The sequence below is a fragment of the Triticum urartu genome, chromosome 6A (genome assembly GCF_056163025.1).
Source record: "Triticum urartu cultivar PI428250 chromosome 6A, HENAU_Tu73, whole genome shotgun sequence".
Taxonomy (NCBI): Eukaryota; Viridiplantae; Streptophyta; class Magnoliopsida; order Poales; family Poaceae; genus Triticum; species Triticum urartu.
This window is the reverse complement of record NC_141878.1, coordinates 572,655,738-572,727,826: the sequence shown is the minus strand read 5'-3', so window position 1 is coordinate 572,727,826 and position 72,089 is coordinate 572,655,738. Positions and strand designations below refer to the sequence as shown.

Sequence of the window (72,089 nt, the reverse complement as noted above, 5' to 3'; positions counted from 1 at the left end):
TATCTGTGGTGACAATGGGATATCACGTGATTCACGTGATGTATGTTTTGGTGACCAACTTGCGGGCTCCGCCCATGAACCTATGCATAGGGGTTGGCACACGGTTTCGTCGTGATTCTCCGGTAAAACTTTGGGGCACTCTTTGAGGTCCTTTGTGTTGGTTGAATAGATGAATCTGAGATTGTGTGATGCATATCATTTAATCATACCCACGGATACTTGAGGTGACATTGGAGTATCTAGGTGACATTAGGGTTTTGGTTGATTTGTGTCTTAAGGTGTTATTCTAGTACGAACTCTAGGGTTGTTTGTGACACTTATAGGAATAGCCCAACAGATTGATTGGAAAGAATAACTTTGAGGTGGTTTCGTACCCTACCATAATCTCTTCGTTTGTTCTCCGCTATTAGTGACTTTGGAGTGACTCTTTGTTGCATGTTGAGGGATAGTTATGTGATCCAATTATGTTATTATTGTTGAGGGAACTTGCACTAGCGAAAGTATGAACCCTAGGCCTTGTTTCAACACATTGCAATACCGTTTACGCTCACTTTTATCATTAGTTACCTTGCTGTTTTTATAATTTCAGATTGCAAATACCTTTATCTACTATCCATATTGCACTTGTATCACCATCTCATCGCCGAACTAGTGCACCTATACAATTTACCATTGTATTGGGTGTGTTGGGGACACAAGAGACTCTTTGTTATTTGGTTGCAGGGTTGCTTGAGAGAGACCATCTTCACCCTACGCCTCCTACGGATTGATAAACCTTAGGTCATTCACTTGAGGGAAATTTGCTACTGTCCTACAAACCTCTACACTTGGAGGCCCAACAACGTCTACAAGAAGAAGGTTGTGTAGTAGACATCAATATGCATATACAAGCAACTTTTTGTTGCCACACATGGATATGGGTCAATCTCTTAATGGCTTATGTAAACCAATGGGTCGCGTACCGCAGTCGACCACTCAGAGCCCAGTTGGATGTTGTGTTGATTGATGCAGGAGAGAAGCAAGTCAAGATGGATGAGATACAAGTGAAGATGGATAAGAAACAAGGACAAAATAATTCACCGGGGTTCTACGCTGTGTCCATGTCCCTAAATAATTCACCGGGGTTCTGTACTGTATCAAAACTGTACATTGCAATGAAAGTCCCTAAATAATTCACCGGGGTTTTGCGTCCGCTGTACAAAATCCTTGGGAATTAGGAACAGAAGTCCCTAAATAATTCTCTAGTAGATAAACATGGAGTGAGCCTTTTACCGCTCCCCTGTGTATAATTTTCTGAGTATGGTTCTGGAAATGGACATACGTACATGAGTGAAAAAAATTAGAGGCACATGGTACATGCATCTGTTGTGCCCCGTGACGATAGCCTTATCCCTCCTTGGATGGTTTGTTTGACGAATTTCTGCTTGTGTTTCTGTTTCTGGAGTGTGGATGCGCCTCGCCCCTGTTTTGTTTTTTTTTGAAATAAAGGCAAAAGATTTGCCTCTTCAATTAAATAAGGGAGATAATAGTTTAGAGTTTTTACAACGCACTCACAAATGCGGCATGGAAATTACTCGGACACTATGATGTTCCCTAGTTTCTTTGCGCCGGCGGTCACCCATAGTTTTGCCTCTTCTAAAATGTTGGAAAGAAGAATCGTCGGCGGTGCGCTTTTGAGGCGGAAAACACAGGCGTTTCTCTTGTTCCAAATTACCCAAGAAACGAGCATGGTGAGGGAGGCCATTGCGTCTTGGTTAGGAATATTATTGTTGGTTCTTTTTTGCCACCACGCATTGACGGTTTCATCCAAGTGCCACTCGGAGGTGTCCATGTGTGCAAGACCAAGCTGCTCTATGATCAATCTCCAATGCCTAAGCGTGTAGCGACACTTGAAGAAGAGTGCTACCTCTCGAGCACTGCGTTGGATTGCCACGAAGAGGAAGGGATGATGCAGCAAAGTAGCGTAAGTATTTCCCTTAGTTTTTGAGAACCAAGGTATCAATCCAGCAGGAGGCTACGCTCGAGTCCCTCGTACCTACACAAAAACAATAGCTCAACGCAACCAACGCGCTTAGGGGTTGTCAATCCCTTCACGGTCACTTACGAAAGTGAGATCTGATAGAGATGATCAATAATATTTTTGGTATTTTTGGTATAGAGATGCAAAGTAAATAAAGTAAAAGCAAAGTAAAAGCAAATCAATAATAAAGTGATGGAGATTGATATGATGAGAAAGAGACCCGGGGGCCATAGGTTTCACTAGTGGCTTCTCTCAAGAGCATAAGTATTCTACGGTGGGTGAACAAATTACTGTTGAGCAATTGACAGAATTGAGCATAGTTATGAGAATATCTAGGTATGATCATGTATATAGGCATCACGTCCGAGACAAGTAGACCGAAACGATTCTGCATCTACTACTATTACTCCACTCATCGACCGCTATCCAGCATGCATCTAGAGTATTAAGTTAAAAACAGAGTAACGCCTTAAGCAAGATGACATGATGTAGAGGGATTGTTTCATGCAATATGATAAAAAAGCCATCTTGTTATCCTCGATGGCAACAATACAATACGTGCCTTGCTGCCCCTTCTGTCACTGGGAAAGGACACCGCAAGATTGAACCCAAAGCTAAGCACTTCTCCCATGGCAAGAACAACCAATCTAGTAGGCAAAACCAAACTGATAATTCAAAGAGACTTGCAAAGATAACCAATCATACATAAAAGAATTCAGAGCAGATTCAAATATTATTCATAGATAGACTGGATCATAAACCCACAATTCATCGGTCTCAACAAACACACCGCAAAAAGAAGATTACATCAAATAGATCTCCACGAGAGAGGGGGAGAACATTGTATTGAGATCCAAAAAGAGAGAAGAAGCCTGATACGTCTCCAACGTATCTATAATTTTTGATTGCTCCATGCTATATTATCTACTGTTTTGGACTATATTGGGCTTTATTTTCCACTTCTATATTATTTTTGGGACTAACCTATTAACCGAAGGCCCAGCCCAGAATTGCTGTTTTTTTTGCCTATTTCAGTGTTTCAAAGATACAGAATATCAAACGGGGTCCAAACGGAATAAAATCTTCGGGAACGTGATTTTCTCACCGAACGTGATCCAGGAGACTTGGACCCTGCTCCAAGAAACAAAAGAGGCGGTCACGAGGGTGGGGGGCGCGCCCCCTACCTCGTGGGCCCCTCGTTGCTCCTCCGGCGTACTTCTTCCTCCTATATATACACACGTACCCCCAAACGATCAGAACATGAGCCAAAAACCTAATTCCACCGCCGCAACTTTCTGTATCCACGAGATCCCATCTTGGGGCCTCTTCCAGAGCTCCGCCGGAAGAGGGCCGTCATCACGGAGGGCTTCTACATCATCATAGCCTCTCCGATGAAGTGTGAGTAGTTTACCTCAGACCTTCGGGTCCATAGTTAGTAGCTAGATGGCTTCTTCTCTCTCTTTGAATCTCAATACAAAGTTCTCCCCCTCTCTTGTGGAGATCTATTCAATGTAATCTTCTTTTTGCGGTGTGTTTGTTGAGACCGATGAATTGTGGGTTTATGATCAAGTCTATCTATGAATAATATTTGAATCTTCTCTGAATTATTTTATGTATGATTGGTTGTCTTTGCAAGCCTCTTCGAATTATCCGTTTGGTTTGGCCAACTAGATTGGTAGTTCTTGCCATGGAAGAAGTGCTTAGCTTTGGGTTCGATCTTGCGGTGTCCTTACCCAGTGACAGAAGGGGCAGCAAGGCACATATTGTATCGTTGCCATCGAGGATAACAAGATGGGGTTTATTTCATATTGCATGAATTTATCTCTCTACATCATGTCATCTTGCTTAAGGCGTTACTCTGTTTTTAACTTAATACTCTAGATGCATGCTGGATAGCGGTCGATGAGTGGAGTAATAGTAGTAGATGCAGAATCGTTTCGATCTACTTGTCACGGACGTGATGCCTATATACATGATCATGCCTAGATATTCTCATAACTATGCTCAATTCTATCAATTGCTCAACAGTAATTTGTTCACCCACCGTAGAATACTTATGCTCTTGAGAGAAGCCACTAGTGAAACCTATGGCCCCCGGGTCTATTTGTTGGAAATATGCCCTAGAGGCAATAATAAATTGGTTATTATTATATTTCCTTGTTCATGATAATCGTTTATTATCCATGCTAGAATTGTATTGATAGGAAACTCAGATACATGTGTGGATAGATAGACAACACCATGTCCCTAGTAAGCCTCTAGTTGACTAGCTCGTTGATCAATAAGATGGTTACGGTTTCCTGACCATGGACATTGGATGTCGTTGATAACGGGATCACATCATTAGGAGAATGATGTGATGGACAAGACCCAATCCTAAGCCTAGCACAAGATCGTGTAGTTCGTTTGCTAAAGCTTTTCTAATGTCAAGTATCATTTCCTTAGACCATGAGATTGTGCAACTCCCGGATACCGTAGGAGTGCTTTGGGTGTGCCAAACGTCACAACGTAACTGGGTGGCTATAAAGGTACACTATAGGTATCTCTGAAAGTGTCTATTGGGTTGGCACGAATCGAGACTGGGATTTGTCACTCCGTGTAAACGGAGAGGTATCTCTGGGCTCACTCGGTAGGACATCATCATAATGTGCACAATGTGACCAAGGAGTTGATCACGGGATGATGTGTTACGGAACGAGTAAAGAGACTTGCCAGTAACGAGATTGAACAAGGTATCGGATACCGACGATCGAATCTCGGGCAAGTACAATACCGCTGGACAAAGGGAATTGTATACGGGATTGATTGAATCCTCGACATCGTGGTTCATCCGATGAGATCATCGTGGAACATGTGGGAGCCAACATGGGTATCCAGATCCCGCTGTTGGTTATTGGCCGGAGAGTTGTCTCGGTCATGTCTGCATGGTTCCCGAACCCGTAGGGTCTACACACTTAAGGTTCGGTGACGCTAGAGTTGTTATGGGAAATAGTATGTGGTTACCGAAGGTTGTTTGGAGTCCCGGATGAGATCCCGGACATGACGAGGAGCTCCGGAATGGTCCGGAGGTGAAGATCGGTATATTGGACGAAGGGTATTGGAGTCCGGAATTGTTCCGGGGGTACCAGGTGATGACCAGCGTGTCCGAAAGGGGTTTCGGAGGTCCCGGCAAGCGTTAGGGGGCCTTATGGGCCAAGGGGAGAGGGCACATCAGCCCTCTAAGGGGGTGAGCGCCCCTCCCACCCCATCTCACGTAACCAGGAGAGGTGGGGGCGCCACCCCTAGGGCAGCCGCCCCTCCCGGCTTGGGGGGCAAGTTTCCTAGGGGGTGGGGGCGCCCAAACCCATCTAGGGTTTCCCCTGTGGCCGCCGCCCCTCCCCTAGGGAACCCTAGGACACCTTACCCTCCTCCCTTCCACCTATATATAGTGAGGGAGAGAGAGGGCAGCCGCACCCTTCCCTTGGCGCAGCCCTCTTCCTCCTCCAACACCTCATCCTCCTCCGTAGTGCTTGGCGAAGCCCTGCTGGAGAACCACGAGCTCCATCACCACCACGCCGTCGTGCTGTCGGAGTTTTCCCTCAACTTCTCCTCTCACCTTGCTGGATCAAGAAGGAGGAGATGTCTCCCAACCGTACGTGTGTTGAACGCGGAGGTGCCGTCCGTTCGGCGCTAGGATCATCGGTGATTTGGATCATGGCGAGTACGACTCCATCAACCCCGTTCACTTGAACGCTTCCGCTTAGCGATCTCCAAGGGTATGTAGATGCACTATCCTTCCCCTCGTTGCTAGATTACTCCATAGATTGATCTTGGTGATGCGTAGAAAATTTTAAATTTCTGCTACGATCCCCAACAGTGGCATCATGAGCTAGGTCTATGCGTAGTTTCTATGCACGAGTAGAACACAAAGCAGCTGTGGGCGTCGATTTTGTCAATTTACTTGCCGTTACTAGTCTTATCTTGATTCGGCGGCATCGTGGGATGAAGCGGCCCGGACCGACCTTACACGTACTCTTACGTGAGACTGGTTCCACCGACTGACATGCACTAGTTGCATAAGGTGGCTAGCGGGTGTCTGTCTCTCCACTTTAGTCGGATCGGATTTGATGAAAAGGGTCCTTATGCAGGGTAAATAGAAATTTGCATATCACGTTGTGGTTTTCGCGTAGGTAAGAAACGTTCTTGCTAGAAACCTATAGCAGCCACGTATAAACTTGCAACAACAATTAGAGGATGTCTAACTTGTTTTTGCAGGATATGCCTTGTGATGTGATATGGCCAAAAGGATGTGATGAATGATATATGTGATGTATGAGATTGATCATGTTCTTGTAATAGGAATCACAACTTGCATGTCGATGAGTATGACAACCGGCAGGAGCCATAGGAGTTGTCTTAATTTATTTATGACCTGCGTGTCAACATAAAATTCATATAATTACTTTACTTTATTGCTAAAGCGTTAGCCATAGTAGTAGAAGTAATAGATGACGAGACAACTTCAAGAAGACACGATGATGGAGATCATGGTGTTATGCCGGTGACAACGATGATCATGGAGCCCCGAAGATGGAGATCAAAAGGAGCAAAATGATATTGGCCATATCATGTCACTATTTGATTGCATGTGATGTTTATCATGTTTTACATCTTATTTGCTTAGAACGATGGTAGCTTAAATAAGATGATCCCTCACTAAAATTTTAAGAGAAGTGTTCCCCCTAACTGTGCACCGTTGCGAAGGTTCGTTGTTTCAAAGCACCACGTCATGATCGGGTGTGATAGATTCTAACGTTCGAATACAACGGGTTTTGACGAGCCTAGCATGTACAGACATGGCCTCGGAACACATGCGAAACACTTAGGTTGACTTGACGAGCCTAGCATGTACAGACATGGCCTCGGAACATGGAAGACCGAAAGGTCGAACATGAGTCGTATAGAAGATACGATCAACATGAGATGTTCACCGTTGATGACTAGTCCGTCTCACGTGATGATCGGACACGGCCTAGTCGATTCGGATCATGTTTCACTTAGATGACTAGAGGGATGTCTATCTGAGTGGGAGTTCATTAAATAATTTGATTAGATGAACTCAATTATCATGAACATAGTCTAAATTGTCTTTGCAAATATGTTGTAGATAAATAGCTCACGTTGTAGCTCCTTGTTTCAATACGTTCCTAGAGAAAGATTAAGTTGAAAGATATTGTAAGCAATGATGCGGACTAGGTCCGTAGTCCGAGGAGTGTCCTCACTGCTACACAAAAGGCTTACGTCTTTGATGCACCACTCGATGTGCAAACCCCTACAACGTTGTCTGTGGATGTTGTGAACACCTGACAGACACATCCTGATGACTACTTGATAGTTTAGTGCACCATACTTTACGGCTTAGAATCGGGATTCCAATGACGTTTTGAACGCCATAGAACATATGAGATATTCCAAGAGCTGAAATTGGGATTTCAGGCTCATGCCCGTGTTGAGAGGTGTGAGACCTCTGACAAGTTCTTTTGCCAGCAAGATGGAGGAGAATAGCTCAGCTAGTGAGCATGTGCTCAGAATGTCTGGGTGCTACAATCACTTAAATCAAGTGGGAGTTAAACTTCCAGATAAGATAGTGATTGATAGAGTTCTCTAGCCACTATCACTAAGCTACTAGATCTTCGTGATGAACTATGACATGCAAGGGATGGAGTTGATCCCGGAGCTGTTCGCGGTGCTTAAGACCACAAAAGGTAGAAATCAAGAAGGAGCATCAAGCGTTGATGGTTTAACAAGACCACTGGTTTCAAGAAGGGCAAGGGCTAGAAGGGAAACTTCATATGGATGGCAAACCAGTTGCCGCTCAAGTGAAGGAACCCAAGGTTGAACCCAAACCCGAGACTAAGTGCTTCCATTGTAAGGGGAACGGTCACTGGTAGCGGAATTACCCCAAATGCATGGTAGATAAGAAGACTGGCAACTTCAACAAAGTATATACGTGTTATTAATGTGTACCTCACTAGTACTCCTGGTAGCACCTGGGTATTGGATACCGGTTCAATTGCTATTATTGGTGACTTGAAGCAAAAGCTACGGACTAAACGGAGACTGGCTAAGGGCGAGGTGACGATGTGTGTTGGAAGTGTTTCCAAAGATTGATGAGATCACCATCGCACGCTCCATCTGCCTTCGGGATTAGTAATGAACCTAGATAAATGTTATCAGGTGTCTACGTTGAGCATGAATATGATTAGATCATGTTCATTGCAATATGGTTATTCATTTAAATTAGAGAATAATGGTTATTCTGTTTACATGAATAATACCTTTCATGGTCATGCACCCTATGTAAATGGTTCATTGAATCTCGGTCATGGTAATACACATGTTCACGCCAAAAGATGTAGAGTTAATAATGATAGTACCACTTTCTTGTGGCACTGCCGCTTAGGTCATATTGGCGTAAGATGCATGAAGAAACTCCATATCGATGGATGTTTGGAGTCACTTGATTTTGAATCGCTTGACACATGCGAGCCATGCCTCATGGGCAGGATGACTAAGACCCCGTTTTCAGGTACAATGAAACGGGCAAGTGACTTGTTGGAAATCATACATGCTGATGCCTGTGATCCAATGAGAATTGAAGCATGCGGTGGATATCACTATTTTCTCATCTTCACTGACGATTTGAGTAGATATAGGTATATTTACTTAATGAAGCACAAGTCTGAAACGTTTGAAAAGTTCAAGCGATTTCAGAGTGAAGTTAAGAATCATCATAACAAGAAGATCAAATTCCTACGATCTGATCAATGAGAATTTCTGAGTTATGAGTTTGGTAAACACTTAAGACATTGTGGAATTGTTTCACAGTTGAAGCCACATGGAACACCATAGGGTAATGGTGTGTCCGGACGTCGTAATCGAACCTTATGAGATATGGTGCGATCTATGATGTCTCTTACCGATCTACCGGTATTATTTTGAGGTTATGCATAAGAGACAACTGCATTAACTTTAGATAGGACACCATATAAGTCCGTTGAGGCGACGCCGTGTGAACATTGGTTTGGCAAGAAACCAAAGTTGTCGTTTCCTAATGTTTGGGGCTGCGATGCTTAAGGCTTCAGCCGGAGAAGCTCGAACCCAAAGCGGACAAACACATCTTCATAGGATACCCAAAGGTGACAGTTGGGTATACCTTCTATCTTAGATCCGAGGGCAAATTGTTTGTCGCTAAGAACAGGTCCTTTCTCGAGAAGGAGTTTCTCTCGAAAGAATTGAGTGGGAGGAAGATATAACTTGATGAGGTTGTCGAACCTTTACTTCAACCAGAGAGTGATGCAACACAGAAAGATGTTTTCTGTGGCGCCTACGTCTGTTGAAGAGGAAGTTAATGATAGTGATCATGAAGCTTCGGATCAAGTTGCTATCGAACCTCGTAGGTCGACGAGGATATGTACTACTCCTGAGTGGTACGGTAATCCTGTCTTAGATATCATGTTGTTAGACAACAATGAACCTACGAGCTATGGAGAAGCGATGGTGGGCCTGTATTCTGAAAAATGGTTAGAAGCCATGAAATCCGAGATAGGATCCATATATCAGAACAAAGTATGGACTTTGGTGGACTTACCCGCTGATCGGCGAGCCATTGAGATAAATGGATCTTTAAGAAGAAGACGGACGTGGGCGGTAATGTTACCGTCTATGAAGCTCGACTTGTGGGAAAGAGTCTTTTCACAAGTTCAAGGAGTTGACTACGATGAGGATTTCTCACCCGTAGCGATGCTTAAGTCCGTCGGAATCATGTTAGCATTAGCTGTATTTTTCGATTATGAAATCTTACAGATGGATGTCAAAACAAGTTTTCTTACCAGTTTTCGTAAGAAAAGTTGTATGTGATACTATAAAAGGTTTTGTCGATCCTAAAGATGCTAAAAGGTATGCTGGCTCCAGCAATCCTTCTATGGACTAGAGCAAGCATCTCGGAGTCGGAATATATGCTTTGATGGAGTGATCAAAGCTTTTAGGTTTATACAATGTTTGCTGGAAACTTGTATTTACAAGAAAGTGAGTGGGAGCACTACAACATTTCTGATAAGTATATGTGGATGACATATTGTTGATCCAAAATAATGTAGAATTTCTGGAAAGCATAAATGGTTGTTTGAAGAGTGTTTTTCAAAGGAAGACCTGGATAAAGCTGCTTACATATTGGGCATCAAGATCTATAGAAATAGATCAAGACGTCTGATGATACTTTCAAAGAACGCACACCTTGACATGTTTTTGAAGGAGTTCAAAATAGATCAGTCAAAGAAGGGGTTCTTACCTGAGTTGTAAGGTGTGAAGTTGAGTAAGACTCAAAGCTTGACCACGGCAGAAGAAAGAAGAAGGACGAAGGTCGTCCCCTATGCTCTTGTCATAGGCTCTATACGGTATGCCATGCTGAAGTACCGCACCTAATGTGTGCCTTGCCACATGTCTGGCAAGAGGATACAAAGGTGATCTAGGAGTGGATCACCAGATAGAAGTCAAAATTATCCTTAGAGGAATAAGGAAATGTTTCTCGGTTATGGAGGTGATAAAGAGTTCGACATAAAGAGTTATGTCGATGCAAGCTTAACACCTATCCGGATAGCTCTGAGTAGAGATACCGTATACGTATAATGGAGCAACAATTTGGAATAGCTCCAAGTGGAACATGGTAGCAGCATCTATGATATGACATAAAGTTTTGCGAAATACATAGGGATCTAAATATGGCAAGACCCGTTGACTACAACCTCTCTCACAAGCATAACATGATCAAACCCAGAACTCTTTGAGTGTTTATCACATAGTGATGTGAACTAGATCATTGAGTCTAGTAGACTCTTGGATGTTGGTCACATGGCGATGTGACCTGTGAGTGTTAATCACATGGCGATGTGAACTAGATTATTGACTCTAGTGCAAGTGGGAGACTGTTGGAAATATGCCCTAGAGGCAATAATAAATTGGTTATTATTATATTTCCTTGTTCATGATAATCGTTTATTATCCATGCTAGAATTGTATTGATAGGAAACTCAGATACATGTGTGGATACATAGACAACACCATGTCCCTAGTAAGCCTCTAGTTGACTAGCTCGTTGATCAATAAGATGGTTATGGTTTCCTGACCATGGACATTGGATGTTGTTGGGGATATTACTGCTGGGCGTAAACCGGCCTATCTGGGCCGGGTTAACTTCATCAGTAGTTCAAGAGTGCTAAAGCCCAAGAAGACAGACAAGGGCCTAAGGCCCGTGGTCGGTTTTAGACTTGTAGCTATAAACTGGCATTTGTATATAAACTTGTATTGTAAGTTAGGAATAGGGAGAGACCAACCCGGATACGAATATGGACCGGTGTTGGGACTCTGTGAACCGACGGGCGTCACCCGTGTATATAAGGGGACGACCAGGCGGCGGTTCAAGGACAATAGACAACAACTCGAGACTTAGGCGAAGTTTGTTTGCTACCTAGTCATCGAAACCCCATCAATACCATCACAACTAGACGTAGGCTTTTACCTTCATCGAAGGGGCCGAACTAGTATAAACTCTCTTGCGTCCCTGTGTCCGCTTTAACCCCTTCAAGCTAACCCCTCGCGATGGCTCCACGACTAAGTCCTTTCTCTAGGACATCTGCCATGACAAAACCACGACAGTTGGCGCCCACCGTGGGGCTATCACACGATGGTTTCAAGTTCTTGGAGGGCCGCTTTAAAGGACTCGAGGGCTACGCCGTAGGCCGGATGACTAAGAGTCGTCGCGGCAAGCTCTACATCGACGATGCAGGCTGGGGCCCCGAGGCCGGCTCAGTTGAGTACGGGTACCGGGTCCCCTTTGGTGGCATTCACGTTTTCATTGGCAAGATCGGTGAACCGGGCCCTGAGCCGGACATCTGCACCGACCTCGTCGAGACGGCTCAGCGTGCGCGATCCGCCCGGGTTAAACCGGCCATGAAGCGTGCCTTCGTGGGAGTCATCCATGGAGGAAGTTATGAGGATGGATCGGAATCTCGCGGCGAGATCGTCGTTTGTTCCGATGATGAGTCATCGACTAGAGAAACCGAATCTCTTTATCAGCTGCAAGATGGCCGGATGGGGGGCTGTTCCGATGGTGACAGTATTCCGGACTCCTCTGATCTGCCCAACCGAGTTGGAATATTCATGGCCGGCACACAAGCAGCGCTTCATTCTTCGACCGCTGCAGCAACAACCTCCGGTTCAGCAGCGGCGACGGCTGCCGGGGCAGGAGGCCCTGTGCGCCCGCCGGCTCAAGTTCTATCAGAGCTATTTGATGCGTTGGCTGTGCTTATGGCGGAAGCTAATCCAGCGGATCAGGACGTCCACAACGCGGAGATTACAAAAGTAAAGGAACAAATCACCCAGGCCAAGGCGGATCTGGCAGCTGAGGACACCAGGATGGCCACAGAGCGGGCCGCTCTGGACGCACAAGCCTACAGGCTCATGTTGGACCAGAGCACGTCGCATGAAGTCATGAGGAGGAAGTACCGATCCCGTTTGCCTCTGGTTTTCGAGGCCAGAGACCTTTTCAACACCCCGGGAGCAGGAACCGGTAATCCGCTGGAGGGAAACCGGGCGGAAGCTCCTGGGACCGGTGAGCCGGTTCAGCCTCGTCGGATGGATCCGCCTCGTCAAAACACCGTTGTACCTCAGGCTGTTTTAACACCTCCGGGTCACTACTCCAACCCAATGGACAATCTCGTCTCTGCTGCTGCACGGCTGGAGGCCATTCCAATTGAAGGTGACTCGCCGCAGGCAGTAGAGACACGACGGGTCAAGGAGCTTCTGAGGACAGCATTGATCCAACAGGAAGCATATTCGTACAGCCGCGACCGCATCCATTCGACCCCCCGTCCAAGCCGGAGCTATAGCAGACATATGGATGAACCGGCAGTGTCGAGCAATGAACGACGTGGAGCACCCCGTGACAACAACCCGGCGAGTGGTGCTGATAATGCTCAGGAAGTGGTGGACCGGGCCCGAGCGCGCAGGGAGGCCGAGTTAGCCACACAGCATCAGGCTCGGCAGCTCACGCCGGTTCGTCCAACTACCTCGATCGAACCTGGTGTTACTTCTAGTTCTTTGGGGGTGCCTTGCCTTGTCCCCGCTTTACGCAATGTGCGCCTGCCCAAGGATTTCAAAGGCCCGCGCAAGGTACCAAATTACACGGCGGATCAACCTCCAGATTCCTGGCTGGAGAGCTATGAGATGGCCATGGAGATTCTTGATGTGGATGACGCAGCGTGTGCGAAATACTTCACCATGATGCTTGAAGGAACGGCCCGTACTTGGTTAAAAAGCTTGCCGGCTAATTCTATCAGTTCATGGGCCCAATTACGAGCCCGGTTTATCAGCAATTTCAAGGATACATGTAAACAACCTATGTCGATAGTGGACTTAGCTGCCTGTGTCCAGGAGGAAGGAGAATCAACGACTCATTGGGTGCGCCGGGTTTCACAAGTGTTGCATTCATCAGACCGCATCAACGCTGACACCGCTGTATTAACCCTAGAAGGCAACTGCCGGTTCGGGCCCCTAAAGCTGAAGTTGGGACGGATGAAGCATCATTGCACTGACATGGGAACCCTCATGGCTGCTTTGGTGAAGTATGCTGATTCTGATAGTACCAAGGATCCCGAATCTGATGATGACAAGGCAGGGAAGGGAAAGAGGAACAGGAATTCCAAAGGTCAGCAGCATCACTGGGCAGGCAATGGTGGTGGAGGCAAGCGTAAAGCGGATGGTAACATGGACTTTGTGGCTAATACCAACACGCATGACAATGGCCAGCGACGCAAGGGTAAACCGAAAAATCGCAATGGGGCGCCCAACCCTAACCCGGACCGCCTAAACTATCTACTGAGCCAGCCCTCTCCAAGACATGGGACGAAGGAGGCGCCAGCAAACCACCTTTGGAAGGATTGCTTCATTATGCAGGAGTTCAAGAATTCTAATGCTTTCCGGTATGATCACGGCTCCGGCGGTGGCTCAGGGTCCGGGCCGGGTTACGGTGGAGGAAATTCCGGTTCAGGATTTAATGGTAATCCGGGCGGACACAATAATCAAAATAGTCAGAACAACCAGGGTGGTTACAACCAACAGCAGCAACAGTCAGGTTACCAGAGCAACCCAAAGCAGTTGAGCAGTGGGCAATACCATGTCTTCACCAATAGCTTGGACAAGCGAGACCGGAAGGTTCAGAGGCGGGCGGTCAACTCTGTTGAACCGGCCATACCCCGTTATCTACGCTGGTCTGAACAGCCAATCATATGGAGCAGAGAGGATCACCCTCCCCAGGTTGATAATCCGGGTCAGTTGGCTCTGGTGGTGGCGCCTCAGGTGGGAGGTTACAAGTTCACCAAGGTGCTCATGGATGGAGGGAGCAGCATTAATATCTTATACTATGAGACCTTCCGTCGTATGGGACTAACAGATAAAAGTCTCAAACCGTCCAATACGGTATTCCATGGTGTAGTACCTGGCAAATCAGCATATCCTGTTGGTAAGATAGCTTTGGAGGTGGCCTTTGGGGATGATCATGGTTCTAGGTCGGAGACATTGATGTTCGAAGTGGTGAAAAATCCAAAGTCCATATCACGCCCTGTTTGGGCGACCGGCCTACGCCAAGTTTATGGCACGGCCTTGTTATGTGTGTTTGCAGCTCAAGATGCCGGGTCACAAGGGGACAATAACGGTTCACGGAAGCCGCAAAATCGCTTTGGAGTGCGAGGAAGGAGATGCGGCCTATGCAGAGTCGGTTTGTGCCATCGAGGAGCTGAAGTATTATAAGGACAATGTTGATCTGGCGGACATGACTCCATTAAAGAAGCCAACTACGGAGCATGATCCGGCCTTGAAGTTCAAATCGGCAGCAGAAACTAAGCTCGTTGACTTTGTACCCGGCGATTCGTCCAAGCAGTTCAGCATCAGCGCCAACTTGGATTTGAAATAGGAAAGCGCGCTCATCGAGTTCATCCGTGAGAATCGGGACATTTTTGCATGGAAGCCCTCTGACATGCCAGGTGTACCGAGGCAACTCGCTGAGCACACCCTTAATGTGGATCCTAAATACAAACCGGTGAAATAGTTCCTCCGCCGGTTTAACAAAGAAAGATGCAAGGTGATTGGAGAAGAGGTAGCCAGGCTCTTAGCAGCTGGCTTTATTGTTGAAGTTTTTCACCCTGAGTGGCTTGCCAATCTGGTGCTGGTCCTTAAGAAAAACGGCACCTGGCGCATGTGCGTGGATTACACAGATCTTAATAAGGCTTGTCCAGCAGATCCTTTTTCCCTCCCCCGTATTGATCAAATTATTGATGCTACGGCGGGTTGTGAGCGTTTAGGTTTTTTGGATGCATATTCTGGCTATCATCAGATCAAAATGGCAGTTAAGGACCAGGAGAAGACGGCGTTCATAACTCCCTTTGGAGCCTTCTGCTATGTGTCTATGCCCTTTGGGCTCAAGAGTGCCCAAGCAACTTATCAACGGTGTGTGCAAAATTTTCTTCACAAACAGATTGGCCGTAATGTACATGCTTACGTGGATGATATGGTGATTAAATCCAGGGAGAAGGAGACTCTGATTGATGATTTGAAGGAAACCTTTGATAACCTGAGGACATACAAGATGATGCTTAATCCGGACAAGTGCGTCTTTGGTGTACCGGCGGGCAAGTTATTGGGTTTTCTGGTGTCCAATAGGGGAATTGAGGCTAATCCGGAGAAGATCACAGCCATCACCTCCCTGGCTAAACCGAAGTGTATCAATGATGTTTAACGCCTGGCAGGTCGGATTGCCGCGTTAAGCCGGTTTATCAGTCGTCTTGGTGAGAAGGCAATCCCTTTGTATCAGATGTTGAAGAAGACGGATCAGTTTGTCCGGAGTTCTGCTGCTGATGAAGCATTTGAGGACTTAAAGCGGCAATTGGCCAATCCGCCTGTGCTCGCCGCTCCCATTGACAAGGAGCCGTTACTGCTATATGTTGCTGCTAATGCTCGGGCGGTCAGCGTGGCTATTGTGGTGGAGCGAAAGGAGGCAGGTAAGGAGCATCCGGTTCAACGTCCAGTCTATTATATCAGCGAGGTACTCATTGAGTCCAAGCAAAGGTATCCGCATTGGCAGAAGCTGGTGTATGGAGTTTTTATGGCAAGCCGGAAGCTTAAACAATACTTCCAAGGGCACGCAATTACGGTGGCCAGCTCTGCTCCTTTGGGGGATATCATCCAGAACCGGGAAGCAACTGGCCGGATTGCCAAGTGGGCTATAGAGCTTGGGCCGCACGGTTTGAAGTATGTGCCTCGGACGGCGGTTAAGTCTCAAGCACTTGTTGATTTCATCAATGATTGGACAGAAATGCAAGCACCCGAAGAAAAGCCGGATCACACATATTGGACCATCCATTTTGACGGATCCAGGCAATTGGAAGGCTCGGGGGCTGGAGTCGTATTAACTTCCGCACGAGGTGATAAGTTTTTTTACGTTCTTCGCTTAATGTTCCCTTGTACTAACAATGCAGCTGAGTATGAAGCCTTGCTTCACGGTCTCCGGATGGCTAAGGAGATGAATCTAAGTCGAGTTAAGTGCTTCGGTGACTCAGACCTTGTGGCTCAGCAAGTATCTGGCACTTGGGATTCCAAGGACCCACTCATGGCAGCATATCGTCGTGAGGTGGATATTGTTGCAGGTCACTTTAAAGGCTATCAGGTGGACCACGTGGACCGGCGGAATAATGAAGCGGCGGACGCTTTAAGCCGGCTAGGCTCTCAGCGCAAACCGGTCCCGCCCAATGTTTTTCTGGATGTGCTGCTCAACCCGTCGGTCAAGATCCCTGGTGAAGCGGATTTGGCTATTCCTGATCCGGAGGCTCAATTGGTGGCAGCTCTTCACGTTATTCCGGATTGGACGCTTCCTTACCTGGCGTACAAGAACCGGGGCGAGTTACCAGAGGATGAAACTCTGGCCCGACAGATAATCCGGCGATCTAAGTCCATGACTATTATCAACGGTGAGTTGCATCATTGGAGTGTGTCAGGGGCGTTTCAACGCTGTGTGTCTCCTGAAGAAGGCCGTGAAATTTTGCGTGAGATCCACGAAGGAGATTGTGGTCACGACGCCGGTTCAAAATCTCGGGTGGCTAAAGCATTTCGCCATGGCTTCTATTGGTTAGCTGCTCATGCTGATGCGGAGGATCTGGTCAGACGATGTGATGGTTGCCAAAAGTTTTCAAGGCGTGCTCATGTACCGGCTCAAGAATTGAGAATGATTCCAATTACTTGGTCGTTTGCGACTCGGGGGCTGGATATGGTTGGGCCTTTCAAAAGGTCCAAAGATAAGAAGACCCACATCCTGGTGGCGGTTGACAAGTTTACAAAGTGGGTGGAGGCAGAACCTGTTAGCAAGTGTGATGCGGCCACGGCGGTTCAGTTCATCAAAAAAGTGATTTTCTGGTTTGTCTTTCCACACAATATCATCACAGATAACGGTACCAATTTGTCCAAAGGTGCCATGAAGGAGTTCTGCGAACGGGAGCATATCCGGCTTGAAGTTTCATCAGTGGCACACCCACAGTCCAATGGTCAAGCAGAAAGGGCTAATCAAGAGATCTTGAGAGGCATCAAGCCCCGGCTCATGGTTCCTTTACAGAGAATACCGGGTTGTTGGGTAGAAGAATTACCATCTGTGTTATGGAGCATCAATACAACACCCAACAGATCAACAGGATACACACCGTTCTTCATGGTTTATGGAGCGGAGGCGGTTCTCCCCAGTGATATCCGTCATGATTCACCTCGTGTGACGGCTTATGTTGAAGCGGACAATGAGACAGCACGGCAAGACGCTTTGGACCTGTTGGATGAAGAACGTGACATAGCAGCTGCCCGCTCGGCGATTTACCAACAGGATCTTCGTCGTTATCACAGTCGCCGAGTCAGAACCGGAACCTTTCAGGAAGGAGATTTGGTGCTTCGACTCATCCAAGATCAGACTGATATGCATAAGCTATCTCCACCTTGGGTGGGGCCTTTCGTGGTTAGCAAGAATCTGCACAACGGGTCATACTATCTGATCGATATTCGAGAGCATAAGGACTCACGTACATCAGAGGAGGAGACCAACAGGCCGTGGAACATAGATCATCTTCGGCCTTACTATACCTGAGCCATTGGCTCTACTTATGTACATATTACGACGATGTATATATTATGATTAAATATAATAAACCGGAACCTCAGCTAAAGCGGGGTATCTGTTCTTTTACATCATGTGCGGTTACACGGAGCTGTTCTAAAGCGGCCTCCGGTTTACCCCTTGAGTTGGCTTTTTACAAAAAAACATCATGTTATATCACTTGGGGGTTTGGTCGTGTCCGAACCAATACAATACCTCGTGATAAGCGAGAGCCACCAGATCACTTGGGGACTTGGTCACGTCTGAACCAGTCATGCCTCTTGATCGGCCTAAGGCCACAGAATCACTTGGGGGCTTGGTCGAACCCGAACCATTGTCATGCCACTTGATCGGCATAAATGCCACGGTTTCATTTGGGGACCTGGCTGACTAGAACCATAGTTACACCTATCGGGAGCTTGGTCGTGTTCGGCCATGGTAACGCCATCTGATCAGCTCAAATAAAGCCTTTTTTTGCAAACGGTTTTGTCATTGCCTTTGCTTCACACTTTTCTTTGAAAGATATTTCTTTCTTTTATTGCATTTTTTTAAACTGACAAAGTTTTCAACCGGTTCACACTGTCAATTGACAGAACACGGTTCATTTCAATCCGGAGACTATTTGCCTGGTTTGATCTTTTTTGTTAACATCCTCTTATGGAGTAACACGGTGTTTATTATAACCCGGCACGGTTTACATGGTACACCAGCGTCATATATATATGGGAGCTGCTATCTCCTCCAACAGTGTGGGTTTATAAAACTCCGCTTCAAGATTGGCCAAGCCAACTTCACACTCAACAATGGCAGGTATTATGTATCTCAAAAATTTGGTCATATACTTAAAAATTTCGGATGTTTTGATTTCATGAATGCAAACATCATATTCCGCCTGACGGTACAACCGCGGTGGCACTTGAAGATTTTTTATTGTAGAAAGTACTTTGGAAAATTCATCACCCAAAGGAAGAGCAAGTGGCAGCGATTATGCACGAAGGCATATCAACATCAAAAGTATCAGCTAGCCTATTACAAGGCAACACGGTGCCCATAATAAGATCATTGTTTTTCGCAAAGGAGAAGCAGTTTTAAACCGGCCTCCGGTTCAAGCTTGGTCACCAGCCTGGCCTGATGGTTGTGGGTCATCCTGCGCCGCTTCAGCTTCAGTTTCTCTACCCAGCGGCTGGAAATCAACAGTTGTCCAGTCGATTCCCATTAATGCTTGAAAAACAGCTTCATCATGGATCATTAACGACGGGTCAATATCGGGAGCGTAAGTATGCTTACGGATTGGAGGGATAAGATTCTCCGCTTCATGAATTGGTGCAGCTATTCGCTTGTTTTGATTGTCATATTGGGCTTGATAATGAGACAAGTCTGCTTCTTCAGCCAATTGACAAGCTAGCGGATGCAACTCCCGGTTTATTGCTCGCAGATCCGCTTCACCAAACTCTGACCCGTCCTCCTTTAAGCTGGGATAGCCCTGAGCCGGTTCAATAGGATCAAAATCCGGCACCCAAGCTTTTGCCCGAATTAAGGCATTGATCACACCGGTTCGAGCAGCAGATTTCTTCAGCTCTTCAACCCGGGCAGGAAGCACCGACAGTTTCATCAGAGTGTCCTGAATCAAGGTGGGCGCCGGCTTGTTGTGGGATGCAGTACAGATGATCTGCTGTGCACCAGTGTACAGTTGTTCGACCAATGTATAGGCGGCTTTCAATTTCTCCCGCACGTCCGACCCCAAGTGACCAATGCGTGTCCCTGAAATATCATAAAGGATTAACAAACCGGCAGCTCTGTAAGATGGCAGAATCAGTTCAGAAGTCAAACCGGCTTACCAAAGATAGCAGTGGTCATGGCATGCACGTGCCGCTTTATGCTGGTCAGTTCATCCGCCACCGGTTTGAGTGCAGCCTCGGCATCTTCTGCTCATTTGATTAAAGCGGATTTTTCAGCGGCCCAATCCGCCCGCTTCTTCTTGAAGCTCTCCTTAAGCTGTTCCATGGCGCTTAAAGCGCTGGTTAATTCCTCTTTTGCTTTGGAGGTTTCAGCTTGTTAGGATTTCAGATTATCTTGGAGGTCGGCGACTTGGCTTTCTTTTGTCTTTAGCTCAGCCTGCATGCAGACAGTTATATGATTCAGCAAAACGGTACAAGGATTGATGTACCAACCACATAACAAGTTATGCACTTGGCACTTGGGGGCTAATGCATATTCGATCTTCATCTTTCAATTGCTTGCAAAGTCCCAAGATCAATAAAAGTATTCAACTTGGCACTTGGGGGCTAATGGCTATTTGCTCGTATATATTCTAATGCGGCAATCTCAATTACTTAAAGTCCCGTTTTAACTATGCTAAGTTGAACCGGCCCTTGGGGACTACATCAGCAAATTTCAAAGCATTAAGATTTATATTAGTCAATCCTGGTTTGAAAGAAGATTACAAACCGGCCCTCGGGGGCTAGGAGCGTCAACAAGAATTGAAATAGACAAGCAGGAAAGAGCATATGGAAGTTACCTCATATTTATCTTTCATCATATTAACCAGACCGGCTTCATAATCACGACTGGTATACAGCCGGTTTAGGTAGCCGGAATGGATATCTTGGGAGTTCAGAGCAGCGTAAGTCGCCAGATCAGCATTCCACTTGCCTTTGCCAAAGGCAGCAAATTCTTCCTTGGCAGAATGTTTGGATAAAGCGACATGATTGCTTGGCTCTATATGGCCAGTGCCAGTAATGACAACCTCATCATCCTTGGTATCGCCGGTTTGCACTGGGGCTGTTGGCTTGTCAGTAGGCTTTGTTGGACCGATGGATTTCTCGATCCGGATAGAGCTTGTGGGCTGATTGACAGGATTTGAGGTATCAATAGGTCTCTCTTCAGCAATAAGATCATCGTTTTGCTGCGGTGGATCATTGGGTATATCCTCAGGAATAGCCGCTTCAAGATCTGGTGTTTTGCCCGTTTCAAGGACGGCATCCTCTTCGGCCGCTTTGTCCAGGCGAGCCTTCTTGCTTGGCCTAGGCTTGGCCCTGAAAGGAATAACAAAGTCAAATACAGCATATGTTTCAAGGCGATGTGCTGCAAATATTATGATAAGTATAGCTTACCCAAGCACCGTTTTGAGCGGTGGCAGCTGAGTAGCCGATGACTCGCCAGAGGATGAGTGGGAAGTAACCTGGTAATCGGAGTCAGATGGATTAAGAGGTTGACGAAAGCAGCCCGCTTTAGGACAAGCACTGACAATCAAATTAGAGACCTCTGAACGGCGTTTCCGAACCGGACTGTTTGGTAAACCGGCGGAGGTAACTACCTGGCCGCTGTGCCGGGTTGTGCGACGAGCTTCGTGCTGTTGGGTCTTCATAAGAAATTTGGGATCCAAATAAGCCAGAGGATGAGAAAATTTAACTTTCCGGTTTGCCTGACGGATTTTTAGTGAAGGCAAAGGTTCTGAATCGGAAGAGAGAATAATTACCTCTGCAGCATCAGCATGGCTAGCTTCGGCATCGTCCTGACAAATATCATCATCAATAAGACGCATGAAAAATAAGCCAAGTGAGTCAAGCCCTACCTCAAGGTCCGGATTATCCACATCATCATTAGGGGCCGGATTAGAGGATGCAGTGGTTCTTTTCCTGTGGGCAGTCTTCTTCACAGCTTTAGTCTTTTGCCGGGTTGCCCTTTCCGGTTTGTCTAGTTTTTCTGGTTTCTCCTGCGGCAGTTTCTTGCTCCAAAACGGATCATTGCCCTGGTTACACAGACACTGATATTAAACAATGACCAGATATATCAATAACAGATTCAACAAAAAGAAAAATCAAAGTCTTACAGCTGGCGGTTTGTTGGTGGCACAGAAGGGAAGCAGGCCGTTTTTAGCACATATGTGTTCCGGTTCATTCAGCATCTTATTCACAGCCTCTGTGATTTCTTCATCGGTGAGCTGGATGTTGGAATGTCGCAGTGGGTCATCAACACTGCCAGTATACTCGCGCATCAAACCGGAGCGCTGACTAAGAGGAAGTATGATCCATGATATCCAACAGCGAGCGAGATCAACCCCTGTTAAACCGTTGGCCATAAAAGCTCTGAGCTTCGACGGTTGAGGAGCATATTTGCTTCTCTCCTGGGCGGTCAACCTTTGCGAAAAGGGGTGTGTATTGCTGAGCCGCTCCGGACGAAAGCCAGGCAAGGGATTCTCACCAGCAGGGGAGGTGTCTTTGCAATAAAACCATGTCTGATTCCACTCTTTGGGGTGGCTATGCAGTTTGGCGTGAGGGTATGTGACCTCTTTCCTTTTCTGAATCGCCACGCCACCCAACTCCGTATTGGAGCCGTCAGTAAACTCAGTACGGCGGTTTAGATGGAAAAGGTCTCTGAACAATTCCACTGTGGGCTCCTCTTGAAAGAACGCCTCACAGAGCACTTGGAAATGACACATATTTGTGACAGAGTTGGGGCCAGTGTCTTGTGGATGGAGTTGGAAATCGGCTAAAATATCCCGGTAAAATTTAGAACCGGGCGGCTTAAAGCCCCGGGCTAAGTGATCTACGAAAACAACAACCTCTCCTTCTTGAGGTGTAGGAGGGCATTCTTTGCCAGGAGCCCTCCAATGGATGGTATCTTTGCTGCCTAAAGCGCCGATCAGGACTAAATCATCCAGTTGAGCCTCTGTGACGCGAGAAGGAACCCAATTGCACTCATATACTTGCTTGGCCATGATGAAATCTACAAGGTAGAAGATCCCGGTTCAAAAACGCATTGATCAAGGTACATTGGTATGTGCAATGTTAAACCGGAGACAGATCTATCTAAACCGGAGTTTTATGAAGCAACAACATCTGGCGGTTCAACAAGGGGACTAATGGTATATACCGGTTTGGCAATTTTTTCTACAAGGTTAAACCGCCTGATCTAAGCATTGAAACAGCTGAGATTGCGGATGGATAAGTATGCAGAAACAGATTTCACAAGATTTCTCTACAGCGTTGGATCTGAAGCAAGTTCAGAAAATAAGAAAAATATTCAAAATCTCAAAGAAGAATAGTATTGAATCAATGGGCTGAAATATATGTGAGATCTATGGTCTTGGGCATGAAACTAAAGGTAGATACTAAAAGCTACCGCTACACAGAGCAGGGGTTCACACATGCATCCAGGAGCTAGTATATGAACACGAATAGGTGATGAACACTGCAAGAACACGAAACCCTAGAACAGATCTGTGTTGAGAAGGGCAGAAGGCTTACCAGAGTTGAGGAAGACGCGGAAGGTTGCCGCGGGGCTCTGGTGCGTTCAGGTTGATGCAGCGGCCATGGTTGGTGCAGAAGTTGATGGCAGCGGCGGAGCTCCGAGGCTGGCGACGCGAGGAAGACGAAGAATAAAGGCACTAAGGGGAGAAAAGAAATGACCCTTCAGTCCTATTTATAAGGCAAAAGGACATGTGTGAGGCGCGGCAATCAAGGGGCCACGAAACAGAGCTGTCGCCTCGATTTCCGCAGATCTATTAAACAAGGAAGCATAATGGATAGGCTTCGTTATGACAGGTGACGTCACTCCGGTTTACAGCAATCAGAGAATATGACATCATGGCGGTTTACCAATTTATGAGAAGATGTTGAAGATGAAGTTTTTGCTAAAGGATTGACATGAACCCGTTCAAATCAATCTGGGCCTAATGTTGGGGATATTACTGCTGGGCGTAAACCGGCCTATCTGGGCCGGGTTAACTTCATCAGTAGTTCAAGAGTGCTAAAGCCCAAGAAGACAGACAAGGGCCTAAGGCCCGTGGTCGGTTTTAGACTTGTAGCTATAAACCGGCATTTGTATATAAACTTGTATTGTAAGTTAGGAATAGGGAGAGACCAACCCGGATACGAATATGGACCAGTGTTGGGACTCTGTGAACCGACGGGCGTCACCCGTGTATATAAGGGGACGACCCGGCGGCGGTTCAAGGACAACAGACAACAACTCAAGACTTAGGCGAAGCTTGTTTGCTCCCTAGTCATCGAAACCCCATCAATTCCATCACAACTAGACGTAGGCTTTTACCTTCATCGAAGGGGCCGAACTAGTATAAACTCTCTTGCGTCCCTGTGTCCGCTTTAACCCCTTCAAGCTAACCCGTCGCGATGGCTCCATGACTAAGTCCTTTCTCTAGGACATCTGCCGTGACAAAACCACGACAGATGTCGTTGATAACGGGATCACATCATTAGGAGAATGATGTGATGGACAAGACCCAATCCTAAGCCTAGCACAAGGTCGTGTAGTTCGTTTGCTAAAGCTTTTCTAATGTCAAGTATCATTTCCTTAGACCATGAGATTGTGCAACTCCCGGATACCGTAGGAGTGCTTTGGGTGTGCCAAACGTCACAATGTAACTGGGTGGCTATCAAGGTACACTACAGGTATCTCCGAAAGTGTCTGTTGGGTTGGCACGAATCAAGACTGGGATTTGTCACTCCGTGTAAACGGAGAGGTATCTCTGGGCCCACTCGGTAGGACATCATCATAATGTGCACAATGTGACCAAGGAGTTGATCACGGGATGATGTGTTACGGAACGAGTAAAGAGACTTGCCGGTCACGAGATTGAACAAGGTATTGGATACCGACGATCGAATCTCGGGCAAGTACAATACCGCTGGACAAAGGGAATTGTATACGGGATTGATTGAATCCTCAACATCGTGGTTCATCCGATGAGATCATCATGGAACATGTGGGAGCCAACATGGGTATCCAGATCCCGCTGTTGGTTATTGGCCGGAGAGTTGTCTCGGTCATGTCTGCATGGTTCCCGAACCCGTAGGGTCTACACACTTAAGGTTCGATGACGCTAGAGTTGTTATGGGAAATAGTATGTCGTTACCGAAGGTTGTTCGGAGTCCTGGATGAGATCCCGGACATGATGAGGAGCTCCGGAATGGTCCGGAGGTGAAGATCGGTATATTGGACGAAGGGTATTGGAGTCCGGAATTGTTCCGGGGGTACCAGGTGATGACCAGCGTGTCCGAAAGGGGTTTCAGAGGCCCCGGCAAGCGTTAGGGGGCCTTATGGGCCAAGGGGAGAGGGCACATCAGCCCACTAAGGGGCTGAGCGCCCCTCCCACCCCATCTCACGTAACCAGGAGAGGTGGGGGCGCCACCCCTAGGGCAGCCGCCCCTCCCGGCTTGGGGGGCAAGTTTCCTAGGGGGTGGGGGCGCCCAAACCCATCTAGGGTTTCCCCTATGGCCGCCGCCCCTCCCCTAGGGAACCCTAGGACGCCTTCCCCTCCTCCCTTCTGCCTATATATAGTGAGGGAGAGAGAGGGCAGCCGCACCCTTCCCCTGGCGCAGCCCTCTTCCTCCTCCAACACCTCATCCTCCTCCGTAGTGCTTGGCGAAGCCCTGCCGGAGAACCACGAGCTCCATCACCACCACGCCGTCGTGCTGTCGGAGTTTTCCCTCAACTTCTCCTCTCACCTTGCTGGATCAAGAAGGAGGAGACGTCTCCTAACCGTACGTGTGTTGAACGCGAAGGTGCCGTCCGTTCGGCGCTAGGATCATCGGTGATTTGGATCACGGCGAGTACGACTCCATCAACCCCGTTCACTTGAACGCTTCCGCTTAGCGATCTACAAGGGTATGTAGATGCACTCTCCTTCCCCTCGTTGCTAGATTACTCCATAGATTGATCTTGGTGATGCGTAGAAAATTTTAAATTTCTGCTACGATCCCCAACACTATTCTCATCATATCAATCTCCATCACTTTAATCTTGCTTTGCTTTTTACTTTGCTTTTACTTTTTACTTTGCATCTTTATAACAAAAATACCAAAAATATTATATCTATCAGATCTCACTCTCGTAAGTGACCGTGAAGGGATTGACAACCCCTAATCGCGTTGGTTGCGAGTAGCTATCGCTTTGTGCAGGTACAAGGGACTTGAGCGTGGGCTCCTACTGGATTGATACCTTGGTTCTCAAAAACTTAGGGAAATACCTATGCTACTCTGCTGCATCATCCCTTCCTCTTCGAGGAAAACCAACGCAAGCTCAAGACGTAGCAAGAAGGATTTCTGGCGCCGTTGCCGGGGAGTCTACGCAAAAAGTCAACATACCAAGTACCCATCACAATCCATATCTCTTGCATTACATTATTTGCCATTTGCCTCTCGTTTTCCTCTCCCCCCCAATTCACCCTTTCCGTTTTAATCGCCCTCTCTCTCTATCCTCCCTCTCTATTTGCCTTTTTTTGCCCGCTTGCCTTTTTGTTTGCTCGTGTGTTAGATTGCTTGTTTGTCGCGATGGCTCAAGATACTACCAAATTGTGTGACTTCACCAATACCAATAATAATGATTTCCTTAGCACTCCGATTGCTCCTCTTACCGATGCTGAATCTTGTGAAATTAATACTGCTTTGTTGAATCTTGTTATGAAAGATCAATTCGCCGGCCTTCCTAGTGAAGATGCCGCTACTCATCTGAATAGCTTCGTTGATTTATGTGATATGCAAAAGAAAAAATATGTCAATGAGATGTCGTTAAATTGAAGCTATTTCCTTTTTCGCTTAGAGATCGTTCTAAAGCATGGTTTTCGTCTTTGCCTAAGAATAGTATTGATTCATGGAACAAGTGCAAAGATGCTTTTATCTCTAAGTATTTTCCTCCTGCTAAGATCATCTCTCTTAGAAACGATATTATGAACTTTAAACAACTTGATCATGAACATGTTGCACAAGATTGGGAGAGAATGAAATTAATGATACGTAATTGCCCTACTCATGGTTTGAATTTGTGGATGATCATACAAAATTTTTATGCCGGATTGAATTTTGCTTCTAGAAATCTTCTAGATTCGGCCGCGGGAGGCACTTTTATGGAAATCACTTTAGGAGATGCTACTAAACTCCTAGATAATATTATGGTTAATTATTCTCAATGGCATACTGAAAGATCTTCTAATAAAAAAGTGCATGCGATAGAAGAAATTAATATGTTGAGTGGAAAGATGGATGAACTTATGAAATTATTTGCTACTAAGAGTGTTTCTTCTGATCCTAATGATATGCCTTTGTCTACTTTGATTGAGAATAACAATGAAGCTATGGATGTGAATTTTGTTAGTAGGAATAATTTTGGTAACAATGCTTATAGAGGGAATTTTAATCCTAGGCCATATCCTAGTAATCCTTCTAATAATTATGGGAATTCCTACAACAACTCTTATGGAAATTATAATAAGATGCCATCTGAATTTGAGAATAGTGTTAAAGAGTTTATGAATTCACAAAAGAATTTTAATGCTTTGCTTGAGGAGAAATTGCTTAAAGTTGATGATTTGGCTAGAAACGTTGATAGAATTTCTCTTGAGGTTGATTCTTTAAAGCTTAGATCTATTCCTCCTAAGCATGATATCAATGAGTCTCTCAAAGCCATGAGAATTTCCATTGATGAGTGCAAGGAAAGAACCGCTAGGATGCATGCTTCCAAAGATGCCTTTATTAAAGCGTGTTCTTCCAATTCCTATGAAAATCAAGATGAAGATCTAAAACTTATTGATGTGTCTCCTATTAAATCTTTATTTTGCAATATAAATCTTGATGAAACTAAATATGATCTTCCTTTACCTAGAAGGCGTTCTAAAAATTCGGAGTATTTAGATCTTAATGATGAAATTGATGAAAGTGGGATTGAAAGAAATAAAAATCTAGATGTTGCTAAACCCACTATATTGGATTTCAAGGAATTTAATTATGAAAGTTGCTCTTTAATTGATTTTATTTCCTTGTTGCAATCCGTGCTAAATTCTCCACATGCTTATAGTCAAAATAAAGCCTTCACCGAACATATTGTTGATTCCTTGATGCAATCTTATGAAGAAAAACTTGAGTTGAAAGTTTCTATCCCTAGAAAACTCTATGATGAGTGGGAACCAACTATTAAGATAAAAATTAAAGATCATGAGTTTTATGCTTTGTGTGATTTGGGTGCTAGTGTCTCTACTATTCCCAAGACTTTGTGTGATTTACTGGATTTCCGTAATTTTGATGATTGCTCTCTAAACTTGCATCTTGCGGATTCCACTATTAAGAAACCTATGGGAAAGATTAATGATGTTCTTATTGTTGCAAATAGGAATTATGTGCCCATAGATTTCATTGTTCTTGATATAGATTGCAATCCTTCTTGCCCTATTATTCTTGGTAGACCTTTTCTTAGAACGGTTGGTGCGATTATTGATATGAAGGAAGGGAATATTAGATTTCAATTTCCATTAAAAAAGGGCATGGAACACTTTCCTAGAAAGAAAAAAATTTACCATATGAAACTATCATGAGAGCCACTTATGGATTGCCTACCAAAGATGGCAATACCTAGATCTATCCTCGCTTTTATGCCTAGCTAGGGGCGTTAAACGATAGCGCTTGTTGGGAGGCAACTCAATTTTATTTTTATTCCTTGCTTTTTTCTCCAGCTTAGTAATAAATAAATTATTTAGCCTCTTTTTTGGTTGTGTTTTTGTGTTTAATTAGTGTTTGTGCCAAGTAGAACCGTTGGGAAGACTTGGGGAAAGTCTTGTTGAACTTGCTGTAAAAAACAGAAACTTTAGCGCTCACGAGAACTGCTGTCATTTTTATTTCAAGAGTGAAATTTAGTTAATTATTTTTTAAGATGATTAATAGATAAATTCCTCACGTCCAGAAATTTATTTTAGAATTTTTGGGGTTCCAGATCTTGCGCTAGCTACAGATTACTACAGACTGTTCTGTTTTTGACAGATTCTGTTTTTCGTGTGTTGTTTGCTTATTTTGATGAATCTATGGCTAGTAAAATAGTTTATAATCCATAGATAAGTTGGAATACAGTAGGTTTAACACCAATATAAATAAATAATGAGTTTTTTACAGTACCTTGAAGTGGTCTTTTGTTTTCTTTCGCTAACGGAGCTTATGAGTTTTCTATTTTGAGTTTTGTGTTGTGAACTTTTCAAGTTTTGGGTGAATTCTTTTGATGGATCATGGAACAAGGAGTGGCAAGAGCCTAAGCTTGGGGATGCTCATGGCACCCCCAAGATAATCCAAGGACACCAAAAAGTCAAAGCTTGGGGATGCCCCGGAAGGCATCCCCTCTTTCGTCCACTTCCATCGGTAATTTACTTGGAGCTATATTTTTATTCACCAACATGATATGTGTTTTGCTTAGAGCGTCTTGTATTATTTGTGTCTTTGTGTCTTAGTATGCCACAATCATCCTTGCTGTACAAACCTTTTGAGATATCCATACATGAATTAAAATTTGATAGAATACTCTATGTGCTTCACTTATATCTTTTGAGCTAAGTAGTTTTGCTCTATGTGCTTCACTTATACCTTTTGAGCGTTATAATTTTGCTCTATGTGCTTCACTTAGATCTTTTAGAGCACGGTGGTGGATTTGTTTTAAAGAAAATATTGATCTCTCATGCTTCACTTAGATTATTTTGAGAGTCTCTAAATAGCATGGTAATTTGCTTAATAATAATATGCTTGGTATTCAAGATTTGTGAAACTTTCTTTTGAGTGTGTTGAATACTAAGAAAAGATTGAAGCATGATAATTGTTTTGAGATATGGAGGTGATAATATTAAAGTCATGCTGGTTGAGTAGTTGTGAATTTAAAGAATACTTGTGTTAAGGTTTGTGATTCCCGTAGCATGCATGTATGGTGAACCGTTATGTGATGAAGTCGGAGCATGATTTATTTATTGATTTTCTTCCTTATGAGTGGCGGTCGGGGACGAGCGATGGTCTTTTCCTACCAATCTATCCCCCTAGGAGCATGCGCATAGTGCCGAGGTTTTTGATGACTTGTAGATTTTTGCAATAAGTATGTGAGTTCTTTATGACTAATGTTGAGTCCATGGATTATACGCACTCTCACCCTTCCATCCTTGCTAGCCTCTTCGGTACCGTGCATTTATGATACGCTCTTTCACACATAAAACTCCTTATATCTTCCTCAAAACAGCCACCATACCTACCTATTATGGCATTTCCATAGCCATTCCGAGATATATGGCTGCACCGGCGAAGTTGCACGGGGTTTGGATGCACCGGCGAAGTTTGCGCCAACTCTCAATGTGAGAAAGGGAAATGCACGGTACCGAAGAGGCTAGCAAGGATGGAAGGGTGATAGTGCGTATAATCCATGGACTCAGCATTAGTCATAAAGAACTCACATACTTATTGCAAAAATCTACAAGTCATCAAAAACCTCGGCACTACGCGCATGCTCCTAGGGGGATAGATTGGTAGGAAAAGACCATCGCTCGTCCCCGACCGCCACTCATAAGGAAGACAATCCTCATGTTTCAAATTTGTTGCATAACATTTACCATACGTGGTAGACTAAGGCATAGCCTAGTGGTGGCAAGGGGCTGATACCTTCCCACCCACCCAGGTTCAAGTCATGGTACTTGCAATTTTGGTTTGTTGCATCAATTATACTGTAGGGGGTTCCCTTACAGTCTTTCTATAAAAAAACGTTTACCATACGTGCATGCTACGGGACTTGCAAACCTCAACACAAGTATTTCTCAATTTCACAACTACTCAAGTAGCATGACTTTGATATTATTACCTCCATATCTCAAAACAATCATCAAGCATCAAACTTTTCTTAGTATTCAACACACTCATAAGAAAGTTTTATTATTAATCTTGCATACCAAGTATATTAGGATTTTAAGCAAATTACCATGCTATTATGACTCTCAAAATAATCTAAGTGAAGCATGAGAGATCAATAGTTTCTATAAAACAAATCCACCACCGTGCTCTAAAAGATATAAGTGAAGCACTAGAGCAAAACTATAAAGCTCAAAAGATATAAGTGAAGCACATAGAGTATTCTATCAAATTCCAGATCATGTATGGCTCTCTCAAAAGGTGTGTACAGAAAGGATGATTGAGGTATACTAACAAGCAAAGACTCAAATCATAAAAAACGCTCCAAGCAAAACACATATCATGTGGTGAATAAAAATATAGCTCCAAGTAAAGTTACCGATAGAAGTAGACGAAAGAGGGGATGCCTTCCGGGGCATCCCCAAGCTTTGGCTTTTAGGTGTCCTTAGATTATCTTGGGGGTGCCATGGGCATCCCCAAGCTTAGGCTCTTGCCACTTCTTGTTCCATAATCCATCAAATCTTTACCCAAAACTTGAAAACTTCACAACACAAAACTTAAAAGTAGAAAATCTCGTGAGCTCCATTACCGAAAGAAAACAAAAGACCACTTCAAGGTACTGTAATGAACTCATTATTTATTTATATGGGTGTTATACCTACTGTATTCCAACTTCTCTATGGATTATAAACTATTTTACTAGCCATAGATTCATCAAAATAAGCAAACAACACACGGAAAACAGAATCTGTCAAAAACAGAACAGTCTGTAGTAATATGTAGCTAGCGCAAGATCTGGAACCCAAAAAATTCCAAAATAAATTTCTGGACGTGAGTAATTTATCTAATAATCATCTGCAAAAGGAATTAACTAAATAGCACTTTCCAAATAAAAATGACAGTAGTTCTCGTGAGCGCTAGAGTTTCTGTTTTTTACAGCAAGTTCAACAAGACTTTCCCCAAGTCTTCCCAACGGTTCTACTTGGCACAAACACTAATTAAACACAAAAAACACAACCAAAACAGAGGCTAAATAATTTATTTATTACTAAACAGGAGCTAAAATCAAGGAATAAAAATAAAATTGGGTTGCCTCCCAACAAGCGCTATCATTTAACGCCCCTAGCTAGCCATAACAAGCAAGAATAGATCTAGGTATTGCCATAATAGTAAGATAGATTATTAAAACTCATTTCATATTCTCTATGTTCAGCAGCAAGTTTTCTTTGAGGCAAGCAAAATTAATCAAAAGGGCTAAATTTAACTGGACAAAAGTCCCCAAGATCAACCTTGGGAGGTATAGGTTCCTCCTTTGGCCCTTCATAATGCACAACCAATTCATCATTATAAGCATTCTCTTGACAGAACTTTGTGAGCCTATATTCAAGAGAATATCATAGTTCATTATTTCGAATAGCCAAATCATCATTAAGTTCAGAAATTCTATCAACTAAAACATTGGTAGGAACCCTTTTTCTAAGATTTTCATTGAAAGCAACATAGTCTAGAGATTGAAAACGCATTATTTCTTCTTGATCAAAGAGGATAGCCTCTATGGGAGGACGGCAAGCGTCCACCCTATAATGCGCAAAGATTTCTTTGGCCTCTTTTATTATGAATCTAAACTCATGAATCTAAACTAAAACAGAAGAATGCTCAATATTAGAAAATTCCAGAAAAATCCTTTGTATGGAAGGATGTATGTGCATGAATTGTCCTTCAAGTTCAACTACAAGCAGGGCAATAGCGTCCGCAAGACTACTAGTTCTATGAAGGATAGAACTTCCCATAGAAGGCAAAGCACCGGCACAAGTAAAGAAATCTTGAATAACTCCTTTTCCAATAATATTACCACTAACAACACGGAATTTTTTTGTATGAAAGATGGTAGGTTCTTTAGCAGGAGCATCAGAATTTTTCATGATATTATTATTGTCCATATCGACGATAATTTCCCCAATTTCAGACATAGAGGCAGAAGGTAAAGGTCTTGACATAACGACAAGCTAGCAAACTGACACACGAGCAAACAAAAAGGAAAACGGAGAAAGAGAGGGGGAACAGAGAGAGGGCGAATAAAACGGCAAGGGTGAAGTGGGGGAGAGGAAAACGAGAGGAAAATGGCAAATAATGTAATGCGGGAGGTAGGGATTATGATGCGTACTTGGTATGTTGACTTTTGCAAAGACTCCCCGGCAACGGCGCCAGAAATTCTTCTTGCTACCTCCTGAGCACTGCGTTGGATTTCCTCGAAGAAGAAGGGATGATGCAGCAAAGTAGCGTAAGTATTTCCCTCAGTTTTTGAGAACCAAGGTATCAATCCAGTAGGAGGCTACGCTCGAGTCCCTCGTACCTACACAAAAAAAATAGCTCAACGCAACCAACACGCTTAGAGGTTGTCAATCCCTTCACTGTCACTTACAAAAGTGAGATCTGATAGAGATGATAAATAATATTTTTGGTATAGAGATGCAAAGTAAATAAAGTAAAAGCAAAGCAATAATAAAGTGATGGAGATTGATATGATGAGAAAGAGACCCGGGGGCCACAGGTTTCACTAGTGGCTTCTCTCAAGAGCATAAGTATTCTACGGTGGGTGAACAAATTACTGTTGAGCAATTGACAGAATTGAGCATAGTTATGAGAATATCTAGGTATGATCATGTATATAGGCATCACGTCTGAGACAAGTAGACCGAAACGATTCTGCATCTACTACTATTACTCCACTCATCGACCGCTATCCAGCATGCATCTAGAGTATTAAGTTAAAAACAGAGTAACGCCTTAAGCAAGATGACATGATGTAGAGGGATAGTTTCATGCAATATAATAAAAACCCCATCTTGTTATCCTTGATGGCGACAATACAATACGTGCCTTGCTGCCCCTTTTGTCACTGGGAAAGGACACCGCAAGATTGAACCCAAAGCTAAGCACTTCTCCCATGGCAAGAACAACCAATCTAGTAGGCCAAACCAAACTGATAATTCAAAGAGACTTGCAAAGATAACCAATCATACATAAAAGAATTCAGAGAAGATTCAAATATTATTCATAGATAGACTGGATCATAAACCCACAATTCATCGGTCTCAATGAGGGAGTCCTGGATTAGGGGGCGTCCGGATGGCCGGAAAATACCTTCAGCCGGACTCCTGGACTATGAAGATACAAGATTGAAGACTTCGTCCCGTGTCCGGAAGGGACTTTCCTTGGCGTGGAAGGCAAGCTTGGCGATACGGATATACAAATCTCCTACCATTGTAACCGACTTTGTGTAACCCTAACCCTCTCCGATGTCTATATAAACCGGAGGGTTTTAGTCCGTAGGACAACATAGACAACAACAATCATACCATAGGCTAGCTTCTAGGGTTTAGCCTCTCCGATCTCGTGGAAGATCTACTCTTGTACTACCCATATCATCAATATTAATCAAGCAGGACATAGGGTTTTACCTCCATCGAGAGGGCCCGAACCTGGGTAAAACTTCGTGTCCCTTGCCTCCTGTTACCATCCGGCCTAGACGCATAGTTCGGGACCCCCTAACCGAGATCCGTCGGTTTTGACACCGACATTGGTGCTTTCATTGAGAGTTCCTCTGTGTCATCGCCGTCAGGCTCGATGGCTCCTACGATCATCAATAGCAATGCAGTCCAGGGTGAGACTTTCCTCCCCGGACAGATCTTCGTCTTTGGCGGCTTCGCACTGCGAGCTAATTCACTTGGCCATCTGGAGCAGATCGAAAGCTATGCCCCTGGCCGTCAGGTCAGATTTGGAAATTTAAACTACACGGCTGACATCCACGGGGACTTGATCTTTAACGGATTCGAGCCACTGCCGAGCGCACCGCACTGTCCCGACGAGCATGATCTAGCTCTGCCGCCGAACAGTGCCCCGGAGGCCGCACCCGCATCAGCTTCGACCCTTAAGTCGGAGCCAACTGCACCAATCGAGGATGGGCGGTTGGACGCCACCTCGAGGGCTGTGATCCCAACGGTGATTGAGCCGAACACCAGCCCCGTACTCCACAAGATTCGTGACTCCAAGGGGCCGGACTCCGAACCCTCCGTGCCCCTGCCGATCGCATCCGATTGGGCGCCGATCATGGAGTTTACTGCCATGGACATCTTTCAGCACCCTCCTTTCGGCGATATTCTGAAGACACTGAAGTCTCTCTCTTTATCAGGAGAGTCCTGGCCGGACTACGGTCAGCAAGGTTGGGATTCGGACTATGAAGAAATTCAAAGCCCACCCACCACCCACTTTGTAGCCACTGTCGACGGTTTAACCGACATGCTCGACTTCGACTCCGAAGACATCGATGGTATGGACGCCGATGAAGGAGATGATGAAGAACCAGCGCCTACTAGGCCCTGGAAAGCCACCTCATCATATGACATATACATGGTGGACACCCCAAAAGAAGGAGATGGCGACGGAACATCGGAGGATGACCCCTCCAAGAAACAGCCTAAGCGCCGGCGTCAGCGGCGCCGCTCGAAATCCCGCCAAAACAAATGTGGCGATTCCAGCATGGGAGATAATAACACTCCGGAAAGCGCCAAAGAAAACCCCCTCCAGCAAGATTTAGCACAGGAGTATGGAGAAACCAGCCCTCATGAGAAGGTGGCTGACACAGAGGTCGAGGACGATAATTATATGCCTCCCTCCGAAGACGAGGCAAGCCTCGACGACGATGAATTCATCGTGCCAGAGGATCCCGTTGAGCAAGAGCGTTTTCAACGCAGGCTTATGTCCACGACAAGAAGCCTCAAGAAAAAGCAGCAACAGCTTAGAGCTGATCAAGATTTGCTAGTCGACAGATGGACTGAAGTCCTTGCGGCTGAAGAGCATAAACTCGAACGCCCCTCCAAGAGCTACCCAAAGCGCAGGTTGCTACCCCGATTATAGGAGGAAGCACTTGATGCGGCCGACCGACCACCTCGTGGCCGTGACAGAGAGGCCTCTCGGCCCTCCACTCAAGCCGCACCCCATACCAAGGCACGGGAATATGCGCCGGACTTGCGAGATATGTTGGAGGACAAGGCAAGGCAAACAAGATCGATCTACGGATCGCGCGGAAGCCCCATGGCTCGAGACGATAACCGTCACGCCGGTCACAAATTCGGCAGGGCCGAACACAGCAGACAAAGCTCATTGGAGCTACGTCGTGATATAGCCCAGTACAGAGGCGCCGCACACCCACTATGCTTCACAGACGAAATAATGGATCATAAAATCCCTGAGGGTTTCAAACCCGTAAGCATCGAATCATATGATGGCACAACAGATCCTGCGGTATGGATCGAGGATTATCTCCTTCATATCCACATGGCCCGCGGTGATGATTTCCACGCCATCAAATGCCTCCCACTCAAGCTTAAAGGACCAGCTCGGCATTGGCTTAACAGCTTGCCAACAGGATCAATCAGTTGTTGGGAGGACCTGGAAGCCGCATTCCTCGACAATTTCCAGGGAACTTATGTGCGACCCCCAGACGCCGATGACCTAAGTCACGTAATTCAGCAGCCAGAGGAATCGGCCAGGCAATTCTGGACACGGTTCCTAACAAAGAAAAATCAAATAGTCGACTGTCCGGACGCGGACACCCTAGCAGCCTTCAAGCACAATATCCGTGACGAGTGGCTGGCCCGGCACCTTGAACAGGAAAAGCCAAAATCTATGGCGGCACTCATGACACTCATGACCCACTTTTGCGCGGGAGAAGACAGCTGACTCGCTCGTAGCAACAATATGACCAAGAACCCTGGTAATTCGGATGCCAGAGACAGTAGCGGCAGGTCGCGTCGCAACAAGTAGAAGCGCCGCATTAACGGCGACAATGCTGAGGATACGGCAGTTTATGCCGGATTCAGACGCTCTAAATCCGGTCAGCGGAAAAAGGCATTCAAAAGGAATCCTAGGGGCCCGTCCAGTTTGGACCGAATACTCGACCGCTTGTGCCAGATACATGGCACCCCCGAAAAGCCGGCCAATCACACCAACAGGTATTGTTGGGTGTTCAAGCAGGCAGGCAAGTTAAATGCCGAAAATGAAGACAAGGGGCTACATAGCGATGACGACGAGGAGCCTCGGCCACCGAACAATAGTGGACATAAGGGTTTTCCCCCACAAGTGCGGACGGTGAACATGATATACGCAACCCACGTCCCCAAAAGGGAGCGGAAGCGCGCGTTATGGGACGTATACGTGGTCGAGCCAGTCGCCCCAAAGTTCAACCCATGGTCCTCCTGCCTGATCACCTTTGACCGAAGGGACCATCCCACTAGCATCCGTCATGGCGGATTCGCCGCATTGGTTCTAGACCCAATTATTGACGGATTTCATCTCACTAGAGTCCTTATGGACGGCGGCAGCAGCCTGAACCTGCTTTACCAGGATACAGTACGGAAAATGGGCATAGATCCCTCGAGGATTAAGCCCACAAAAACGACCTTTAAAGGTGTAATACCAGGTGTAGAGGCCAACTGTACAGGCTCAGTCACACTTGAAGTGGTCTTCGGATCTCCGGATAATTTCCGAAGCGAGGAGTTAATCTTCGACATAGTCCTATTTCGCAGTGGGTATCATGCACTGCTCGGGCAAACCGCATTCGCCAAGTTCAATGCGGTCCCGCACTACGCATACCTTAAGCTCAAGATGCCAGGCCCTCAAGGAGTAATTACGGTCAATGGAAACACCGAACGCTCCCTCCGAACGGAGGAGCACACGGCGGCCTTTGCAGCGGAAGTACAAAGCAGCCTCTCCAGGCAGTTCTCCAGTCCGGCCATTAAACGACTGGACACCGTCAAGTGCGCCCGGAGTAACCTACAACAAGACCGCCTGGCACGTTCCGAGCAGGCGTAGCAATGCGGCCCCAACCCCAACCCTCGTAAAAAGGCGACATCAGTGCTTCGCGTACATAACTACGCTCTAAAAATACCATGGGTACAGGGGGAGGGGCACCATCACGGCACGCCCGAAACGTGGCTTAAACCGCACCAGGGGCTGCCAATTTTTTAATTTTCTCTTACTTTCAGGACTCCATTCTTTGAAAGGCCTGTTCGGCAGTTCAGTTGCCGGACAAACGATGGAAGAACCAGGGAGGCAGACAAGCTATGCCGCATTACGGAACTCACAGGTGGTCTCTATCACGAGCAGTATACCTGTTTCGCATACTATTCCGCAGCTTGCCCCTAAAGCAGACATGTTAAATAGTCCAACTTTTTGTTTATCGCATTATTTGTATCGTTCTGCTCTGATCGCAGCCCTTTTTTTTAGTAAACAATGCATAGCTTTTGTCTATTTTTGCATTATCTTTTTATAAATATATGTTCCTTAACGACATGTTGCACCCGTACAATTTCGTACGGCAAAAATATGCCAGGGGCTTTAGTACCCCTCAATATGGTGTGAGAAGTCCGAACACTTTCACAAGTGCGGCACCCCGAACTTAGAGCATTATATGCATCGTCTCCGAATCATGTCTTGGGTCAATAGTTGGGTTTGCCCGGCTCCTATGTTTTGGTGCCTTACATTCCGCTATATCGGCTAAGGTAGCACTAGGAGAACCACTGCAATTGTGCCCCAGTTGAGCTGGGCCGAGCACCTCGGTGGAGAAACCTAAAACTGACTGTCATGATGAAGCAAGAGCTGGTCGCTGTTCGAGAGGTTTTTTCGAGTCCCTAAAGACTTATGCCGGTTAGGGCGAGGAGTCGGCTCTGTCCGGCCAAGGCATGGATAGCGCCCCGAACTCAGTCTTCCGAATACTAGGGGCTTCGCCGAAATTTAAAATTATAGAATTCTATGGCTAAGTGAGAGTGTTCACGCATTATAGTCCGATTTCCTTGTTCGTTGGGCTGAGCGCCTCCCTCGAAGGACCCAAACATGGGAAAAAGAGCGCTCAGGTTTATCCCCGAACACCCCAGCACTAGCGGCACGGGGGCAGAAGCCGACGACTCGCCATCTCTCAGAATTGATAAACAGCTGCACAGAAGGTAATATTTTAAATTCAAACAGCATTGCTCAGTGCATATGAACAAGTTTTCAGCGCACAAGACAAAAACAAGCGAGTTTTACTCAAAAATTACATCCCTAGAACATTCATCCGCCACAAGGCGGGCACCCTTCAGAACATCCTTATAGTAATTCTCGGGCTTGCGATGCTCTTTCCCCGGCGGTGGCCCGTCCTTCACAAGCTTCTCAGCGTCCAGCTTACCCCAGTGCACCTTAGCACGGACGAGGGCCCTACGGGCACCTTCAATGCAGACGGAGCGCTTGATGACTTCGAGCCTTGGACAGGCCTCCACCAGCCGCCACACCAGCCTGAAATAGCTCCCAGTCAGGGCCTCTCCAGGCCACAGCCGAACTAGGAGGCCCTTCATGGCCTGCTCGGCCGCCTTGTGGAGCTCGACCAGCTGCTTCAGCTGGTCGCTCAGGGGTATGGGGTGTCCGGCCTCAGCATACTGAGACCAGAACACCTTCTCTGTCGAGCTGCCCTCCTCGGCTCGATAGAATGCGGCGGCATCGGACACACTCCGGGGAAGATCCGTGAACGCTCCTGGAGAGCTCCGAATTCAGGTAAGTAACAAGTAACTCACGTTTATATGTTTGCTTTGCATAAAGAATGCCTTACCCGCCGCTATCTTCTTCACCTCATCCAACTCCTGGAGGGTCTTCTAGGATTCGGTCTTGGCAGACTTGGCATTTTCAATAGCCGCTGCGAGCTCGGACGCTCGCGTCTTCGAGTCAAGCTCCAAACCCGCATGTTTCTTCATGAGAACCTGGAGCTCTTGCCGCACTTTGCCAACCTCGGCCTCATACTTCTCCCGCTCGGTGCGCTCCGTGGCCGCCCTCTTCTCGGCCTCGGCCAGCGCCTGCTTCAGGGTTGCCACCTCAGACATGGCCCCTACAATAGCAACGATAGTCCTGTCATTTTTTGCAATTGCACCTTTTTATACATATTCAAACAAGATATTTCGTACCTTCCTTCTCCTCGAGCTGCTTCTTGGCACGCCCGAGCTCTTGCTCGGACTTCTCGAGGCTCTGCTTCAGCGTGTCCACTTCCGCAGTCAGTGCGGCGGATGCCAGCGAAGAAGCCTGCATACGCATATTGACTCCTTTTGTTAGACTCCTGTGAATTCTTTGATCCTCTATTCGGCTTTTCTTCTCGAACGCCCAACAGAGCATCAGGGGCTACTGTCTATGCGGTAATATTATTCACAAATCCTTTACTTACCTCAAAGCCTGTTAAAAGGCTAGTACAAGCTTCAGTTAGTCCGCTCTTGGCGGACTGAACCTTCTGGACCACCGCACTCATAATAGCGCAGAGCTCCTCGTCGATGGAGGCGCCTTGGAGCGCCTCCAACATATTGTCCGGCGCGGTGGGCTTGCTCCTCTTGGAAGGAGGTCCCCCGCCGGACTCTGGAACCTTTGAAGGTTCCGGAGCGGTGTCCGACCTGGAGCCGGACTTGGAGCCCTGGGGGGTTTCATCCCCTTTACTCCTGGGGTCCGGGAGGTCGCCTTGTGGTGCCTCCAGGACCACCTCCTCCTGGCTTGGGACCTGTCGGGACAACACTTCGGTGTCGTCCGTAGGGCGGGGGGAGGAAGCCGTCGGAAGCGAGTTCACATCCGACGAATCCAGTGAGCCGCTCGATGATGCGTCGAGCCGGTCTTTGGGCGGGCTGCATAAACGTATTTGGCGTAAGGGAAAGCTGTGCAATAAACGAATACTATGAATTACTCCAGTGTCCGGATACTTACAATTTTGCCAGGGGCTTGGTCCTGGGCAGCCACTCCTCTTCGCCGTCATCGGCGTCGGTGGAGTAGTCCGGAGGAAGGGTTTTCCCCTTCTTGGACCCTCCGGCGTCCCCAGAGAGGGCGGCCTTCCTTTTCTTCTCTCCTCCCGCTGGAGGGGGAGAGGTCTCTTCTTCTTCCTCCTCGTCTTCACGAGAGGAATGCGCCTCGGAACCACCGGATGATGGATCCGACACCTCCTAGCACCGGGCACTCTTTCGAGTCCCCGTGGCCTTTTTCGCGGCCTTCTTCTCCGGCACCACATAAGGTGCCAGAACCAGCAGCTTCGCCAAGCGAGCGTCCGCTGGGCCTTCGGGCAAAGGAGCCGGACAGTTGATCTGTCCGGACGTCACCTGCCAATCCTGTCAAAGGTAAGGGAGCTTAGATCCCGCATGGAGTCAAACTATGAAAAACCGATACCCTATAAAAGGAAAAAAACAGCTTACCGCGAGAGCGTGATGTTGCGCACTGAATCCGCGATCCTCGGTAGTGGATGCGGGAGCCTCGGCACCTTTGAAAAGCACCTTCCAGGCATCTTCGTACGTCGTGTCGAAGAGCCTACTCAGAGTTTGGTGTCGCGCCGGGTCGAACTCCCACAGGTTGAAAGCCCGTTGTTGACACGGGAGGATCAGGCGGATGAGCATAACCTGGACTACGTTGATAGGTTTGAGCTTCTTGTCTACCAGGGTTTGGATGCATGTTTGGAGTCCGGTCAGCTCTCCTTTTTTACCCCAAGACAGGCATGTCTCCTTCCAGGAGGTGAGCCGCGTAGGGGGTCCAGATTGGAACTTGGGGGGTGCGACCCATTCGGCGTCGCGCGGCTCGGTGATGTAAAACCACCCCGATTGCCACCCCTTCAGGGTCTCCACAAAGGAGCCCTCGAGCCATAATATGTTGGCCATCTTGCCAACCATGGCACCTCCGCACTCCACCTGGTTGCCGCGCACCACCTTCGGCTTGACGTTGAAAGTCTTGAGCCATAGGCCGAAACAGGGGCGGATGCGGAGGAAGGCCTCGCACACGCCGATAAACGCCGAGATGTTGAGGACGAAGTTCGGGGCCAGATCGTGGAAATCCAGGCCGTAGTAGAACATGAGTGAGGGAGTCCTGGATTAGGGGGTGTTCGGATAGCCGAATTATACCTTCAGCCAGACTCCTGGACTATGAAGATACAAGATTGAAGACTCCGTCCCGTGTCCGGAAGGGATTTTCCTTGGCGTGCAAGGCAAGCTTGGCGATACGGATGTTCAGATCTCCTACCATTGTAACCGACTCTATTTAACCCTAACCCTATCCGGTGTCTATATAAACCGGAGGGTTTTAGTCCGTAGGACAACATACACATCAACAATCATACCATAGGCTAGCTTCTAGGGTTTAGCCTCTCTGATTTCGTGGTAGATCAACTCTTGTAATACCCATACCATCAATATTAATCAAGCAGGGCGTAGGGTTTTACCTCCATCGAGAGGGCCCGAACCTGGGTAAGACTTCATGTCCCCTGCCTCCTGTTACCATCCGGCCTAGACGCACAGTTCGGGACCCCCTACCCGAGATCTGCCGGTTTTGACACCGACATTGGTGCTTTCATTGAGAGTTCCTCTGTGCCGTCGCCGTCAGGCTCGATGACTCCTACGATCATCAATGGTGATGCAGTCCAGGGGGAGACCTTCATCCCCGGACAGATCTTCGTCTTTGGCGGCTTCGCGCTACGGGCCGATTCACTTGGCCATCTAGAGCAGATCAAAAGCTACACCCCTGGCCATCAGGTCAGATTCGGAAGTTTAAACTACACGGCCGACATCCGCGGGGACTTGATCTTCGACGGATTAGAACCACTGCCGAGCACGCCGCACTGTCACGACGAGCATGATCTAGCTCTGCCGCCGAACAGAGCCCTGGAGGCCGCACCCGCATCGGCTCCGACCCCTAGTTTGGAGCCGACCGCGCTGATCGAGGATGGGCGTTTGGACGCCACCTCGGGGGCTGCGATCCCAACGGCGATTGAGCCGAACACCAGCCCCGTACTCTGTAAGACTCATGACTCCATGGAGCCGGATTCTTCTCCGGACTCCGAACCCTCCGTGCCCCTACCGAGCGAATCCGATTGGGCGCCAATCATGGAGTTCACGGCCGCGGACGTCTTTCAGCACTCGCCTTTCGGTGATATCCTGAAAGCACTGAAGTCTCTCTCTTTGTCAGGAGAGCCCTGGCCGGACTACGGTCAGCAAGGTTGGGGTACGGACGATGAAGAAATTCAAAACCCACCCACCACCCACTTTGTAGCCACTGTCGACAACTTAACCGACATGCTCGACTTCGACTCCGAAGACATCGACAGTATGGACACCGATGAAGGAGATGATGAAGAACCAGCGCCCACTAGGCCCTGGAAAGCCACCTCGTCATATGAAATATACATGGTGGACACCCCAAAAGAGGGAAAGGGCGATGGAACAGCGGAGGATGACCCCTCCAAGAAACAGCAAAAGCGCCAGCGTCAGCGGCGCCGCTCAAAATCCCGCCAACACAAAAACGGCGATTCCAGCACGGGAGATAATAATACCCCGGAAAGCGCCGAAGAACATCCCCCGAGCAAGATTTAGCACGGGAGGATGGAGAAACCAGCCCCCATGGGAGAGCGGCTGACAAAGAGCTCGAGGACGATAATCATATGCCTCCCTCCGAAGACGAGGCAAGCCTCGACGATGACGAATTCGCCGTGCCAGAGGATCCCGTCGAACAAAAGCGTTTTCAACGCAGGCTTATGGCCACGGCAAGAAGCCTCAAGAAAAAACAGCAACAGCTTAAAGCTGATCAAGATCGGCTAGTCGATAGATGGACTGAAGTCCTTGCGGCCGAAGAGCATAAACCTGAACGCCCCTCCAAGTGCTACCCGAAGCGCAGGTTGCTACCCCGATTAGAGGAGGAAGCACTCGACGCGGCCGACAGGCCACCTCGTGGCCGCGACAGAGAGGCCTCATGGCCCTCCACCCAAGCCGCACCCCATACAAAGGCACGGGAATACGCGCCAGACTTACGAGACATGTTGGAGGACAAGACAAGGCAAACAAGATCGATCTACAGATCGCGTAGGCACCCCACGGCTCGACACGACAACTGTCACGCCGGCCACAAATTCGGCAAGGCCGAACACAGTAGACAAAGCTCATTGGAGCTACGTCATGATATCGCCCAATACAGAGGCGCCGCACACCCATTGTGCTTCACAGACGAAATAATGGATCATCAAATCCCTGAGGGTTTCAAACCCGTAAACATCGAATCATATGATGGCTCAACAGATCCCGCGGTATGGATCGAGGATTATCTCCTTCATATCCACATGGCCCGCGGCGATGATTTCCACGCCATCAAATACCTCCCACTCAAGCTTAAAGGACCAGCCCGGCAGTGGCTTAACAGCCTGCCAATAGGGTCAATCAGCTGTTGGGAGGACCTGGAAGCCGCATTCCTCGACAATTTCCAGGGCACTTATGTGCGACCCACAGACGCTGACGACCTAAGCCACGTAATTCAGTAGCCAGACGAATCGGCCAGGCAATTCTGGACACGGTTCCTAACAAAGAAAAATCAAATACGCGACTGTCCGGACACAGAGACCTTAGCAGCCTTCAAGCATAATATCCGTGACAAGTGGCTTGCCTGGCACCTAGGACAGGAGAAGCCGGAATCTATGGAAGCACTCACGGCACTCATGACCCGCTTTTGCATGGGAGAAGACAGCTGGCTTGCTCGTAGCAACTATATGACCAAGAACCCTGGTCGTTCAGACACCAGGGACATTAGTGACAGGTCGCGTCGCAACCAGCAGAAGCGCCGCATCAACGGCGACAATGCTAAGGATACGCCAGTTAATGCCGGATTCAAAGGCTCTAAATCCAGTCAGCGGAAAAGGTCATTCAAAAGGAATCCCAGGGGCCCGTCCAGCTTGGACCGAATACTCTACCGCTTGTGCCAAATACATGGCACCCCCGAAAAGCCGGCCAATCACACCAACAGGGACTGTTGGGTGTTCAAGAAGGCAGGCAGATTAAGCGCCAACAATGAAGACAAGGGGTTGCATAGCGATGACGATGAGGAGCCCCGGCCGCCGAACAACAATGGACAGAAGGGTTTTCCCCCACAAGTGCGGACAGTGAACATGATATACGCCACCCACGTCCCCAAAAGGGAGCGGAAGCGCGCGTTAAGGGACGTATACGCGGTAGAGCCAGTCGCCCCAAAGTTCAACCCATGGTCCTCCTGCCCGATCACCTTTGATCGAAGAGAACATCCCACTAGCATCCGTCATGGAGGATTCACCGCATTAGTTCTCGACCCAATCATTGACGGATTTCATCTCACTAGAGTCCTTATGGACGGCGGTAGTAGCCTGAGCCTGCTTTACCAGGATACAGTGCGGAAAATGGGCATAGATCCCTCGAGGATTAAGCCCACCAAAACGACCTTTAAAGGCGTAATACCAGGTGTAGAGGCCAGCTGCACAGGCTCAGTCACACTTGAAGTGGTGTTCGGATCTCCGGATAATTTCCGAAGCGAGGAGTTAATCTTCGACATAGTCCCATTCCGCAGTGGTTATCATGCACTGCTCGGGCGAACCGCATTTGTCAAGTTCAATGCGGTCCCGCACTACGCATACCTTAAGCTCAAGATGCCAGGCCCTCGAGGAGTAATTACGGTCAATGGAAACACCGAACGCTCCCTCCGAACGGAGGAGCACACGGCAGCCCTTGCAGCGGAAGTACAAAGCAGCCTCTCCAGGCAGTTGTCCAGTCCGGCCATTCAACATCCGGACACCGTCAAGCGCGCCCGGAGTAACCTACAACAAGACCGCCTGGCACGTTCCGAGCAGGCGTAGCAATGCGACCCCAACCCCAACCCTCGCAAAAAGGCGACGCCAGTACTTCGCGTCCATAACTACGCTCTGGAAATACCATGGGCATAGGGGGAGGGGCTCCATCACGGCATGCCCAAAACACGGCTTAAACCGCACCAGGGGCTGCTGAATTTTTTTTTTACTTTTCTCTTACTTCCAGGACTCTACTCTTCGGAAGGCTTGTTCGGCAGTTTAATTGCCGCACAAACGATGCAAGAACCAGGGAAGCAGACAAGCCATGCCGCATTACGGAAATCACAGGTGGTCTCTATCACGAGCAGTATACCTGTTTCGCATACTATTCCGCAGCTTGCCCCTGGAGCAGACATGTTAAATAGTCCAACTTTTCGTTTATCGCATTACTTGTATCGTTCTGCTTTGATCGCAGCTATTTTAATGAACAATAAATAGCTTTTGTCTATTTTTTGCATTACCTTTATATATATATATGTGTGTGTGTGTGTGTGTGTTCCTTAATGACATGTTGCACCCGTACACTTTGGTACGGCCAAAATACGCCAGGGGCTTCAGTACCCCTCAACATGGTGTAAGAAGTCCGAACACTTTAACAAGTGCGGCACCCCGAACTTATAACATTATATGCATCGGCTCCGAATCATGTCTTGGGTCAATAGTTGGGTTTGTCCGGCTCCTATGTTTTGGTGCCTTACGTTCCGCTATATCGGCTAAGGTAGCACTAGGAGAACCACTGCGATTGTGCCCCAGTTGAGCTGGGCCGAGAACCTCAGTGGAGAAAGCTAAAACTGACCGTCATGATGAGGCGAGAGCTGGTCGCTGTTCGAGAGGTATTTTCGAGTCCTTAAAGACTTATGCCGCTTAGGGCGAGGAGTCGGCTCTGTCCGGCCAAGGCGTGGATAGCGCCCCGAACTCGGTCTTCCGAATACTAGGGGCTTCGCCGAAATTTAAAATTATAGAATTCTATGACTAAGTGAGAGTGTTCACGCATTATAGTCCGATTGCCTCGTTCGTTGGGCTGAGCGCCTCCCTCGAAGGACCCAAATATGGGAAAAAGAGCGCCCAGGTTTATCCCCGAACACCCCAGCACTAGCGGCAAGGGGGCAGAAGCCGACGACTCGCCATCTCTCAGTATTGATAAACAGCCGCACAGAAGGTAATATTTTAAATTCAAGCAGCATTGCTCAGCGCATATGAACAAGTTTTCAGCGCACAGGATAACACGAGCGGGTTTTACTCAAAAAATACATCCTTGGTACATTCATCCGCAACAAGGTGGGCACCCTTCAGAACATCCTTATAATAATTCTCGGGCTTGCGATTCCACGGTGGTGGCCCGTCCTTCACAAGCTTCTCCGCATCCAGCTTGCCCCAGTGCACCTTAGCACGGGCAAGGGCCCTACGGGCACCTTCAATGCAGACGGAGCGCTTGATGTCTTCAAGCCTTGGACAGGCCTCCACCAGCTGTCGCACCAGCCCGAAACAGCTCCCAGGTAGGGCCTCTCCAGGCCACAGCCGAACTAGGAGGCCCTTCATGGCCTGTTCGGCCGCCTTGTGGAGCTCGACCAGTTGCTTCAGCTGGTCGCTCAGGGGCACGGGGTGTCCAGCCTCAGCGTACTGAGACCAGAACACCTTCTCCGTCGAGCTGCCCTCCTCGGCTCGATAGAATGCGGCGGCATCGGATACACTCCGGGGAAGATCTGCAAATGCCCCTGGACAGCTCCGGATTCGGGTAAGTATCAAGTAGCTCACGTTTATATGTTTACTTTGCATAAAAAATGCCTTACCCGCCGCAATCTTCTTCACCTCATCCAACTCCTGGAGGGTCTTCTGGGACTTGGTCTTGGCAGACTTGGCATTTTCTATAGCTGCCGCGAGCTCGGACGCTCGCGTCTTTAAGTCAAGCTCCAAACTCTCATGTTTCTTCATGAGAACCTGGAGCTCTTGTCGCACCTTGCCAACCTCAGCCTCATACATCTCCCGCTCGGTGCGCTCCGAGGCCGCACTCTTCTCGGTCTCAAGCAGCGCTTGCTTAAGGGTCGCCACCTCGGACGTGGCCCCTACAATAGCCATGTCAATCTTGTCATTTTTTGCAATTGCGCCTTTTTTTATATACATATTCAAATTGGGTATTTCTTACCTTCCTTCCCCTCGAGCTGCTTCTTGGCACGCCCGAGCTCTTGCTCGGACTTCTCGAGACTCTGCTTCAGCACGTCCACCTCCGCAGTCAGTGCGGCGGACGCTAGCAGAGAAGCCTGCATACGCATATTGACTCCTTTTGTTAGACTCCTGCGAATTGTTTGATCCTCTATTCGGCTTTTCTTCCCGAACGCCCAACAGAGCATCAGGGGCTACTGTCTATGCGGTAACATTATTTGAACATTCTTTACTTACCTCAAAGCCTGTTAAAAGGCTTGTACAAGCTTCAGTCAGTCCGCTTTTGGCGGACTGAACCTTCTGGATCACCGCACTCATAATAGTGCGGTGCCCCTCGTCGATGGAGGCACCTTGGAGCGCCTCCAACATATTGTCCGGCGCCTCCGGTTGGACGGAGGTCACCGGCACGGTAGGCTTGCTCCTCTTGGAAGGAGGTCGCCCGCCGGACTCTGGAACCCTTGAAGATTCCGGAGCTGTGTCCAGCCTTAAGAAAGACTTGGAGCCCTGGGGGGTTTCATCCCCTTTACTCCTGGAGTCCGGGAGGTCGCCTTGCAGCGCCTCCAGGACCACCTCCTCCCGGCTTGGAACCTGTTGGGACAACACTTCGGTGTCGTCCGCAGGGCGGGGGGATGAAGCCTTCGGAAGCGAGTTCACCTCCGACGGGTCCAGTGAGCCGCTCGACGATGCGTCGAGCCGGTCTTTGGGTGGGCTGCATAAACATATTCGACATAAGGAAAAGCTGTGCGAAAAACGAATACTATAAATTACCCCGGTATCCGGACACTTACGATTTCGCCAGGGGCTTGGCCCTGGGCTGCCACTCCTCTTCGTCATCGTCGGCGTCGGTGGAGCAGTCCGGAGGAAGGGTTTTCCCCTTCTTGGACCCTCCGGCCTCCTCGGAGAGGGCGGCCTTCCTTTTCTTCTCTCCTCCCGCTGGGGGGGAGAGGTCTCTTCTTCTTCCTCCTCGTCGTCACGAGAGGAAGGCGCTTCGGGACCGTCGTATGACGAATCCGACACCTCCCGGCGTCGAGCACTCTTTCGAGTCCTCGTGGCCCTTTCTGTGGCCTTCTTCTCCGGCACCACATAGGGCGCCGGAACCAGCAGCTTCGCCAAGCGAGCGTCCGCTTGGCCTTCGGGCAGAGGAGCCGGACAGTTGACCTGTCTGGACGTCGCCAACCAATCCTATCAAAGATAAGGGAACTCAGATCCCGCATAGAGTCAAACTATGAAAAAATGATACCCTGTAAAAGGACAAAAACGGCTTACCGCATGAGCATGATGCTGGGTACTAAATCCGCGATCCTCGGCAGCGGATGGAGGAGCCTCGGCGCCCTTGAAAAGCACCCTCCAGGCATCTTCGTACGTCGTGTCAAAGAGCCTGTTTAGACTTTGATGTTGCGCCAGGTCGAACTCCCATAGGTTGAAGGCACATCGTTGACACGGGAGGATCAGGCGGATGAGCATAACCTGGACTATGTTGACAAGTTTGAGCTTCTTGTCCACCAGGGTTTGGATGCATGTTTGGAGTCCGATCAGCTCTCCTTTTTTACCCCACGACAGGCCGGTCTCCTTCCAGGAGGTGAGCCGCATAGGGGGTCTAGTCCGAAACTCGGGGGCTGCGACCTATTTGGGGTTGCACGGCTCGGTGATGTAAAACCACCCCGATTGCCACCCCTTCAGGGTCTCCACAAAGGAGCCCTCGAGCCACAGGACGTTGGCCATCTTGCCAACCATGGCACCGCCACACTCCGCCTGGCTGCGGCACACCACCTTCGGCTTGACATTGAAGGTCTTTAGCCATAAGCCGAAATGAGGGCGGATGCGGAGGAAAGCCTCGCACACGATGATAAACGCCGAGATGTTGAGGACGAAGTTCGGGGCCAGATCGTGGAAATCCAGGCCGTAGTAGAACATGAGCCCCCGGACAAATAGATGCAGAGGGAAGCCCAGTCCGCGGAGGAAATGGGGGAGAAATACCACCCTCTCATGGGGCCTAGGAGTGGGGATGAGCTGCCCCTTCTCGGGGAGTCGGTGAGCGATGTCGCTGGCCAGATATCCGGCCTTCCTCAGCTTTTTTATGTGTCCCTCCGTGACGGAGGAGACCATCCACTTGCCTCCAACTCCGGACATGACTGGAGAAGGTCGAGGTGGTAGTGCGGACTTGGGCGCTGGAGCTCGAGTGTGCAAGAATGGATAGGCAAAGGAGGAAGAAGGCGTGGGTGAAAAGGTGGATCCTTATCCCCTTATATGGGTGGGCGCGACTACATGCCCCCACCAGCCTGGTAAAACTTGCTTATCTCCAAGCGCCGTAATCAAAGGCGCGGTTGGGTTACCCACGTCCGTATTGATGAGAATCTAGGAATAAAGGGACACGATCTCTACTTTGACAAGGCGTGCCAAGGAAACCGCCTCGCATAACGCGCTGAGGTGGGATAATGAAACGATTTGGATAAAGGCTTGGCCGTGGCGTGTCGCACCATGGAATACGTCAGCAGATTAGATTTGTGTTAATATTATTGTTCGCTCTATGGCAATATGTGGAAACTTATTTTTGCAGAGAAGGACACTATCTTTGTGTTCAAAATCTTCTATGAAGTGCTTGGAGGAGGAACCCCCCTTGCAATGCCGAAGACAATTTGCGCGCCGGACTCGTCGTCATTGAAGCCTGGTTCAGGGGCTACTGAGGGAGTCCTGGATTAGGGGGTGTTCGGATAGCCGAATTATACCTTCAGCCGGACTCCTGGACTATGAAGATACAAGATTGAAGACTCCGTCCCGTGTCCGGAAGGGATTTTCCTTGGCGTGCAAGGCAAGCTTGGCGATACGGATGTTCAGATCTCCTACCATTGTAACCGGCTCTATGTAACCCTAACCCTATCCGGTGTCTATATAAACCGGAAGGTTTTAGTCCGTAGGACAACATACACATCAACAATCATACCATAGGCTAGCTTCTAGGGTTTAGCCTCTCTGATCTCGTGGTAGATCAACTCTTGTAATACCCATACCATCAATATTAATCAAGCAGGACGTAGGGTTTTACCTCCATCGAGAGGGCCCGAACCTGGGTAAAACTTCGTGTCCCCTGCCTCCTGTTACCATCCGGCCTAGACGCACAGTTCGGGACCCCCTACCCGAGATCCGCCGGTTTTGACACCGACAATGAGCCCCCGGACAAATGGGTGAAGAGGGAAGCCCAGTCCGCGGAGGAAATGGGGGAGGAACACCACCCTCTCATGGGGCCTAGGGGTGGGGATGAGCTGCCCCTTTTCAGGAAGCCGGTATGCGATGTCGTTAGACATGTATCCGACCTTCCTCGGATTTTTTATATGTCCCTCCGTAACGGAGGAGACCATCCACTTGCCTCCTGTTCCGGACATGGCTAGAGAAGATTGAGGTTTGAGTGCGGACTGGGGCGCTGGAGCTCGAGTGCGCAAGAATGGATAGGCAAAGGAGGAAGAAGGCGTAGGTGGAAAGGTGGATCCTTATCCCCTTATATGGGTGGACGCGACTACATGTCCCCACCAGCCTGGTAAAACTCGCACTACAAGAAATGTGTTAATACATGACGGATTTGCGGTGACAGATTCAGAAACCGTCATGGACAGACTGGTACAGCCCGCAAGCCCACCTAAGCCCGCCTGAAGCCCTAAACCATTCCTCGTATATAAAACCTAACCCTAGAGACACTCCCAATCTTTCTCCTCCTCCGCCGCCGCCCCCATCTTGGCCCTCTCTAATTAGCGACTTCCTGCCCTACCCACACCGCGTCACCGTATCCTCCTCCTTTGCACGGCCGTCGTGCTGCTCCTGCCCATCGTCCAGCTCCTGCTCCTCCACCGGAACCAACCTGAGCATGCCTGGAAGTGGAGGAAATTCCCGTCCCTCTCTGTACTGGATCTGGATCGGCTCCCATGATTCTTACTCCCTCTGCTGGTAAGGATGCACTAGCACATCTACTATCTTTTGCAGCAAAGAATCGAACTAAATCCAATTCAGTTCAGGCGGACCTCTTATCTTTGCAAACTTTTGTGCTGATCCGGCATGGAGGTCAAACCCGACGACGGCTTGTCGGAGCGGAGCGGCCGTGCGGTGGCCTACGGCATGGCTCAGTAGAGGGAGCAGCTCAGCGGCATCGCCGTTTCCTTCCTCGTCCATGAGGTCTGATCTCCCGCCCGCCCCATACACCGAAACTCAAGATCCGCTTGTTCTTGTTTTTTTCTTTTTTCTTTGGACTAATCTCATAGCTTCTTGGTCAGTTCATCTTTTACCCCAAGATAATTTCCACGAATCAGTATCTTCATTGATTTTGTTCTGTGGCTACCTCATTCTACAGCTAGAATAGAATAGAACAGGTTGAGAGGATCGATCTGAAACTGAGTAGGCAAACATTTCAGTCTAGGTTAGTCGGTGTCTTTGGAGCAAAATTGAACGCCCCCAAAAGAAATATCTGCACACAGGACAAAAAACAAAATGGTATTTTGAAACATCTAAATAAAATTTCAATGCAACGAGAGCGCCATATCGGTAGACTGCTAGAGCTGTACTTGTTTTCATTTCTTGCCATTCGATTTGCTATTAATCTTACTTTCTCAATGTACAGATGTGCTTCACAAATGTTAAAAAATCTTGATGGTTAACACTTTAACTTAAGGAGATATTTCCATAAGCAAGTTTAGTTTCTTGCTGTGCTGGGTTCTATTAGCTTATTCTGATTCTGAACATGACATGACAAACCACTAAAACATGATTAGATTTTTTTTCTGTGTGTATTTAACAAGTTTCTTTGATTGATTGGCATACATCTCACGCACACATACTGGATTGCAGCGGTGCGGCCAACCTCTGGCCTTTGCTTCTTCCTCCCTGATGGCGGCGTGGAACAACAGTGGGTTCCGCTAACCCTGACCGCGACCTAACATGCATGGACTGAAGCGTTGGACAGGCGCCCACTACTCGGCTCTGCATGCATGGGTCATCTGAGATAAGTTATTATGTCTCTTCCTTAAAGTGAGATCGTGTGCTCTTTGATCCAGTTGTAGTAAGTTGTACAAGGCCTTAGCTGGTTTTCAGGGAGGAACTTCATCTCATGGCTGAAACTTGGGTAAAACTATGGGCATACACAATATATCTTTGTTTTTGTTGCCTTACAAACATGGTTATGAACAAACTAAATGTTGGCAAACAACTGTATATCCATCCTCACTTATTCTGATATTTTTGGAAGTGAAAGGGAGTAAGGATAGCGCAGAGAGCAGAGAGCACACCGGTTATGTTGGAAAAATTGGTCGAAGTTACAGTCCAGTATCTGGCATAAATATAGGACAACTAGAATGCCTAAATGCACACAACGTTGATGGTAAGACATGCATGACAACTACCTAACACGATCAGATTATTCATTTCATAAATTTAGACAAAAAATAGTATTGCCTTCACAATGTCCACCAATGAATATCTTTGTGCATTTCTAGACCTTGAAGTTACATAAAAAATCCAATTTATCTTCTTGCTTGTGTCCTGGAAGGTTTCAGCATGTGTACCTATATCAGTGATTACTTTTACATGTGTTCTGATTCAGCTTGTACCTTCATTAATGTGAAGTAATTTCTAAGATATATATAGACTAAATTTGTAGTCTGATTCGTGCAAGCCTTCTTCCTACTGCTGCCACTTTGTATAAATATATACTGGTTCGTGCAAGCCTTGCTCCTACTTCAAATTTGTAGTCTGAACGTACCTATATATCCGTGCATCAGACTAAATTTGTAGTCTAATTCGTGAAGTAGGAGCAATGCGTCCTACTGCTGCCACCTTGTATAAATATATACTGGTTCATTTCATTTCATTATTGTTTTTCCTTATAAATAGTAGTACTATGTTGGTCAAGTGGGCAGCATATAAAATTGTTATGCACAGAAGTAACAGGATAATAAAATCAATGGGTTTATGATAGAAAAGCTTTTCTGTATATCCTGAATGAATATAAACAATGCATGATCATTTCAAGCTGCAATTCCCTATCTATTATTTCATTGTTTATCAAGTATTTTCAAGTTTCATAGTCCATTACATTACAAATTTTGTTTTTTCATCTAATAACAAATACATAGCTTAATGTTCCATGAATAAAACTAAGTGTGGGAGATCTCTCAAGGAAACTGTATCATATTCTTTGGCAAAATTTTCCACGCCATTTGAAGTTCACTTGGCAGGCAAGTATTGTTTACTATTTCTTAGCCCTTTGAGATGTAGTTGCAACATAAACATTGCCGCTGCTCGTCGACCCGGATGACATAAACTTCAAATGTTCATGTGTCAACAAGTTTACACATCATGGGGGGATATTGTTTGTTAGTGATATGCCATTTCGTTGGCGGGTTTATATGGCCTCAACTACTGCTGCTATAGTACTTAGAGCTCTGTGATGTGTATTTTTTCACTTTGTCATTTGAATTTCATTTGACACACTTTTCTTTGTCTTAATTTTAAGAAACCACATGTTTACTCTTGTTTTATACTCCATCTATAGGCACTATAAGATTTAGGAATTCTGGACATCATGTAATTCATTTTTTATTTTTGTTGCAATTCTCTTATTTCTACCATCCATTCATATCTCCAAATATCTAATATTTTTGTAAATATGCTAGGTAATATTGGATAGAGTGCTACTTGGTGCTACCCACCACAATCATCCACAGCATGATAGTTGCCATCAAGAGCGTCAACGGCAAGAGCCTGAATAACAACAGACTCAATAGTTTATGTGTTCTGTTGATGTAAAATGGATTGTATTGGTTCATATATAACCTTGTTGTGTGGTATATTTTCTCAACCTATGTTGTATGTTATCATTTTGTAGAGGATTTTTTTAAACCGCTATGTTGTAGATACGTATAGATGGACTTGACAAACTTTGTAATGTTTCACACCATGCAAATAATTTTTGTTGGGCCAAAATTGGCATTAGGATTTGTGTATCGCATTATGTTAAAAACATACTGGGTCAAACTTTGGCCAAAAGAAATGGGCTAATGGGCTCAAGAAAATTTAAACTGCCTTTTAAATTTTGCCTAAATCCATTACTGATTTTGTGACGAAAAATAGTATCCACGTAGGCAGCCACATCATTCAAAATAGTGAATTGAAAATCCTATGTGGCGTTAGTCCATGACGGATTATTCCGTCACAAAGGCTTGGGCCTGGGCGGGCCTGGGGCAGATCCATGACGGCCAAGAACCGTCATGACTGGTACGATATTAAATTATGATGCGATATACATGATGGATTTCAAATCCGTCAAGGATGGGCACCCATGACAGTTTTTCACTAATCTATGACGGACTAGATCCGTCACGTATTAACAGATTTCTTGTAGTGTCGCCTATCTCCAAGCGCTGTAATCAATGGCGCGGTTGGGTTACCCACGCCCGTATTGATGAGAATCCCGGAATAAGGGGACACGATCTCTGCTTGGACAAGACATGCCAAAGAAACCGCCTCGCATGACGCGCTAAGGTGGGATAATGAAACGACTCGGATGAAGGCTTGGTCGTGGTGTGTCACACCATGGAATACGTCAGCAGATTAGATTTGTGTAAATATTATTCTCTCTATGGCAATATGTGGAAACTTATTTTGCAGAGCCGGACACTATCTTTGTGTTCAAAATCTTTTATGAAATACTTGGAGGAGGAACCCGCCTTGCAATGCCGAATACAATCTGCGCGCCGGACTCGTCGTCATTGAAGCCTGGTTCAGGGGCTACTGAGGGAGTCCTGGATTAGGGGGTGTCCGGATGGCCGGACAATACCTTCAGCCGGACTCCTGGACTATGAAGATACAAGATTGAAGACTTCGTCCCGTGTCCGGAAGGGACTTTCCTTGGCGTGGAAGGCAAGCTTGGCGATACGGATATACAGATCTCCTACCATTGTAACTGACTTTGTGTAACCCTAACCCTCTCCGGTGTCTATATAAACTGGAGGGTTTTAGTCCATAGGACAACATAGACAACAACAATCATACCATAGGCTAGCTTCTAGGGTTTAGCCTCTCCGATCTCGTGGTAGATCTACTCTTGTACTACCCATATCATCAATATTAATCAAGCAGGACGTAGGGTTTTACCTCCATCGAGAGGGCCCGAACCTGGGTAAAACTTCGTGTCCCTTGCCTCCTGTTACCATCCGGCCTAGACGCACAGTTTGGGACCCCCTACCCGAGATCTGCCGGTTTTGACGCCGACACTCAACAAACACACCGCAAAAAGAAGATTACATCGAATAAAATATTTGAGTTACGAGTTTGGCCTTCAGTTAAAACAATGTGAAATAATTTCACTACTCACGCCACCTGGAACACCACAGTGTAATGGTGTGTCCGAACGTCATAACCGTACTTTATTAGATATGGTGTGATATATGATGTCTCTTGCCGATTTACCACTATCGTTTTGGGGTTATGCATTAGAGACAGTTACATTCACATTAAATAGGGCACCATCTAAATCCGTTGAGACGACACCGTATGAACTATGGTTTGGCAAGAAACCTAAGCTGTCGTTTCTTAAAGTTTGAGGTTGCAATGCTTATGTGAAAAAGTTTCAACCTGATAAGCTCAGACCCAAATCGGAGAAGTGCGTCTTCATAGGATACCCAAAAGAAAATGTTGGGTACACCTTCTATCACAGATCCGAAGGCAAGATATTCATTGCTGAGAATGGATCCTTTCTAGAGAAGGAGTTTCTCTTGAAAGAAGTGAGTGGGAGGAAAGTAGAACTTGATGAGGTAACTGTACCTGCTCCCTTATTGGAAAGTAGTTCATCACAGAAATCTGTTCCTATGACTACTACACCAATTAGTGAGGAAGCTAATGATGATGATCATGTAACTTCAGATCAAGTTACTACCGAACCTCGTAGGTAAACCAGAGTGAGATCCGCACCAGAGTGGTACAGTAATCTTGTTTTGGAGTTCATGTTACTTGACCATGACGAACCTACGAACTATGAGGAAGCGATGATGAGCCCAGATTCCACGAAATGGCTTGAGGCCATGAAATCTGAGATGAGATCCATGTATGAGAACAAAGTATGGACTTTGATTGACTTGCCCAATGATCGGCGAGCAATTGAGATTTAATGGATCTTCAAGAGGAAGACGGATGCTGATAGTAGTGTTACTATCTACAAAGCTAGAATTGTCGCAAAAAGGTTTTCGACAAGTTCAAGGTGTTGACTACGATGAGAGTTTCTCACTCGTATCTATGCTTAAGTCTGTCCGAATCATGTTAGCAATTGCCGCATTTTATGAAATCTGGCAAATGGATAAACAAAATTGCATACCTTAATGGATTTATTTACGAAGAGTTGTATATGATGCAACCAGAAGGTTTTGTCAATTCTAAAGGTGCTAACAAAATATGCAAGCTCCAGCGATCCATCTATGGACTGGTGCAAGCATCTCGGAGTTGGAATATACGCTTTGATAAGTTGATCAAAGCATATAGTTTTATACAAACTTGCGGTGAAGCCTGTATTTACAAGAAAGTGAGTGGGAGCACTACAGCATTTCTGATAAGTATATGTGAATGACATATTGTTGATCGGAGATAATGTAGAATTATTCTACAAAGCATAAAGGAATGTTTGAAAGGAGTTTTTCAAAGAAAGACCTCGGTGAAACTGCTTACATATTGAGCATCAAGATCTATAGAGATAGATCAAGATGCTTGATATGTTTTTCAATTAGTACATACCTTGACAAGATTTTGAAGTAGTTCAAAATGGAACAGTCAAAGAAAGAGTTATTGCCTGTGTTACAAGGTGTGAAACTGAGTAAGACTCAAAACCCGACCACGGCAGAAGATAGAAAGAGAATGAAAGTCATTCCCTATGCCTTGGCCATAGGTTTTATAAAATATACCATGCTATGTACCAGATATATTGTATACCCTACATTGATTTTGGCAAGGGAGTACAATAGTGATCTAGGAGTAGATCACTGGACAGCGGTCAAAATTATCCTTAGTGAAATAAGGATATGTTTCTCGGTTATGGAAGTGACAAAAAGGTTCGTCGTAAAAGGTTACGTCGATGCAAATTTTGACACTGATCCAGATGACTCTAAGTCTCAATCTGGATACATATTGAAAATGGGAGCAATTAGCTAGAGTAGCTCCCTGCAGAGCATTGTTGACATAGAAATTTGCAAAATACATACGGATCTGAATGTTGCAGACCCGTTGACTAAACTTCTCTCACAAGCAAAACATGATCACACCTTAGTGCTCTTTGGGTGTTAATCACATAGCGATGTGAACTAGATTATTGACTCTAGTAAACCCTTTGGGTGTTGGTCACATGACGATGTGAACTACGGGTGTTAATCACATGGTGATGTGAACTATTGATGTTAAATCACATGGCGATGTGATCTAGATTATTGACTCTAGTGCAAGTGGGAGACTAAAGGAAATATGCCCTAGAGGCAATAATAAAGTTATTATTTATTTCCTTATTTCATGATAAATGTTTATTATTCATGCTAGAATTGTATTAGCTGGAAACATAATACATGTGTGAATACATAGACAAACAGAGTGTCACTAGTATGCATCTACTTGACTAGCTCGTTGATCAAAGATGGTTAAGTTTCCTAACCATAGACATGAGTTGTCATTTGATTAATGGGATCACATCATTAGGAGAATGATGTGATTGACTTGACCCATTCCGTTAGCTTAGCACTTGATCGTTTAGTTTATTGCTATTGCTTTGTTCATGACTTATACATGTTCCTATGACTATGAGATTATGCAACTCCCGTTTACCGGAGGAACACTTTGTGTGCCACCAAACGTATTATGGAACGAGTAAAGAGACTTGCCGATAACGAGATTGAACTAGGTATTGAGATACCGACGATCGAATCTCGGGCAAGTAACATACCGATGACAAAGGGAACAACGTATGTTGTTATGCGGTCTGACCGATAAAGATTTTTGTAGAATATGTAGGAGACAATATGGGCATCCAGGTCCCGCTATTGGTTATTGACCAGAGAGGTGTCTCGGTCATGTCTACATAGTTCTTGAACTCGTAGGGTCCGCACGCTTAACATTCGTTGACGCTATAGTACTATGAGTTATGTATGTTGGTGACCGAATGTTGTTCAGAGTTCCGGATAAGATCACGGACATGACGAGGAACTCCGGAATGGTCCGGAGATAAAGATTGATATATGGGATAATAGTGTTTGGACTCTGGTAGGGTTCTGGAATTCACCGGAAGGGGTTCCAGATGTTTCCCGAAATGTTTGGGTACGAGAACACTTTATTTGGGCCAAAGGGGAAAGCCCACAAGGTTTTTGGAAAGCGAAAAAGGAAGTTTTGTGGAGTCCAGGGGCCAGACGCCAGGGTCCCTGGTGTCTGGGTCCATACGCCGGGAACCCTGGCGTCTGGCCCTGGAGTCCGAGAAGGACTCTTGCCTTTCGGGTGAAACCGACTTTGTGGAGGCTTTTACTCCAAGTTTCGACCCCAAGGCTCAACATATAAATAGAGGGGCAGGGCTAGCACCCAAGACAGATCAAGAAACACCAAGTCGTGTGCCGGCTACCCCGTCCCCTCTAGTTTATCCTCCGTCATAGTTTTCGTAGTGCTTAGGCGAAGCCCTCTGGAGATTGTTCTTCACCAACACCGTCACCACGCCGTCGTGCTGCCAGAACTCATCTACTACTTCGCCCCTCTTGCTAGATCGAGAAGGCGAGGACGTCATCGAGATGAACGTGTGCTGAACGCGGAGGTGTCGTACGTCCGGTACTTGATCGGGACGGATCGTGATGGGTACGACTACATCAACCGCGTTGATAAACGCTTCCGCTTTCGGTCTACGAGGGTACATAGACAACACTCTCCCCTCTCGTTGCTATGCATCACCATGATCCTGCGTGTGTGTAGGATTCTTTTTGAAATTGCTACGTTCCCCAATAGCAGGGGTTGCCAAGGCCAACCCAAAGCTTTCTGGGCTCCTTCCATTCAAACCATAGCCATCGTAACCGCAAGGCCCTTGCGAACTTTTCGGTATTGAGCACTCCAAGACCATTGTACTCCTTTGGTCTGCAAACCGCATTCCAGTTGACCTTACATTTGGCTCCCATGGTCTTTTCCGCACCCGACCAAAGGAAAGCCCTCTCAATCTTGTTGAGGTTATCCAGCGTGCTAGGGGGCACGATGAGAGGTGTGATCGAGAACACCGCTTGGGAGGCAATGACCGACTTGACAAGGGTCGTTCGCCCAATAGGAGTGATGTTTTGACCTTCGCAAGTGACGAGTTTTCCGGCCGCCTTGTTGACAAGGTATTGGAAGTCCACTGCCTTCAACTACCACACCGAAAGCGGAAGTCCCAAGTATTTCATCGGAAAGGAGGCTTGGGTCGCCGGCATACTTGTGAGGATGTGCTCAAGATCAAGATGATTGCAACGAATTGGTACGACCGAGCTTTTTTGGAAGTTGGTGCATAGGCCCGTCACGTCATCGAAGCCCCGTAAGATAGCAGCAAGATTGTCAATGTCCCTCTTGATTGGCGCCACGAAGACCGCCGCATCATCCGCATATAGGGAGGTTCTCATGATGGCACCCCGACCACGAAGCTTGTGAAGAAGCCCTTTCTGTGTGGCTAGGTCCAGAATCTTATACAAGGGATCCGCCAGGACAAAAAGGAGGGGGGAAAGGGGGTCCCCCTGTCGGAATTCGCTCCCGTGCAAGATCGGAGGGCCGGGCATGCCGTTTAATAGGATTCTTGACGAAGATGAGGATAGAAGCGCTGCAATCCAAGCCCTAAATTTAGGGGGGAACCCCAAATGTTGCATAAGCTCGAGAATGTATCCCCACTTGACCGAGTCGAAGGCCTTTTTTATATCCAGCTTGAAGAGGAGGGCGAGAGATTTTCTCTTATGCAGACGCCAGGAAAGATTCCGGACGAACATGAAATTGTCATGGATGCTTCGCCTCTTGATGAAGGCACCTTGAGCGTTGGAGACAAGGTCATCCATGTGGGGAGCAAGATGAAGCGAGAGAACTTTGGCAATAATTTTGGTGACGGCGTGGATAAGGCTAATAGGTCTATAATCAGAGATGCCTTCTGCCCCATCCTTTTTTGGCAGGAGGATCACATTGGCGGAGTTGACCCTCTACAGGTTGGAGGTGTGTAGGGAGTCGAAGCGCTGAACAGCCCTCATGACAGTGTGCTTGATAATTCCCCAACACTTCTTGAAAAAAATCCCCGTGAAGCTATCTGGACCGGGCGCCTTATCTTCGGGCATTTCTTTAATGGCAGCCCAAACCTCCTCCTCAGAGATGGTGTCGTCGAGACGTTGCAAATCATGAGGCTCAACATGAAGCTCCTCCCAATTGAAATCTCTGTTGCTCGTGCTTCCCCTCCCCATCACCTCAGAGAAGTGGTCATGAACGAGCTTCTCTTTCTCTGTGTGCTCGGTCACCCAACCATTAGCATGCTTGATCCAATGAATGTGATTCTTGCGCCTACGGTGTTAATGCGGCGGTGGAAGAATCTGGTGTTGACGTCGCCCTCTCTCAAGTTGGCGATCCTGGCACATTGGCGCTTCCTCGTCCGCTCAAGCACCGCCAGACTAATTACCCTTCGCTTGATCCTGGAGCGAAGGTCGCGCTCCTCCGGGGAGAGAGATCTTTCCTCTTGAGCAATATCCAACCGAAGGATGATGAGGAGTGCAGCATGAAGTTGAACCTTGGCACTGGAGAAAAACTTCTTGCTCCATTCGGACAGTCGCAGCACGGTTGTTTTGAGCTTATTGTGTAGAATGAGAAACGGCTCAGTGTGGCTCACACGCTCATCCCATGCCTTTTGAACCACCTCCATGAAACCAGGCAAAGAAACCCAGAAGTTCTCGAATTTGAAAGACCGTGGTCTTCTCGGCCCCTTGTCATCGGCAAGCAAAAGGGGACAGTGGTCGGACAGGGAAGACGACAAAGCATGCAACACATGTGTGTTGAAAGTCATGTCCCAGTCCGCGTTGCAAAAAAAAAGGAGTCCAGCTTGCATAAAGTTGGGTTGTCCCGCTCGTTGCCCCAAGTAAAGCGCCTATTTTGAAGGTGGATTTCCTTCAGCTCACATGGTTGCAGAGTTGCACTGAACCGGTTGATCCTACTTCGATTCACATTTCTCTTATTTTTGTCACGTGCACGGTAGATTTGGTTGAAGTCTCCAATGGCCAGCCAAGCAACACCCGCCGTTGGCTTGTGGGAGACCAGCTCGGCAAAGAAAGAATCCTTGCTGCCAGAGTTAGAGGGGCCGTAGACGGATGTTAACTTGAAACAGGCGTCGTTTGCACGGATTCGAACGTTGCTAGAGAGGCAAAAGGCCGAAGTTGTGATGTCAGTGATCTCAAGAAGATTGTCATCCCACAGCAAGAGAATCCCTCCTCTAGTTCCCATCGCCGGTCGTTGCGCAAAGTTTTTGAGCATGTTACCACCCAGGAAGGAAGCGATAAATATATCTACATTATCGAGCTTCATCTCTTGCAAACACAGGATTTGGCACGAAGAGGCAGCAATCGTGGCACTAACTGTTGCTCTTCTCTCAGGGCAATTTAAGCCCCTCACGTTTCAGCTTAGAGTGTTGATGGAAGGCATTATCATGGATCACATGGAACATCTCATTGACTTGTCCAGGAGAAGATTACGAGTGCATGGTCAAAGGGAAGAAACCCCATCAGGGAGTGACTACACTTGAGAGGAACAAAAAGATAGCATAAATACGTACTACAGGTACGACCCACATACATTGCCCAGCCAGAGCAAGCTCCCTCGAACCTCATACTAAGCAGAAAAACTAACATCAGAACTAAAGGTGCCCCAACAAACAGACTAGGTTATTAAGCCACCGGCGGCCGTGAACCCAGGCTGACTTGGCTCGTAGCACCATCCTGGGCCTGCTCCATGGCTCCCTCTCCGCCATGGTCGATCAGAGCATCTTCAACTTCGTTGACAGCCGCGTCGTCCAGGTGGAAGAACCCTCTCATTGCCAGAATCACTTCAAGGGCAAGTTGATCCTTGAACTTGGAAGTGAACTCCTCCAGGATTGCCTCTGTCACGTCTTCTCCATTCTTGGTGATTCTCATCGTCCTGCAAACCAACTTCTCCGCAACTTTGGCCGCCGTAGATGCACCAGGGGCTCCAGTACGCTTGATCTTCTGCAAGGTGAGGCCGCCTTTGGAAGAGATCCTGACTCCAGCCAGAGTCTTACGGCGAGCCACTGGAGGCCTGGGAGGGGGCGACTCAGGTGGGGCAAGGATACCCATCTGCCGATCCATAAAAAGTGGCGCCATGGCATCAGGGGAGCCATCAGTGACACGAGCACAAGCAGGTGATGGAGTGCGGCGTAGCGGTACGACACAGGTAAGCGGCGGTGTGGGCGAAGAGTTGAAGCCAGGGGGCCTGGAGGGTGACACCAGAGGCTGAACAAGCATCGTAGGAGAGCAGAGCTCGCGCACTGCCGGCTTGGCAGCCCCCCTGTCAGCGGGGATGATCTGGCCTCAGCACGCTTGGAGGTTGGGCTCGGCGGTAGCACAGTTGTGGGAGACAGCGGGGGCGACGCCGGAGGAGTTCTCTCTTCGAGGGAGCGCCGCCTGGAGGCACGGGGCGATGCCTGGCGTGTTGGGCTGCGCCCACGAGCAGCAGCAGGCACGGACTCCTGGGCGTCTAGCATCTCAAGAGCGTGGACCGACGCCTCGCTGCCTGAGCCCGAGCCACGCCGGACGATAGATGCAGCAGGGAGCACCGGAGGGAAGGCCACAACAGCGGTGAGGGAGCTGACGTGCCTGCGTCCGCCGGACATGTCCCTGGTGCGGTCATGGCCCTCCTAGCATTGGCGCTCACACGGGTTGCGGGAGAGTGAGCGTCGGACCCTGGCGCCCCAGCCCTCACGTTGGCGTCCACCATCCTGACCACGCCTCCCGTCGCGGTCGCCTTCATCATCTCGTCTGTCCGCACGGCGCTCAGTGCACCCCTGAGCCAGGCGGCAATCCCTTGGGATGAAGGTGCCATCGACGACCTTCCTGTACCAGGTGAAATCATTCACTTCCGGAGGAGCGGGTTGTCGTCATCGTCCCTGGCCTTGGAGTGATCTTCGTGGAGGTCGAGGTGGATGATGACGCGATGGCGGAGGCCACGCCACCCATGGCGGCGGCGACCACGGGCAGGGAGCGTCAACCACTTCACTTTGGGGATGGCATTGGGGTTCAACGTCCATGCCCAGAGTGCCAGGTCCCTGGTGTCCTCCTTGCGGAGCGACCGCTGCTCGATGTAGTCGAGGGAGCACCCACGTCCGATGAGGAAGGTGGCGATGTAGTTGTTCCAGCCGTGCAGCGGGACGCCTTCCAAGCAGAGGCGAACGTGGTGGAGCTGGTCCTCGTTGTCTGCGTGTGCCTCGAGTCTCCACCCCGCACGTAGATGCGGTGGTCGGCGCCCCGAAGATGGCCGCGGGACACGGCGTCGGCGCAGTGGTGTTGGTGCATGAATCAAACAAGGAACTGCTCGGGGTAGTGCTTGACCACCTCGACGTCGGCGGGCCTTGCGCCCAGCTCCGTGGCGAGCTCAGCAGCCACCTGCTGGCAGGAGACATCCAAGCGCGCCCCATCAAGCCAGGCAACAACACAGTTGGAGGAGAGGATGGCCGCTTCAGCCTACATCTCAGGCGTTGCCGGGACAACGACGAAATCTTCCTCTGGCCTTAGCGACGCGTCGCTAAGGCATGGCACGGCGTGAGCACGACGAGGCATGGTGGCGGGGTTGGCGTGGAGCTGCAGTAGAGGGGGCGGGCAAGGGGCCTCCCAACGACGTCCCCGGCGAAGCGGCGCCTCGCGAACAGCAACTGCAGGAGCAGGGCAAGGGAGCAGAGGTGGGGGACAGGGAGGCTGTCGAGTGAGCTCAAAGGCTTCCAGGGGTTTCGATAGCCCCGCGACGTGTGCCCGTTTTGAAGGCAGCGGGAGCAGCGGATTGGATCTCTGCACAGCGCGGTGCGGTGACCTCGGTATAGGCAGTGGCAGCAGCGGCCTAGGAGCCAGCAGGGGATGGGCGCCGGCTTGAATGAGGGGGCGGCCAAAACCGGGCGGCGCGGGCCTTTAGATGACACGACGAGCTGCCAGCCGCTGGTCACCTCAGCATCGCACCCCGCGCCCGTCGACCTCGCCACTGGCATTGAAGGCGCGGCAGAGGCAGGGAGGGAGGAGGCCAGCTGCCCCGCATCCCCGCAGTAAGAGCAGCACCCACCAGATCTTGAATGCCCAAGTCAGCTGCAGAAGGAGTGGCGCGCCCCGAATCCGCCAGGGCCTGGCACGAAGACGTTGCGAGCAGCAGAGAGCCGGGGACGAGCGCGCCGGTGGATGGCGGACCGCCACGGGCCGCCGGCAGCGAAGCTGGATCTGAGGTAGCAGGAGGCGGCGAGCACAGGGGCAACGCCAGCCGGGCGGGGACGACCGCAGGGCCGCCAGCAGGAGGCAGCGACAGGGGCATGAACCACGAGGCAAAGCCCAGGTCCGAGCAGGGAGGGTTGGCCGGCGCCGCCGGCGCGGGCACGACGAGTGGGGAGTGCATGGGCGGACACATGACCTCGTGTTTTGGTTTGGATAAGCTACGCAAGAGATGAGTGGCGTCTCGCCGTGGTTTGCTCCTATCACGCGGGCGGCACCCAGCCAGAGCAGAACGGCCAGCAACTTGCAGCACGGGAGAAAATTCCCCTATTCCGACGAGATTTCGGCAAAAATCGTAAGCACATGATGAATGATGTGAACCTGAACAGAATGTTTTTCTGCTTCCTCGTCGTGATATTTTTACTGTATTTATGTTTTTTTATTTTGTATTTACGTTTTTCGGATCCGTGGTAGTGTAATATTTTACTGTTGACGCCAAGGACGGCGTAGCGGTTGGGATTCCTCCCACTCCAACTCTTTTCTTTTTTTGAGAATTCCAACTCTTCAACTTGAGCAAGATGATGATGTTTGGAGAACAGTGAGCGCACACAACTGGCCTAACTTAATATGTTCTCTTTACTGGCCAGAAATGAGTTGCCGGGCACACCAATACTTATCACCTGTTGGATTGGCGCCGTGTCTGTCCGTTGGTTCTTGTCTCTCTATCAAATACGGTGCCTTGTTTTTTTTCTTCACAAACCAAAAATATCAAGTCCTCAATACCGACAAATTTGCACGTGCTTTGCGCCTTCGCTGGCTTTGGTATGAATGGACGGAGCCCCACAAGATGTGGGTGGGTTTTGGCAATCTTTGCACGGAGGATGACCGCCAGTTTTGCTACGCCTCTACCACCATCACTGTGGGTGACGGCGCTACAACACCGTTTTGGGACGCCCCCTGGTTTCTTGGTCGCAAGCCCAAGGATATTGCGCCGCTAATCTACGAGGCATCAAGACGGAAGAATTGGTCGGTGCGTGAGGCTCTTAGAGGGAATGCGTGGATCTTCAAAATCTGCCACAACACCAACATCTCCGGCAACCACATTCGGGATTTTTTTCACTCTTTGGATGCTTGTGCACAACTTCCACCTTGATGAACAAGCCGAAGATGAAATTGTTTGGAAACACGTGAATGACGGAATCTACATGGCGGCTACCGCATACAAGGCTCAGTTCCTTGGCTTGACCCTCTCTCCCATGGACCGCATGGTCTGAAAGGTTTGGGCTCCTCCCAAGGTTAAATTCTTTTCCTGGTTGGCATTGCAGGATAGGATTTGGACCGTCGATTGCTTGGAGAGACGTGGGTGGCCAAATTGCGTCCTCTACCCTCTTTACAAGAGGGAGCAGGAAACGGGTGCTCACATTTTCTTCAAGTGCCGCTACACGATTAGGCTTTGGAGAGCCACCATCGTGAAGATTGGCTTACATCACATGGATACATCAACGTGGCACCTCCACAAAACCGTCAAAGAGTGGTGGGACAAGAGAACCGACTGTACCAATCCTAATTGGCATGCTATGGCCTCCCTCACCATGCTTGTCTCTTGGACAATTTGGAACCAAAGAAATGCTAGAGTGTTCCGTGACAAGTGCCTGCCACCGCCTATTATCCTTACCACCATCCTGGACGAGGCCAAGCTTTGGGTAACTGCGGGCGCTAAAAGACTAGGGAATTTGTTGTTGCGCGAGTAATTGTCATGCCGCTTCTGTGGGTGTGTTGTAACACTCTAAACTATATTCTCTACTTATTTAATGAATGAGGCAAATTTTTTACCTCCGTTTTAAAAAAAAATCAGTTAAATCGAACAGACTATTGAAAAAAAAAGTCTCATACTAATCATTATTACTCTCTCCATCCCATAATATAAAAGAAACACGCTTTTATATTATGGGACTGAGGAAGTAACAATTCTCTGCTCAAGCGTTGAATATATGACGAGTTGGTACTTGGTACTGCTACCACAACAACAAACTCGTCAAATTTCATCAAACAGGCACTGGCGAACCAAAGAGGAACCTTGGAACGTCAGCGTCGACGACGGCAGAGCAGGTCAATAGAACGCATGCATGACCCGTCGGAATAACTCCGCCGCGACGTATATGCCCGCGCCGAGCACCGCGGGAGGCCGGACTCGGTCGCGCACAGACACGCCCAAATGGACTCGGTGCTCTCAAAGGATTCGAAGGAAGGTTCTCTTGCCTGCGCACGACGGCACGATCGAGTCAGTACCTGAAACCTGGAGAAGTTCAGTGCCGCCACAACTGTCAGGCAATCGATGGTTGCGTACATGAGTAGTACGTTTTTCCAACATCTCGGGACGGATCCCAGCTCCGTTGGTCCAGGTAGGACGCTAGCGCGACCGATAATAATACGCCGGGGGAAAAGCTCATCGAGTCAGCAAAGCGCAGGTAAACGGCCTGCGCCGGAGGCAATGTACCGACCGAGAGCGAGAGCGGGCATACATTTGCGCCTGAGGCTCTGATACGGTGAGCAGCCATTAACGACTTATGGTGCGCGCCCTATCGGCTATCACACAAAACGGGACGAGAAGATTCGATTCGTTGTGAATTATTGCTGGTTTATTCTTTGTCTTTGCAGATCTTGCTGGGGGATCGGGGGCTGGAATTTGACTTGGCAGTGGTGTGCAGTGGCATGTCCCCGTCGTGCTCCGCTCGCATTGACCTGTGAAATACTCGCTCTGTCACGGAATATAAGAACGTTTTTGACACCATGCTAGTGTTAAAAACGTTTTTATATTTTGGGACGGAGGGAGTACTACCGGTTTCTGCACTAGCACTACTGCTCTAGTAGTTCAGAGCTTGCAACACAAAGTCTGTTTCCCTCGGGCACAGGGTATCGGACTTGAAGACATAACAATTAGCTAGGATGATGACCTGTTATTGCTTAGCCTGTAGGCAGGGCAATGTCAACCAAATTGATTTCTGGTCCGAACTTCTGACTTTGTGCGTCTAAATCCTGAAAAAGGAAATGTTTCAGAAGTATCGGAATGTTTCTAGGCATGTGGAGATAACACAACCATGAAAGTTTTAAGATTCTGTAAATATTTGTTTGAGATAAAGCTGCACATATGTTTTTCAGATTTTCAAACCGAACAAATTAAATGATGTTCACAGTAAAAAAAAAGTTTTGATAGTGTGCGCTTGTGGAAGCATCACTTATTTGTGATATGATTGGGCCATTGGGGTATGAAGAACAACCTACAATTATGTTTGCGTGTGATATTCTTGTAAACACAATATGTAAATTAAATTATCTCTAACGAATTGATGTAGGGAAGAAAGTATTCTGATTTGTTTTCAGGTCATGCTATGATAGTCCCTCCCGGCACAGCAAGATTTTGTATGTTAACTCAGAATGAATTCAACTACAAATTATTTTAATTTCAGTGGTTGTCGAATGTTTCCATTACTAGCAAGCCGATTTTGAGTTTATAATTTGTGCAATTTTCACATTCTAACAACCTAAAAATGTTTTGATCATGTGTTCCTAATGTTTTCACCAAAACATAATGATTTGCTTCAATCATTTGCTATTTGTTGGTCATTTTTGTTTAATTTTGTTCGATCTACTCCATTGTCTATCCCTGATCTGTAGTCAAATTGTTGGTCTAAACAAAATGGAAAATGTTCCATTGGAACGGATACATTTTCTCCAAGAGAAAGGCAAGTTTTGTTTCTACTCCATCAATCGAGAATTTCCTTCCACATCAATTTACAATAAAATACTAACCATAGCAGACGCGCAAAACAGAAAATCGGCCATTTATATACATATACAGGAGCTCGCAGCACGGATCTGTTGAATATCTGCCCAGTAAAAAACCAGGTGCAGTTGCTGATATGATAGTGAAATAAACCGTTAGCCTGACAAACTCGTTGATCATCCGACGAGTCTGTAGTTGTACTCCTCCTCCTGTAAAAGGCTAGTCAAATTTGCAACGAGTTCTCCTACTCTTTTTAATTCTGTAACGTCAGCATCGAACGATGCCCAAGCAAGTCAGCCGTCACAATAACTTGATCAGACAACCATGACCAAACAGGCAAGGCAACATTGGAGTTTACAACTGTCAAGAAAAGAGAAACATTAGACTTTGTACTATTTCTCCATGGAACTAAGCAGGCTTGGACTTGATCAGGGACGCGTGGATATAGGACTCTCGACTCGGAATGCATCTAGGCCAGCAGAGTTAAAGCACAGAGTTTTGCCCGCAGACCAGGGCACGATCAAGTCAGCACAACACACACTGTGCTACAAACCAGGCCGGCTGTAAAAGTTCAGAATTGCCTTCCATGGAAACTGGCTGTGTTTTTCCAATGTGTCGGGACAGATACAAGTTCCCTTGGTCCAGGTGTGAAATGTTCAACAGGCGCGCACGAAGGTAAACGGCCTTTGCCGGAGGCAACCGGCCGAACAGGCGGCGCCGCCATGCGCGCGGCCGGAGACTCAGTTTTGAGCCAAGTTAAATTGCCATGGCGACAAATGAGCTTTATCAGTTTCTCTGTGCTTGATTCTGCGTGCGTGCCGCCGGACAACTGCGTCTGAACCGTAGAAAGTGGGACGTGGGGAGATTCGATTCGCTGTGAACTGGTTGGGAATTGACATCGAAGTGGCATGTCCCGGTCGTGACCTATAATGCCGGTTCTAGGTTACGCAGACGTGTACAGGTTCAGAGTCTGTTTGCAACATAAAGTCCATTTCCCTTGGCTTAGGTTAATATAATGGCTAGGCTGGCCTGTATAACAGGGCAACATGCCAATGTCAACCATGTGATCTTAATTTAGTCTGAACTCTGGACTTTGTATAGTCTCATACGGATCTTTGGAGGTTCGTGTCATGTGGAAACAACAGACCATTAATTGTGATGCACAGGTACTGCGAGGCTGATTCGAGCATATGGGGCGCTTCAACAGTTAGAGGTAAATAAATTGAAAAAAAACAGTTAGAGGTAAATATGCTAAACTGCACCAAGGGTGAAACAACTACATACCGGATGTTCGGTCAGAGGCGAACCAACTTATGGTTGGATGGTTAGGACGACAGTGATATTCCCAGCCCACCAGGTTCAAATTCTGGTGCTCGCATTATTTTTGAATTTATTTCAGAATTTCCGGCGATGCGCGTTTAGTGGGAGGAGACGTCCCGTCGACTACGAGGCGCCTGTGGTGACTTCGTCAATTCAAGATTATATATCGGCTCAGTCTCTGAAGATGCTCATAGGGGTAGGGTCTGCGTGTGTATTTATAGAAATAATTGTATGCGCATATATATGAACACCCTCGTCTATATTGTGTTATAAAAAGAATGTTCGGTCAGAGGTCAAACCTAACGAACCATTCCGGCCCATTCAAAATGGGGCGCAGGAGACGACGATCCCGACCATAGGGTTTGTACTTTATCTTCTCGCGCGTAATTTAGAGAGCTTTATTCAGACAAATTCTTAGGACAATTACCCCAAAAGGCTGATCACTGGAACCTGGTGTTGTTTTGCACGTTTTTCAGGATCCTGGATCTCTACAATGGAAATGATACAGGAATACCACATTAGGATGGTGAGTGAAGAAATGGTCGTTTGAACTAAACGCATCTTCAGCCGTTTGGCCCTTTCAGATGTCGAAAAAGCGCCGTCTGAGGCTGAACCGGCGTTTGCTTTCGGTGTGGGGGCGATTGCGTTCCCAGTCGTCGCCCCCAGGCCGCCCCCGAAATCACGCAAACTCGGCGATCTGATACAAATTTGGTACAAACTCGGTGATTTTTCACTGAAATTTGTACAAAAAACTGAGAAATATACAAACTATACCTAGAACTATGCTTAGCCCAACTACGTCGCGGCCGTCGCCCGCCTTCTACATGCCGAGGAGCCTGTAGAACTTGGTGTAGTCGCCGCCGTCGTTGTCATCGTCGTCGCCGCCCTGTGTCCCGCCGGAGCCGCCGCCGTCACTACTGCACCCCTGAGCAGGGTCGCCGACACGCGGGGGGTTGGACGGCCCGGGCTCGTCTTCCTCGTCGCTGTCGAGGACGACGACGCCGCCCTCCTCGCATCCGCGGTGCCGGGCCTTGATCTCCGCGTAGGCCCGGCGTTGGCGCGCTACCTGCTCGCGGACATAGTCCGCCTTCACCCACTTGAGGGCGGTTTCGTCGAGATTTGGCACAAACTCGGCGGGGAGGTCGGCTTTTATAGCCGAAGCAGGGCGGTGAGAACCTGCATGCCGGGCGATGCGTGACGGGAGCGGGCGGGACGCGCGTCGCGGCGTGTTCGCGGCGCCGCCCGTGAGGCATCAATGGAGGCTGACCAGCGCGGCAGTCTTGGCATTGATTCCCTTGGGAACCAAGGAGCTGAGGATGACAAAGCGGTGTGTCGTTGACTCGGGGGACCCATTCCCGTTCGCGCCAAAATCAGTTTCCCTGGCGCCCCCGGCACGCCGAGTTCGGCCTGAGTCCGCCAGCGCTAGTTTCGGACCAAACCGGCAAAAAAGGGGCTCCTGGGGACGCGACTAGGCCGTTTTTTGGGCGCCGGCGTTAAAAAAGGCCTGGGGGCTGTTGGGGGCGCGGATGGAGATGCTCTAAGGTGCTAGCCATACGAACAAATGTGTGCAGAGAGAAAAAAAAACCGAACTTACACACTCTTCAGGCCGGTCTCAGTAACTTAGCCCATCCTTAACGGAATCCTAAAAAAAATCCTTCTCAAATCTTAATTACTCAAATAATTCAAGTTAAGAAAAAATGTGAGTACATTGGCAAAAGAAATGTGAGTAGGTAATCAAACCTCAAATCCAACTCCTCAAAATCTAAATTGTGCACACACTTCTCATTCAAAACTCAAACTGAAATT

At 47.8% G+C, this 72,089-nt stretch overlaps 1 protein-coding gene and 1 pseudogene across 1 annotated transcript; both read right to left on the bottom strand.

The window, feature by feature from the left end:
• Window positions 1–61,227: 61,227 nt before the first annotated feature.
• Window positions 61,228–61,770, bottom strand: LOC147966477 (uncharacterized). Its single transcript, XM_087530840.1, has one exon. The coding sequence runs from the start codon at window positions 61,768–61,770 to the stop codon at window positions 61,228–61,230; it is 543 nt and encodes a 180-aa protein (XP_087386966.1).
• Window positions 61,771–62,644: 874 nt separating this feature from the next.
• Window positions 62,645–64,549, bottom strand: LOC125516983 (uncharacterized; annotated as a pseudogene).
• Window positions 64,550–72,089: the final 7,540 nt, after the last annotated feature.

Excerpts from the sequence above, each read along its gene's own strand:
- LOC147966477 (XM_087530840.1), bottom strand. The coding sequence starts at position 61,770 with ATGACTTTCAACACACATGTGTTGCATGCTTTGTCGTCTTCCCTGTCC.